This window comes from Lolium rigidum, chromosome 4, assembly GCF_022539505.1.
Source record: "Lolium rigidum isolate FL_2022 chromosome 4, APGP_CSIRO_Lrig_0.1, whole genome shotgun sequence".
NCBI lineage: Eukaryota > Viridiplantae > Streptophyta > Magnoliopsida > Poales > Poaceae > Lolium > Lolium rigidum.
Window position 1 is genome coordinate 277163764 of NC_061511.1, and position 71262 is coordinate 277235025.

A 71262-nucleotide genomic window follows, 5' to 3' on the forward strand; every position below is an offset into this window, starting at 1 on the left:
CATTTTTACCGTTTAGGGTTTGGGACACGTGTCACGCATCCAACGGTGCGACGCTTGCGTTCCGACCACAGGATGCAGAGCACGAATCTCGTCCCGCCAGCCTATAAATATTCGCCGTCGACGCCCTTACCCTCATTCACCCCCCTCCTCACCTCTCTGCCGAGCGCCGCCCGTGAGCTCTTCCTCCGCCGTGCCGGAACCTGCCAGAATAGTCGCCGGAGCATCACCGGAGCGAGCCCACCACCGCAGTGTTCTTCGTGTTCTTAACTCTGGCGAGCCACCGCGCGGAAAACTCGACGCCGGCAGCTCCAACCACCGCATACGCCATTACGGTAAGTCTTCGAGCTTGACTTTCGCGCCGTAGTTGGTAGGGGTGAACCTGGGGAAGACGATGTGGGATCCGACTAAAGAAAGTTTCCGCCAAACCCTTTTTCTTCAGATGTCTTCAACGACTCCGCCTCCGACCTCGGAACCAATCATGGCGACCCCAATCTCCTCCGCCCCTCCTCCCTTCGTTCCAGTCAGGCTGGATCCTTCAAAGGATTCCGGCAAGGAGGCTGAGGGGACCTCTGCTCACCCGGAGAAAGCCTCCGGGGCGGGTCAAATGGAGCACCAGGCGGAAGAGGTCTCAAAGAAGTCGAAAGCTCGGAAGCGAGATTCTGAAGCTAAAGGAAAATGGTGGCCCTGTACCACCACCGAGATGGAGCTGAAGAACCTCGAGGCGGAGGGCTTCCTGCAACCCGGAAGCTGGAGGTCAGTTCCAAATGAACTAGCTCCGGCTCCGAGGGACGACGAGATGGTGCTGACGAAGGCACTGGTGGAGCGCGGATTTTCATTTCCGCCTTCGGACTTCTTCCTGGAGATTCTGAAGACGTATGGACTCCAACCCCATAACATATCTCCAAACAGCGTGCTTGCCATCAGCAACCACGTCACCCTCTGCGAAGGCCATCTCCGGGTAACCCCCGAGATCTCTCTGTTCCAATACTTTTTACTCGTCAAGAAGGAGAGGATCCGGCAATCCGCCGAACTTGCTACATGCGGATCCATCACCTTTATAATCCGCCCGGGCCGCGTCTACCCCCCACCGACCGCCACGAATCCGCGAGGTACTGGTCCGGGGGTTTCTTCTACTTGAAGGACGTCTCCGACCCCGCGAGTGAAAAGAAACTTTCGCCTTTTAAGAACTGCCCCGCCAGCGAGCTTCCATCATGGACGCACTGCCCCCACTTCCCCGACTCGCCTCAACTGACCCGCGCTGTCAGGCGGATCTGCAAGCTCACGGAGGAGGGGCTGACGGGGAAGGATTTAACCCTTTCCTGGTTCACCAAGCGGATCCAGCCGCTGCAACACAGGGACCACCTGATGTTTGAATACACAGGGCGCGACGATCCAATGCGCGCCACCAAAGACAATCTCTCCGCCGACGCCATCGACAAGAGGATCCGGGTCCTCATCAAGATCCCACGTGAACTCCATGTTCACGTATGCAACAAAGACATCCACACGAATGGATCCGGAACCGCGGTACGTCGTCTTGACTTTGGTCTATTGTTTTTCTTCAAACCTTTTTTGTCCGTGTTTAACTTTGCATTAGCTCGAGGCGCTTGAGGAAAATGAACTCGGAACTCTCCTCCGAGTCCCATCCACCGGTAACGCGGATCCGGAAGCCGCATCGGAGGCGGAAGCTCCTGAAGCCCCACGCCCTGCTAAGAGGAAGAAGCCGGCTCCTTTCAGCCCCCATGCGAAACGCCCCCGCGAAGTGCTTAGCACTGCGGCTACCCGGAAAGCGGAGGCGGAAAAGAAGCGCCTCTCGCTGATTAATACCAGCAACAAGGGGCAGCCCGCCATTTAGCATTTCTTCAAGCCTTCCGGGTAAGCGTCTACTTCCGAGACCTAAGTTCTGGTTTAACGCTCGCTCTTATACTTTTATGTTTTTCCTGAAGCTCCGGAAGCCAGCCCCCCAAGGTCCCAAGGATCCTGAAGAAGAGAGCCAGGCCATCTCCGGCTTCTATTCCTGTTACTCCCGAGGTTGAAGTTCCGCCCAAGGCTTCATCCGCCTCCAAGCCGGATCCAAAGGATATCATCAACATTGATGACCTTCCTGAAGATCCCGCTCATCATGGCGACTCCGCCAAGGGGAGCTCCTCACCCGTTCCTCCGCCAGATCAACCAAGCTCCGCTTTCGCGGGGCCCACTGGAGAAGAACAGGAGCAAAAAGCTAAGCTCCTCCAAGTTACCAACGCGATCCGAGTCAACCTCCAACCAACTCCGTCCCTCCAAAAGCTTACCCTTGCACAACGTCACGCGGAAGTTTCCGCCATGCTGAACAAGGTATGGGGAAAACCGGACGAGGAGGTGCGTGAACTCGCCGACCTGGAGGACAGCCTGAAGGATTTTTTCGCCAAGCACAAGGAAGTGCGGCAGGTAATACTAGCCCCCAAGCATTGGGTGATATAGTTCCGCGTAACATGTATTTGCCGATGCTTTCCCAAAATGTACTGTTTAGGCGGAAATTTGAAATTTGTATCCCAAGACTTTGAAATCTTCGCCAGCCCCCGCATTTTAATATCCGACTAACTCTCGTCGCTTCGCGACCACGCGAAAACTGCACGAAGATCTTCGCGTGCATGTGCTGGAACAAATCGCGGAAATTGAGGGGCTGCGCCAGCACGCGGAAAATAACAAAAAAGATATCCAGCTGCTTGAGACCCGCCTTCAAGGTACGAGATCCGGGTCTTCACTTTTTGTGCTGACATAGTTGTTCAGGATGCATAATATGTGCAACTTTCTGCCTTCAGAAGAAACTGCCAAGCACTCCTCGTTCGATGAGCTTTCCGCTAAAGTCAAGGTGCTTGAGGCGGAGAACGAGTCCCTCAAAACCTTCATTCAAGAATCCTCTAGTAAGGAGACTGAGGCGAGGAAAGAGCTCTCCGAGATGCATGCCCGCGACCAGGCGGAGCTAATTGACAAACTGGAGAAAAGCCAGGGGCGCGTGCTCTCCGTGATATCCAAGAACAGAGTTCTGGAGGAGGAGGCGGAGGCCATTGACAAACTTATCTTCCGTAAGCATTTTTCCGTGTCGTTGCTCCGACCATCTTGTATGTTTTCTCTCTAACGGAACTGAACCTCTTTCTTCCATAGCAAGCCTTGGCTTTGAATGGTCAAAAGAGTCAAACCTTAAGAGGACGGAGGCATACGATGAAGCGCGGGTTTCAATTGACGCGTTATTTGAAGCCTGTCGCGGAATCGCCACGGCTCTGTCTCTGAAGAAGGCCAAAACCACAGTCATCGATACTATGACCAAACTTATGCGACAGGTGCCGGACTTCATCAAGGTCCTGGGCCGCGCCGCCTTGTTGTGTCGTCGCCTCGTGGCCCCACTTCGTTTACTCCTCGGACTTCTGGAAGCTTCGTGCAAAAATAGGACCCTGGGCGTTGATTTCGTCCAATTCCGAGAATAAAAACAGCCGAAAACAGCAACTGGCTCTTCGGCATCTCGTCAATAGGTTAGTGCCGGAAAATGCATAATAATGACATATAATGTGTATAAAACATGTGAGTATCATCATAAAAGTAGCATGGAACATAAAAAATTATAGATACGTTTGAGACGTATCATGAACCTCTAAGAATTTCCAGTAGGGTAGCTCCCAAAATATCGACTTCTTCTTCCACATGGGTACGTGTCCGTCAACATCATGCGGAACAGATTGTCCGCCGGGACCCTTTCCAAAGATCACTTTTAAATCCTTGACCATATCATATATAACTTCCCCGAGAGGGCGGGTAGGCTTCGTTCGGTTATCCGCCTCACCTCCAAAATGCTTTCCTCTCTTTCTTACGTGATGTTGTTTTGGAAGAAATCGACGATGCCCCGGTACACATTCTTGTTTCCCAAATAATTACTCGTCAGTCTCACCTAAACGAGTGTGTGCATGCATTGTATCCCTTGTTTGACTGCCCTGAAATGTTACCAAGAGCAGGCCAATCATTGATGGTTACAAATAACAACGCTCGTAGGTTAAATTCCTTTTGTTCGTGCTCATCCCACACAGGTACACCTTCGTCACGCCACAACTCTAAAAGTTCTTCAACCAATGGCCTCGGTACACATCAATGTCGTTGCCGGGTTGCTTCGGGCCCTGGATGAGCACTGGCATCATAATGAACTTCCGCTTCATGCACAACCAAGGAGGAAGGTTATAGATACATAGAGTCACTGGCCAGGTGCTATGACTGGAGCTCTGCTACCCAAAAGGATTAAAGCCATCTGTACTTAGACCAAATCTTAAGTTCCTTGCATCATCTGAAAATGACTTGAACTCTCTGTCAATTTTTCTCCACTGCGACCCGTCAGCGGGGTGTCTCAGCATCACAACTTTCTTACGGTCCTCTTTGTGCCATCGCAACAACTTGGCATGCTCTTTGTTCTGGAACAAACGTTTCAATCGTGGTATTATAGGAGCATACCATATCACCTTCGCAGGAACCCTCTTCCTGGGGGTGGACTCGCCCTCAAATCGCGAGGGTCATCTCGCCTGATCTTATACCTCAATGCACTACATACAGGGCATGCATTCAAATTCTCGTACTCCCCGCGGTAGAGGATGCAGTCATTGATGCATGCATGTATCTTCTGCACCTCTAATCCTAGAGGGCGGACAACCTTCTTTGCTTCGTACGTAGTAGAGGGCAATACGTTCTCCCCGGAAGCATCTTCTTTATTATTTTCAGCAACTTTTCAAATCCCTTGTCAGAAGTACCATTCTCTGCCTTCCACTGCAGCAATTCCAGCGTGGTACCCAGCTTTTTCTGACCATTCTCGCAATTTGGGTACAACAGTTTGTTGTGACCCTCTAACATTTTCTCCAACTTCAACCTCTCCTTTTCATTTTCGTAGTTCGTCTTCGCATCAAGAATGGCCCGACCCAAATCGCCATCCGGGTCATCAAAAATCGGCTCATCAAAAATAGGCTCTTCTTCAGCTTCGTCTTTCCCCATTCTACTATCACCGTCTTCAGTGAATAAGGGATAGTTGTCACTATCCTCTTCTTCTTCGTTGTCTTCCAATATAACCCCTTTTTCTCCGTGCTTGGTCCAACAATTATAGTTGGGCATGAAACCGTTCTCCAGCAGGTGGACGTGAAGGGTCTTTGAGGTAGAGTAATCCTTCATATTCTTACAGGAACTACATGGACAATACATGAAACCATTCGACCGCTCGTTTGCCTCAGCCACGTTGAAAAAATAATGCATGCCATTAATGAACTCGGGATGGCACCGGTCACCGTACATCCATTGTCGACTCATCTGCATTTTATATGTATATCAAAAATCATTAAGTACACAACATCGTGGATATATGAGTGACCAACTTAATTAATTAATATTCAAGTTCATCACATAAAACTAATTTTTTTTATAAAAAAGAAGAGGGGCTCACCGAGGTGGTACCGTGCCGGCTAGGGGACGACGCTGGCGATCGACGACGGTGAGGAGGGGATGATACTAATTAAAACCTACAAAACATACCATAATTTCAGCTCAAATTGCATATAAAAAAATAAAATCCCTAACTTAGGCATTTCATCGAACACCTTGCTAGCACTAGAAAAATAGTACGAGTTAAAACTACCAAAGAAATGAGCTAAATTAGGAACGCCGGAAGGAAGGATGATATTGCTAACCCTTGGGTAGATGTATGCCGTTAATCTTGTTAAAATGGTGGAGAAAAATGAAGATCATTGGAGTGTGAGAGGTGCAACATATTTGGAAATGTGAGAGAGGATGAGAAGGAAACGAGATGAGCTCAGGCAGGGCGACGCGCGCTGATATAGCACAGACCCTTTAGTACCGGTTCCTTATATGAACCGGTACTAAAGGTGCAGCCCTGGCCCCACCTCCGCCTGGGAAATGGGCAGAAACCCTTTCATACCGGTTCGTAACACGAACCGGTATAAAAGGGTCATAACGAACCGGTATTGATGTCCCACGCATGGAACCGGTATTAATAACGCCTTTCGTACCGGTTCGTAAGGGAATCGGTACTAAAGGCTTAGATGGATGAGAGGTTTTCTACTAGCGCTACCTTGTGTCACTGTTAGTGCAGACTACAGCAACGGCAACAAAACATCATCTTTGAACATGGTCGACTCTATATGATCTGAGTAAAAACCATCTGCAAAGTTTAATTAGCCGTTGAATCTCCCCGACTTAAAAAAGAACGTGTTGTTTCCCTTTCCGCTCTTCCATCCGTCACACTCCCCCAATATTATTACCCTATATAAACTGGAGCTAAACAAGTTACCACATCTCTTAGTGATTTGGGCACTCTAGATGCACCAATTTCTCCCCCATTCATTCAATCAATTTGTGACACGTATCCTTCTATTTTTTCATCTGGTTAATTTCTTTTCTTTACTTTTTTTCTTGGCTAAACTGAGTACCGGTTAGCTGTTGTTAATTAGGCATCCTTGTGCGCGCCGCTGCCGGTTAGTGCCTGATTGACCCTGTTGGTTAGTGCGCCATTTCTGTTCCCTCAAAATATTTACTTGCTAAACCCCATGTTCACCGCTTAACGTCATTCTCGCACCGGTTTGACCGAGACGCCTCACCCCGCAAAATTCTTGCAAGCGATGCCTCATGCCTCGCTGCACTCTTCCCATGCCAGCCATCGTCGCTCCTCCTTAGTTGTTGCCGGCCTTTCTCGCGGAATCTGATCTCCTGGAAAGGATAAGATGAGACGGTTTATGTCGGCTGTCGTGATGCAGCTTTCTTCTATTACAGGTGACCTTGATCTTCATGCATCGATGATGGAGACAAAAGATCAACTTAGTGTTCGAGCACCGCGACCGCCCGTGAGCCTTGTTGGTGGCACTGCACGTGGCGAGGAATGAAACATCTGTAAGCTGGCTTGGCATGTATGTTTGGGATGATTTTTTTCGATAGAGAACGCTTTAGTACTTAAAAAAATTAAGCATTACAACAAAATACGAATTAGTAGTAAGAAGTCTAAACAGCCATATGAGCCATGAAAGACCCAATTCTGCGATTATGCTATCACCCATGTTGGGTAATAAACTCCTTGGTCGTATCCTTCAACCGTGTACACACGCCTCCGTAAATAGCTCTCGGTCCTCCAAACAATGAAGAGACGACCATAAACGGAGCAAAGACGTACTCCGCTAGATGACATGCACAAGAGAGAAAAAATTATCATTAAAATCCTTGTCATTCCTACATAGCCCGCTTCCACTCTGATGAGACTCTTATACCTAGAATCCACCTCATTTAGCCAATTGTCAAAAATATTTGCAAAGCTTCATGGAGGGCATAAGGTAGAACCTATCTGAATGATTGACCATATAGATCTAGCAAACCGATACTGGAAGAAAAGGTATTTTATTGTCTCCTCTTCGTGACAGAAGACATATTTCGTATATCCATACCAGTTGCGTTTTGCAAGGTTATCTTTCGTAACCACGACAAAGGTACCACGCAAAAACCTTAGTTTTCAATGGTATCTTAATCTTCCAAATGGATTTATTACTAATCACCGGCAGAATGGGTATGTTTGGTATGATGAGCGTGTGCAACGTGGAATAATGAGGTGGAGTCCAACGATGCATGCATGATGTCGGACGGGTCCTACACCCTCTTCTTCAAGAGGTCTAGTCACTACTTCTCCAGGCATGCGAGGCTGTGAGGCTAGGTGGGGGCGCCGCCAATGGTTCTGACGTGAGGTCCAGCGCGGGGATGAGCTTGGATGTGTCCCCCTCTTCTTCTAGAGCTCTGGCAGCTTCTTATCCGGGCTTGCATTGTGGCGAGGCTAAGTGGGGGCTTGACACCAGTGTCGTGGATGAGGTCCAGCATAGGTATGAGCTCGCATGGGTCAGATGCCCTCTTCTTCAGGAGCTCGAGCTTCTGCTCCTCTAGGCACCCATGTCGGGGAGGCTAGGTGGGGGCGTAGTTCGAGCGGCCAGGAAGGATGGATTTGGCGGTGAAAAGAAGGAAAGAAATTAGGGGGGAGAAAATGAACATGACACCTAGGCCCCACTGCTAGTGAGAGCATTGTATAATCCCTATTCTTCCAGTTGAAACTAAAGGAGTTATATTGTACAAGATGACGCTTTATTCCCGCATTTATTAGTAATCCTTATTGAAAATGTCTTAGTAATCCTTATTCTCGCATTTATTCCCATATATTCATTCATTGTTGCACGCGCTCATCATACATATATATTGTTTATACATACATATGCACTTTTTAAGTGATCGGCTGAAGGATTGAAGACAAATATGCCAAAGCATGCGTCTTTCAATTATGCTAAAAAATTGCTTCTTGAAAATGTCAAGGCACTGGCATAAAGTAGTGTTAAAATCTGATAATATTCAACCCGATATCTTCAACATAACGGATATTTAGCGGGAATAACAATGGAAAAAATCCATAGATGTGATATCAGAATCTTACATGATTACTTAAACTAATCAAAAAGAAAATAAGCAAGAACTATAATACAATACATGATACAATATTTATGAGAATCTACAAGAGCAAAATGAATTACAATTACCTGCAAAGTGCATGAGTAGTTTGATCAGAGAGGAGTACCAAATCAATATCTTTTAGTAGTGCCAGTGTAACTTGAGGGCTAGTTCAAGATGAAGGTTATCTGCAGGCAGGCAGAGTGGAAACTATGGTCAGAGGGAAGGTGCGGATGCGACGAATCGAGAACCCTGTCCTTAGACGGGTAAGCTTCTGCAAGCGTCGAGAGGGGCTGCACAAGAAGCGGCGTCCGTCACTCACAGGAGCGCGATGAGGACGAAGAGCAGGAGCGCGGCGACGAAGGAATACTTGAGCGCGGCGGCGAAGATGGAGGCGGAGATGAGCACCAGCTGCAGCAGCAGCGACGCGCTGGCCCAGACCAGCGCGGCCGTCAGCGCAACGGCCGCGGCGTTGTCCGGGGACGGCGCTAGAAGCTCCGCCCAACGTATCTCCGACAGCGCCGGCAGGGAGAGTCCCTGGCGCGGCTTCCCCTCCCCTTTTTCGGCCGGCGGACCGCTGCCGGAAGCCGCACAGGTGACCTCGAGTCGCCCAAATCGGGTGCGACATGGACCCGTTGGAATACTTCGGATCGGCTGAGGACACCGGGCAGGAATCAGAGCCGGAATCAGAGTTGGCATATGTGCCGCCATGGGAAGATACAGGAGAGTTCACGAGGAAACAGACGAAGGAGATGGAGAAGGAAGCTAGGTGCACGAGCTCAGACCGTTTATGTCCATACGATCGGAACCACGGCTCTGATCAACCAAACTTCCAAAGAACTTTCTACCGCTGTGCGACTAGCCGATTACAACTCTCCATGAAAACAAGAACAAAAACGAATACAGCTCTTAATTCTGAACAAACCTACCGCCTATGCCGCCTTTATATACGGCAGCAACTACCTGCCCAGAAATCCACGAGCTTCAACATCGCAGCCAGAAACATCCCGAGTTTGCAAAACACGCAAGCCGAAACCATGAGGCGCCGCGGCGGCTTCTCGAGCACCTGGCTCCTCCTTCTCGTCGGCTTCCTCGCCGTCTCCCTCGTCCCGTCGTGTGCAGCAGCAGAGATCAAGACCCGCCCCACGGAGTGGAGCTTCCGCCTCCTCCTTCCGAGCGGCGTGACCGGCGCCGAGAGTCTGGCCTTCGACGCGCGTGGCAACGGCCCCTACGCCGGCGTCTCCGACGGCCGCGTCCTCAGGTGGGGCGGCAGCGCCGTCGGCTGGACCACCTTCGCGCACCACGCCAACTACCGGAAGCTGTCCATGTGCACCGTGCCCGTGGCGCCGTCGGAGCAGACGGAGAGCTTGTGCGGGCGCCCGCTCGGGCTCGCCTTCCACCGCAAGTCCGGTGACCTCTACATCGCCGATGCATACAAGGGGCTCATGAGGGTCAGCGCCGACGGCGGCGAGGCCGAGGTGCTCGCCACGGGAGCCGACGGCGTTCCGTTCAACTTCGTCAACGGTATCGACGTCGATCAGGCTACCGGTGACGTTTACTTCACCGACAGCAGCGTCAATTACCCGCGAAGGTATATATTTTCCGAATAGTTGAATACACAAACGTAGATCATCGATCCTGCATGCTATAAGATTAATTTGACTACTCGATTGGTAGAGCTGAAACTAAATTACCATTGATGCTATGCTACTGAATTGACAGGTTCAACACGGAGATCATGATGAACGCGGACTCCACCGGAAGGCTGCTGAAGTACGACGTGAAGACGAAGCAGGTCACCGTTCTCAAGGACGGTCTGCCATACCCTAATGGGGTGGTGGTGAGCTACGACGGGACATACGTTGTCGTGGCGCACACCGTGCCGTGCCAGGCGCATAAGTACTATCTGCAAGGAACAAAGGCCGGCCGCTACGAACTACTCGCCGATCTACCGGGCTACCCGGATAATGTGAGGCGTGACGGGAAGGGCGGCTACTGGGTGGCTCTGAACCAGGAGAAGGAGCGCCCGAACGCGACCACTGCTCCAGCGAAGCATCTGGTGGGAGTACGCCTTGACGGCAATGGCGTGGAGGTGGAGGAGCTCACGGCGGCCAAGGGCGTCACGCTGAGCGAGGTGACCGAGAGGAACGGGACGCTGTGGTTGGGCTCTGTCGAGCTTGACTATGTAGGAATAGCTTCATGATTTCCTTACAGTGTTTTTATTAGGAGAAGCACAAGTATAACTAGATCTTAATTGGTTGGTAGATGTAATTATCCGAGAACGTTTTTACTAATACTATTTTCTTATCTATACTCAATCTTGTGTGGAAGTTCTCTCTTTACATGGAACCATGGCATGTAAATACTTTATGGCTACGTCACTACGTGCGTGCACACCATAGATCGAAACCCTCAATCCAGTAAAATTCAAGTTGGATTGAAATCTTCCTCTGTTTGTTGTTGCGCTTCTCTGAATATTATATGTGCATGTTCGTAACCAAAGTGTTCGTGTTCAAAAATCATGAGATGCACTAATCTCATATTTGTTTATACCACGTACACAGTTTCCCATGATCTGCTTTTCGTTAGGAAACCAGCAAATGCACAAGTCCACCTCATGAAAACCATGATATTAGTCAGTAGTAGCAGTGCTTGTGTTCTTATAGTGGCGTGACGGTGTTAGTTTTGCTATATTTTGTTTTGATCACTGGGTATCACGGTTGTTTGTCTCCATCAACGAAGCCTCATTGTTCCTCTTGCTTCGCTGTTGCGGTAGCCCCGTCCAAGATCCTCTCTGCCCCTTCTGTACAGATCATGCAGAGGATGTGAAGGAAGTTCCTAGCCTGCTGCTTAGTACTCAACTTTAATTTCACTGTTTGTGTTTACTGATTTGGCAACTTTTCTCTACAGAGGCAAGGATGGGCTCCTAGATGAATCTTCTTCGACGATGATCATTGACTTAACTACATCTATTTGATCAAGCTGACGTTTACAACTATTGATGGTACATGACTGAAATATTAATAAAAAATAAGTTCTGGCAGACTGCGGATTATTTCAATCCAGTTTGTAGGAAATAGATTCTAAGCCCTGATCCTCCAATAGAGTCCTTAATCAGCACTCACACCTGTTAGTTATGAGCCCAAAATTTGCACCATGAAGCTGGTTGTCCGCATTTGCAGTTCATTAGGCTTCATTGCAATTGGTTTGCTACTGTATGAGGGGCCCCAACCCACACACCCAGTTAGATTCTTAGACTGCAGCACGTAAGATTAGAAAACATGGCTTCTTGATCGGTTATGAAATTTGGTTATGTGTGTCAGCCTGCTTGACCATTATCATGCCTACCTGACATGTATTTGTTGTTTTGAAACTTGCTGGAAAGTACAGAGTGTGCTATTTAGCTTCTCCATCAAAAGATTGATGGATTTTACGGGTCAACTTCTGAAGCCTGGACTTATTAATAGGTTGATTGAATTCACAAAAGATATTTCGCATAGTTTGTTCAGGTCATATGTATTATCTCATTATAGCAAGTCTACATAATACAGAGTTTTTATAGGCACCTTTAGATTTGTTGTTACAAGTTTCCAAATTATGTAATACTCTCTAACATTAATGCTGGCACAAAACTGAACGAAACATTGCATTGGCACCTGCAAAAAAAATTATGATACCATGGAGGCCAAGGAGGATTAGAAGAGCCTGTATGGAGAGGAAACGTCCAATGGATGGATGAGGTAGGTGAGCACAAGGGCTACTAGCATCAGCACGTAGGCGATCCCCTGGTCTCATATTGTACATAACTATGTAGTTCTACATAAACGGGATATTTTTCAGATTTGTACGAACAACTTTGTAAAATCAATCTTCCATAATTCTTGTCGTGGTTTACACATAGGCATTCCCTAAATCATGCAGTTGCCATTAAAATGACTGGTCCTACAGCCATTCATGCATTCAGTACCAGTTTCTCACTAAGCTGTTGGACAGAATAAAGAAGGGACAGTGATGCTTTAGCCTAAACCTAACCAGGTTTACTTATGGTCAACTTTGGGTAATGCAGGAGAAATATAGAACTGTTCTTCACTGCTTTTATTGAAAATGCAGGTTTTTTCTTTCTGAAGGTCCTAACAAAGTTTATATATAAGGAACTCGTGAATGCTTTTATAGTCCGATGAAGTTTTCTTTAACATTGGTGAACATTTTCAAATTCGGTGAACATTTTCTTGAATTCATGAATTTTCTTTTTAAACCGCGAACATTTTTCGGACCATGTGAACTTTTTTTCAAAACATGCACGAAATTTTAAAAACCATAAAATACGATGAACATTTCTTTTAATATCTGAACTTCTTTAAAAATGAACATTTGTAAAACTTAAACAATTTTTAAATACAAACATTTTTCAAACCCTCACCAGTGATTAACGTTAGCGCGTGCGTGCATTTGTTAATCCAGCCCAGTGAAATGGAACATGACGCAGCGTAGGAACAGTTTGCACGCGGAAAAGCACAATGAAACATATAACTTGGCCCGGCCCAAAACATAGGCCAGGATATGCGGAGACATGATACAGCAATAGGAGCTCAACCCCTTTTATCCGATGCGGCCACTGCTTCTTCCTTCAGATCATGCAAATATTGACTGATTTCTTAGTCGTCTCTCAGCTAACGGAGTAATAATCTTACAATGGCTTGATCATTTGCTTATCAATCTTTATTTAACCTCAATAATAATTACAAAATATAGTGATTGAGACTAGAAGAGAGGGGGAGTATATCCTCTTACAGTCTTGTACGCATTCTCTGTTCCAGCTAACTCCAAATCACACTACAAGCTCTTTTTAGACGGAAGACCCACAAGGGCACACTACAAGCCCTTCATCAGATGCATGCCATTCAGGCCTCATATGCGTATGCGAGCCATGCGTTTCTATCAATTTATGCCGTCGACTTGATTTCTTGTTCTCCTTATACTCTGACGAAATGCCGCGTGCTAAGGAAGTAAGGACAGCTGCTATATTGCTCCTTCTCGGCGTACGTGATTCTGAAGCTATAGATAGAAGGGGACTGATATATTGCCTATCCATGCCAATCCAACTTCTTTGTCCTGTCCCAATCCTGACGACCTGCAAACATGTAAATTGAGTCTTTAGTTGGATGGTACGTTGTGCATATGATCGCGTTCGTGCGTGTACTTAGGGGCGGATCGCAAGGCATCCCAAAACGGTCGTGCTTATGCGGTTGACTAATTATGCTGGAACTAGTTGAAAATACGGATTAGATATTGCCCCATGCACAGTCTCGGAGACACATTGTCCCACTGTGTGAAGGTGGCAGTGTGCATACCGTGTGTGTCTTTTATGCTTAGTTTTACAGAAATACTTATGAGTTGTGGTGTCTTGTTAGTACTATCTTTATATGCTCAAAGTGATAGCATGGAGCGTCCATATATTGAGAACGCGAACTTTAAGGAGTGCTTATGCAGCCTTACGCGATGAATTTGTGTTTGTTATCCAACCGGAGAGTGGTTCAAAATAGCATAGTGAAGAGGTAATATTTATGTATTCAATTATGATATCATTGTTGAGAGTGTCCACTAGTGAAAGTATGATCCCTAGGTCTTGTTTCTAAGCATTGAAACATCGTTTACATCCAGTTCTGCTACATGTTTGCTTGCTGCCATTTTTATTTTAGATTGCAATTACCACTCATAATCAGCCAATTACTTGTATTTCACTATCTCTTCGTCGAACTAGTGCACCTATACACCTGACAAGTGTATTGGATGTGTTGGGGACACAAGAGACTTCTTGTATCGTAATTGTAGGGTTGCTTGAGAGGGATATCTTTGACCTCTACCTCCTTAAGTTCGATAAACGTTGGGTGATCCACTTAAGGGAAACTTGTTGTTATTCTATAAACCTCTGCACTTGGAGGCTCAACAATTTCTACAAGAATAGAAGCGTGCGTAGACATCATCCTCTCGGTCGCCAGGAGGAGGCGACGCGGGGGGGTGAACCGGTGTCCCGGGTCCGCTTGTCAGATTGAACAGTATTATGGTGGTGTTAGTGCATTTAGTTGAGCCTAGCTCAAACGTTTCGTCCATGACCGTCCCCCGTGAGCGTAATCGGCGCGACAGCCAAGCCCTAGCCACTATGCCCATCCTCCTCCTCCCCCACGGCAGCCGTCGGCGCAGGCTGCCGAGCAAAGCCTGCGCGGTGCCGGCAAGCCGCTCGTTTGGTGGGGAGGCGCGGGGATCTCCTCGGCCAGTATTGGTGCTCTCAGGTGGACAAGATTCCGGGTGGCGTGCCTTCCCAGGTGGCGTGTGGTGGCATCAGGGCCGCTTGACGGAAGGGCAGCACGAAACCTAGCAACGGTGCTCTCCAGGCCCAAATCTAAGCCCTTTGGGCCCTAGCTGGGTCTAGGCAAGCCAGTTCTAGGCGTCTCGTGTTGAGGGTGGCGTGGACGGCGGCGCGCTGGCTGCAGCACGGTCATCGGAGCTTCATGATCGAGCCGCCGAGCTCGGCCGGGCCACAAGGGTAAGGGTTGTCTAGGTTCGGGTTAGTTCAAATATCCAACCCTCTTTACCACCGGCGCATCCCCCTGCCTTTTTGATTTTGCAAAACATGATAGAAATAAAAAAAATACTTCGAGATGGCCATGTGTTATTCTAGTTGTTTGGAAAATTAGTGGCAACCTCCTCTCCGGCGACGGTGGCCACCTCCTCTCCGGCAACAACGACGGTGACCACATGCAACGACGACCATCTCCTCTCGGGCGGCCCTTCATCCGTCGACCACCTCCCTCACATGCGACACCCACGGCCACGGTGCCCATGGATATCGAGCGATGACCAAATCTCGATATAGATCTAGATCTAGATCGAGTTTTTTTTTCTTTAAATTTTGACAAAAATACTGCCGGCGCACTAGCTTGGTGCGCCAGTGATAAATCGTATTACCGCCGACGGAACAGGCTGGTGCGCCAACGATAAGCCGTTACCACAGATGTGTTTTGACTGGCACACGCTAGTGCGCAGGTAGTAACCTTTTTTTTTTTTTTGAAAGCGGTAGTAACCTTTTTTGGTCCGCCGGAGGTACGTTTTTTCCGAGTAGTGTACTCAATTTAGATCTCGAAAACAAAAAAGATATATTCTCCCTTTATATGTACTAGCAAGGATAGGCGCAGCGGCACGCCGCGCCCAACCTGGAGTGAATGAATGAAGGATGCTTCAAATTTTGTTAGAATACGGTAGTTTGCTGCGACACCCAGCCTAACCTGGAGTGAAAGAATAAAGGATGCTTTAAATTATGTTACGTTACAGTTGTGATGTGGAGGACTGGTAGTAACAAATGGTAAGCAATGTGCTAAAATACTTAGAAGTGAGTGGACTATTGTTCTGTATGATGGGAATTATTTTCAGAAATAGCGGGTACAATAGGGACTTGAGTACTTGACTTCGGATTCTACTAAGTTCGATAAGTAAAAGCAGCAACCATAACTGCCTTGTTTCCTTTGAATAGTTCTTTAGCGCAAGTTGTCATCGTCCTTATTGCCGGATGATAGAACAATGACTTCTTGGATCTTGACATGAAGGCTGGGGCTGGTCTGGCTCGTGCTCTGCTGGAGGAGGGCCCTGGCTCGTCGTGGGTGCCAACAGCGGAGAAGATATCTCTATTGCACACTGAAGTGAGCTATCCGAGCAGTGCTCTCCATGAAATGTCATTCAAATATTCTTTTGAAACTAATAACCATGCTTCTAGTTTTCCATTGATTCGTTCTTGTGGGCCTATCATCATATTTCATAGAAAGAAATCATCAAATTACCACAAAGCAAAAGAAGTAGTGCGAAGATATGAGCAAGGAAGAGATTTGTAAAAGTATACATTCTTATTAAATCATGTCTATTTCAAAACACACCTAGGTCTATCCTGCAACCATGTCCTTTTATCATAGGCTTGCCGTTGCAAACATAGCTCTAGAATACATCAAAATAACCATACAATACAGCTTATGGGCTAAGAATATTGTAGCTCTGCATAATCAGCAAACCTTAGAAGGAATGACTGACAAAAATCCAAATTAAGCACTCAAATCAGAAAAGGGTTCTCTACAATTTATACAACACATTCATTCAGTTAGTTGTTTCTATATCTCTGCAAATCGTGTGTTCTAAACCTGCAGAAATACACAACATAAGTTTCCCACGGTAGCCTTTCACTGAATAGGTTCCTATGCATTTAGAGAATTTTTTTTATAGCAAAGGAGAGCATGTACTAACTGAAATAGCATATATAATATAACAGGAAATTTGTGACACTCAAAGAGCTCTCCTTGGATAAACACGTGACACTGGGACTGTTGCTAATTTATTACTATGTAGCACTCAAAGAGGACTACTACTAATTTGTCTCGCTAAACATTCAAACACATAGCAGCACGATAGAATAAGATGATATCATATGGAAGCTAGGACAATTCAATTGGCTAATTTTACTTTCAGTGAACTATAAAATAAGTTGGCATCTACGTTACTTGATGTCAAACGTGAAAGGTAACCTGAAAGAAAGCATCCATTTGATGTAGAATACAGTTGATGAGAAAAAGAACATACTGTGCGCACAGATTGCTTCCATTTGCAGAGTGTTTCTCCTCTTCATGCTTCCTGGAATGAAGGTAAATGCATGTATTCGGCGTTTGAAGCAAGTCACTGAAGTACGTACATCACTTGAATGTTTTCCCAACACATGAGTGGATGTCATAGATATATGAACTACTCTGAGAACACGTTGTCTAGAAAACACATGGAAATAACATTGTAACCTGTTTATCAAGGAAGAACAAAAAAATCAGTGATTTATACATCAAAGGAACCCACAAATCTATTTATGAACCCTGTAGTAAAATTTATCATAATCCATATTCTCTGTAAGTAATTCAGGTCACATACAATACAAACTGGAAGATAATGAGAAAGGAAGATACATGTTCAAGCTTCTCAAATTACTCAGATATTCAGATGTTATGAGAACGGATCCTAGAAAAAAGAAATATTTCCATGCGAATTGTTAAGTGAGTGGCTACACTGAAAAAGCAAGCTGAGAAATGACCAAACCTAACAGCACCTTAAAGCAATTCAGAAGTTTAAATGTTCCTTAGCAATTGTATTCAAGGGTACGAATCCATAGTGCAGCTAGAAGGGCAAACAATTAAAGGGATGCAATTAACATGTAGGGAGAAAATGTAGTCAACTACAATGTTTCTGAATTTCTCTCTATTTTGCTTTGGTTGACCGTTGGACCCTCAAAATGAAGCTTCATTAAATATTTTTTAAGAGAAGGCCGGGATGACACACCTCTAAGGAGAACTTGATTATTGTGCAATATTAAACCTTTATCTATATGATAATCCTGTTCATGCCAACTGAATCATCGAAACAAAGATTATATAATATGGAAAAACTTCTACAGGCTAATTCTGAAGGCAGAACCAATCCTTATAATAGATAATTATCCTGACATATAAAATATAGCTGCTAAATAATATGAGTACTCTGGTAAAGAAGTGATATTTAAAATTCGAGCAAACACTGGATGAGTCCGTCATTGCGCTCAATATACTACTGTTTCGATGCATCAATGCCCAACGAAGAGTAGCAGAGGAAGTACAAATTTAGACAACCAGCAATCAGACCTGAAAAAATGCCCTTACAGAACCAGAAAAGATAACATCCCAAACGGCAGAGAGAGAATAAAAGCAGCAGCCACCAGCAGCTCTGTTCGACAACCTGAAAACAGAACACATACAGTCAAGACTGAAGAGAATTGGCCGAGGCAGCAGACCAATTCACTATAAATGATATAAATAACAGGAAAATCCAGGTAATTTTAACCACGCACTTACAAATTTTATTTCAAGAATAAATCTATATATAATATTTGTTGGAGCCATCTGGTTCAGTTGGGAAGGAGAGCGAGAGAGAACAAAATAGAACACACAAAGATGCATTTTATTCTCTTCAGAACTTTGGAAAATATTTTGCAGGCTAACAGAAAAGACCAGGTGGCTTTTCAAGAAGCATGCCCGTAGCAGTTAAGAAAAATAGCAGGAAGGGCAGGCTAAGCATTATTGCTAGATACCAAACTGTCGATTCCGTTATGCAGTTCTTCTCTTCCAGTGACCTGTTCATTACAGAATCCGTTGGATGGCATTCTAATTTTTACCACTGGACAGCTAAATTGTCAAAATCTCTAGAGGTGCAGCTAGACTGAATCCACAAAAATCAATGCTCAAGAAGCATCCGGAAGGTACAAAAGTACAGGCTAACTTAATCCACAAAATCATTCTGATGGTTGGCATCTTTGGGCAGGAACATGAACATATAAAAAAAGAGTCCATATTTTCTAGCGTACTGAACTTGTGTAATATCATCTTGTCTTGTCATAAAGAGAAAGATCCACCTAGCGTATGTAAGTTTGGAAGATAGAATAAGAATAATTATTTCACCATATCAAAGTCTATCATCAGTAAAAGGATATTGTCATCATTTGAAACAATTTATTCAATATTTTCTTTTCAGCTTGGCTAGGAAAATATGTCTCTTTAGTTCAATTCCTTCAAGTTGAGAGTTGTGAGAGGATGATCAGGTTTCACAGTATGAACATATGAAAGTGCTACACAAGAGGGAAGAATTAAACTTGTTCAAAAAAAGGGAAGAATTAAACGTGGCATCTAGTTAACTGTACATCAATACATTACTATTAGGATCTATAATTGCTCACAGCCAACGGCAATAAAGAGGAGCACAGATACGGAATACAGGGACAGTTCTACAAATCAGAAAAAACCCAGAACCAGTCCAGTTGAGGGGATGGATACCTAGCCTGGCCCAGGCATCAGAGCGACCAAGGCCAACCTCGAAGTGATGGAGTTTGAGCAATTTACCACTTACCAGGGTACTTGAGAATAGCTAGGTGTGGACCAACCGGTGGCCAACATTCTTGAGCTGCACGTTCCACAGAGGTCTTGAGGCCAGACCACAAGAGTGATCACAGCGACGGCGCTGTAGAACGCATGCGAGAGCGAGAGGAGCGGAGGGAAGACCAGCTGGTGCTGGACTGCTGGTTCTGGCATGGATAAACAAGATGGTCAGCACTGCCCGAGGCCGAGAATGACCGCAGTTCATGGCCTGTCCAACTGGCCCCGGAAGGATCAATTTCGGACCTGAAATTAAACGGCACCTTGGACGGAATCGGGGACCTCAAGAATAGCAGAGCACATCAGGGCTCCGCCGCCAAGTCCGGGAACTTGGGGAGCTTCTGGAGGCTGGTCGCTGGGGGGATCAGCTTCACGCCTCCCGCGCCCGCGCGGCCGCGCCTGGAGACCACCCATCTACTCGCGCGGATCTTATTGCGGGTGAGGATCTCGTTCGTATTCGTCTCCTTGCCGTGTTGACTTTCCTGACAACGTCCGGTGGCGATGGAATCAGAATTTAGATTGATGAATTAATGTTGAGAGGAAGAAATAAGTACGATATAGATACCAACCCGTAGGTTCCCTCGCCGATTTGATCAAGATTGTGGAAGCAGTCGACGCCGCGATGCAGGCGTGGGAGCATCGCGGGCAGCGGCGGCGCCTGCAACCACCATTATGGGCACATCCACCAGCAGCACCTCCACCACCACGAAATCGACAACCACCACGGGATCCTCCACAAGCAGTGCCTCCACCGCCACGGGCTCCTCCAGTCGGCGGCTGTGTGGCGGAGTAGGCGGCGGCCTGGAACTCCCCACGATGCGCCTGCTGCTGCTCATCAGAGACGTCCTGGCAAAGTCTCCCGCAACGGGTCTCATCGCGCTCGTCGACAGCGGCCTGGCGGAGCCTCCCGCAACACGGCGCGCCTCCTCGCGCCCATCGGACGCGCGCGCCCCGGCGGGACCCTTGGGACGCGCTTGTTGGCGGCGGCCCGGCGGAGCCTCCCACGGCGCGCTCAACCAACCACGATGCCCCTCCTCCCTATTGCTGCTCCGAGGACCTAACTGCTGGGCAGAGCGAATTGGGTGGAGGTATAGCGCCTGGGACTCTACGGGAGTTTTCGCGGTGCTGCAGGAACAGTGACCAAATATGCTACGCTCACCCAAGCCTAAAATTAAAAGCATCACCATGTGAATCACCAGACTGTAACAAACCAGATAAAAATTGCAAGACACCTCAAAAGTTGCACCCCAAATAATAACAAACCAGATGAAAACACGTGTCAACAGAACAGGAGCACAAAAATCAAACCCAAAATTATGAGAAAAACGATGTTGGTTACACTTTAATATAGTAGTTATAACGAAGAGCGTAAAAATAATCAAGTACCCATCGTGCCTGAAGTGGGAGGAAATAGGAGATTGGCCTCACAATCATGTCTGAAGCAGACGCCGAGAACACCTGATCAATAAATCTGGACCTGCCCTGTCCACGGTTTCCAACCTCGAGAGAGCCAGCTAGCTTCACCACCCTGGAAAGGCCAAACGGTTAACTTGTGGCTGTTAGTCTGTTACTTGCAACGTGACTGCGGGCTGCTTGCCAAGCAACGTTGCACGGCGGCAGATTCTACACCCGGGTGCATATGCACCCTTTATTTGAAACACATATTAAATATATTTAAAAATGTTAGAAAAATACAAATAAAAATTCTTTGTGCATACCTTGACATGTTACATGCTTACAAAGTTGTTTAAGCAAAAACCGATATGTTTCATGCCTTGTGCAAAAAAGACAAATCTTAGGTGCTAAAATAGTCTATTTTTCGAGGCATTATTTATCTTTTTTACATAGGGTACAAAAAATGTTGGTTTTATGTGAAAATTTACGTGCACACATAGAACATGTCTCTCTACATGCTAAATTTTTTTTCTAATTTTTTTACTGTTTGCAAATATGTTTTATACATACCGGGTGCATATGCACCCGGGATCAGATTTGATTTTCCGCATGTTTACCATTATTTCAACTAGGATCTTGTTTCGTTTTTCGTCCACAGATGGAGTAAACCTTAATTTGTCGCTGGAATCTTGCAGGAGCTATCTCGGTCGGTTGGACGCCAGCAGCTTGGGCTCCCCAAATCCCATGAACACTATGATCGATCGCAGTCATCAGCCAATGATCGAGAGATTTTTTTTTCAATGGGAGGCAAAAGATTTGCTTCATTTCATTAATTAAGGAGAAGAGTTTTGATAAGACAAAAATTAAAAAAAAAAGAGCATGCATAGGACCTACTCTCCCGTTATTACATAACTCAAGCACTTAGCCCCGGCGCACACCCGAAGCTTCACCTCAATCTTTATGATGTTGAGGAGGACCAAGGGAGGGGCGGATTTTTTGCGGAAAATTCTAGCATATCGCTCATTCCAAATTGTCCAACTCACAAGAATGGCTAGAGATGCCAAGGCCTTCTAGTTTGGGACAATTGTAGCCCACATATTCTCCCACCAAGATTGAAGAGCAATTTGATGCATGTTTGAAACGCACGTGTGGGTATCTATCTCGCTCGGGCGACGTTGGGTGTTTTGAGGATGGCAATGGTAGGATATAGGCAGGGTAGAGTAATACCATACTCATACCTGTATAGTTAATAGGTACAAATTTCTACCCATACTCGTATCCATGGGTATAAAATTTTATCCATACTCATACATGACGGGTACCCATATCCATTGGGTACCCGGTGGATAGGTTAAATTGTACACAAATCAATCATAATTTTACATTTACCCATAAAAAAATTGATTAAAAAATTAATTATGTCAACTCAATAACAGGTAGTTGAGTACATGACAATTAACATAATATAAAAATGGTTTTGCTATGACTCAGTGAACTGAGAATTTTTTAAGTCTAAATCACTTATAAAAAACTGCTTTGAATTGTACTTTTCTGTCAGAAATGTGCCTGAGACTTAAGAAAATCTCAGTCAACTGAGACATAGACACACCCATATAGAAATCACATTCTCATATTCTACTCATAATTAAACAAAAATAGACCGTGTCACGTAAGAAATTAACAATAAACCAAGATGCCACTTTGTTGATTCTTACACCATATTTTAGTTAAACTGTTCTACAAAATGCTTACTGATGCAATAACCGGGAAACACGTCCCTGGGCGCGCCCCAAAATCTAGTTGTGATGATTCCCATCTCCTTCTGATGTCGGTGTTCTAATGACGATATTAAGGTCCTGCTTTAGGTTAATCCTAGAACTTTTTTGCATCTGAAACAAAAGTTAAAGTTCTAAATTTCCAATACATCGGAAAGATAAAACTTTTCGGCATCAACCACACTTCACTGAAAAAAACTTGTGCAGAAGAACCTGTCTTACTTCCAATAAAGACGATCAATTTTAACTAATTCTCCACCTTCAGTTTTCCAGAAGGATACACTAACATTAGGGCTACAAAAAAAACAGGAAATGACGATCACAATGTGCATAAATCAGGAACAAGCCTTTCAACCCTAAAGACAACTTCTGATTCCTCTTGCTGAAACCAATGAATCAATGATTAGGACAACATAAGAATCATGTTGAGAAGTTTAGCAGATGCATTGTTCCTCTTCTTCAACCACATCCCAGCTGTCATCCAGAGCAAACTTGTCATGGGGAGAAGCAACAGCGATCTCCTCGTCACCATTATAACTTGAAGTTGACTCTGTAGCAGAAGACCAGCTGCTCTCAGAAGTTGCCGATTTGACGGAGCTGGACAAGTTCGGTGAAGCTAGTTGCAGTGGTTCACCAACAGAAACTAGTTTGCAGGGCGCCGATGGAACTGAGCCTGCTAAGCTCGATGGAGCAAGTTCCGGCGGTTCATCAGCATAAATTAGTCTCGAAGGTGCTGAATTGACTGGGCTGGGCAAACTCGGTGCAGAGAAATGCAGCGGTTCTTCAGGCGAAAATTTGTTAGCTGCTGACTCGACTGAGCTGGACATGGTCGACGAAGCTAGTTGCCCCATATCAACTCTGTACTGGAGCTGTGCAATGTTGTCGAAGATCCCTAGCATTTCACCACTGAAACAAACGGATTATGTAGATTTGTAAGTTAAATATTCCAATATTAAAAAATCATTTTGACCCTTAGTATTGTACTTACTGCAATGCATCAACAACATGGCCTCTGTCCGTCAGTAGCTCCCTCAGCTGTATCAAATAAATGCATATTAGCCCTTGTTTCATATCAACATGAAGTACATATATCGGTGTGTGAATCACCGGCATAGCTCATTTTGTTACCTTTGCATTCTCCTGTGCTTGTTGCTCCAGCCTTTTAGACTCTTCCTTGGCAGCTTCAAGTAGGACTTCCTGCTCTTTCAGCATTTCTTTAGCTGTTGTCTCCCTTTCAACCATTTCCCTCTCAGCGGCTGCTCTGTCTGCTTGTGCTAATTCACGTCTTCTTTGAAGAGTTTCATGCATCTTCATAGTGTACATGAAAGATCATATGAAATTACATTAAATTTCATGTTCAAGAATATAATCAATGTAAAATATAAAATAATATTGAGCGAATGAACAACACATAAAGCGATTACAGAGCAAAAGTAATCATGAGTTATCTCTAGAATGACATTTTCATTTGGCATTTGGCTTGGACATTGACATGCTCCAAGCAACAATCAACATAATAACACATCAACAAAACTTTCTCGCGCGTCGATAGTGCAAGTCTAATATCCTTCACAGTAAATTGTGGGTATCATTATAGAATTTGCATAAGAGAAGCCACATATTGCAGAGAAACTAAGAAGTATGCACAACAAAGCAAAGTGCAACTGTAAGACCACATTATTTGGCTATTGAACCTGTACTTGGAGTCGTTGGCTAGTGGACACTAGCATAAGTTAGAGCATATATTGATATTTCATTAGGAGAACAAACAAGAGTAACAGAAAATTTTCAAATTTACCTCATCGATGATCGTCACGAAGTGGTTTCGTTCGTCAGAAATGACGGACAACCTAGACTGCAGCCCCTGCGCTTCTGCTGCTAGAACAGATTTCTCAGCAAAAACCTCTGCTGCAACCTATAGATATATATTCCATTGAAGGGTCTTAGCACTGGATACTTAAGTAAATTAGCAGAAAATAAGGTATAAGAATTAAAGTATTTGAGTAAAACCTTGTTGTTCTCTTCCACTACAGAGGTGGACATTTCTTTCAGCTTCGCCGCCTCTACGAGAATATCATTTCCAGCTTGGCTTGCTTCAGTTACAACATTTTTTGTTTCTGCTTCACTAAGCTCAACCTCCTCTAGCATTTCACTTATCGCTGCCACATTTGACAGCAATGCATTCTGTAACATACATTCATACGTTAAGAAAAATTCACAATATGTAATTTTAGGGAGTATTAAAAAAATTCTAATAAATCCAAACTAAGAATCACCCTAAATATGAATGTATACTATTTGGCAATCAATAGCAAACAATTTTGTCTCGTGACAGCAATAATCTTGTTGCTTGTTCTCTAGTATATATTAGGATGGCAGAGAATCCAGTGTGATTGGTAACATAAATATATTTTGGTACATCAAAGAAATTATAGATTGAACATAATGAGCATTATTTTTATGCAATTTTTTTGTTTTTACGAAAGACTGCATGGTGTTAAATATGGATACATACCGTAAATAATATATACCAGGGATGGATCATTATTACTAGCTACGAATGCTGGAGAATATTGAAACTTCCGGGGGAGGGGGAGGCTATTTTTCCTCAAGTTTGCACAGATCGAGAATCAGTGATGATACTTTTTGATCCATTAGCATAATTATTTTCAAGTGTATGTTCCTTGAGAAAATCAAAAGCTTTTTACCGATACATTGATAGAAAACATTTACGTACAAGTCCATGAAATATTACTGCTTTGACAAATACAAGTGATATTTCCAGAATTGAAATGAAGGAAACAGCTGTACCTTATTGTAATTTTCAGCAGAGATAATATGGTCAATGGATTCGGGGCAAATAGAATAGTTTGATCCCATGTTCCTATCATGTGAACCATCATCATGTAGTGCCAAGTTATCTTCAGAAACTGGCATGCCCTGGTTCGTCTCGGAAGATGAGCATTGTAGTTGTCCATCACCATGACCACCCGGATGGTGGTTAGAAGAATGCATTACTTCTTGCTGGTTTTCATGCTCAGTAACAGAGTTCTGCGCGCCAGCAATCACAGGATCGGAATAGCTTTCTTGCGGTAGAACGACCAGATCTGCAGAAGGCGATTGCGTCAAATGCTCCCCCATGGGACTATCCTGAGTTCCAGCTGAATCCTCTTTGGCTGCTACATCGAACTGACCGGGTTCTGAAAGGGTGCCGTTAACAACGGATGCAGTCAACAGATGGCTGTTTGTGTCAGCAGATACTTCTTCATGTTTTCCTGTGGCAGAATTTTGTGTCAGCATAAAGAAGTGTTTGAAATAAAAACAGCAGGGAATGGAAAAAAGAATGCTGTATAACATTCATTAACAGCTCGTTTATCATGTATATATATACAGGATCAAACTTTACCAAGAATTTCTTCATTCATATCTGTGTTAACGTCATCCGGGCCAATATTTGGTAGCACGTTGTGGACGACATATCCCGCAGCGGCTTCAAGGTCGCCTTTGAATGAAATTGAAACTTCTATGAGGGTTGACAAGTTAACCTGCATAAGTAAAAGTGGGGGATGTAGCAGCACACACGTTATTAGGCTGAATGAATAATAGGATGAAAAACGTGTAACAATGCATGATAAATCCCTTTACTGTTTCATACTCGATGCGAAACTAAGTCGACCAGTAAATAACGCGAAGCAGGCAGGTGTCATTTGCGCGAAAACAATATGTTTGCCTGGGTCTCACCAAAAAGGTCTGCGGCTCTAGAATTTTCACCTACTTACTTGAAGAATTTTGCACAAAAAAACTACTATATGGCTTGCATACCAGGTTTCGTACTTCAGCCGAATCCACTTGTAGTACAAATAAATATACAAGCCTGGCTCAAGTTTTATCTAATAGCGATTGTCTTGTGTGTGCAAGTGTCCTGAAAGGTTAATGCTCTTTGCGTATTCGCACACACGCACACACGATGAGCACCGCGCACCTGCACACACAGACCCCTCTTTCCGGAACACAAAATTACGTATAAGCGCAGATAACACTTAACAGATCATCAGTAGTACATGTTCAAACTTGTCAATCAAACGCATCGATCGGCTGTATTAATCTAGCCGCAAACGAGTAATTACGAGAAACTCATCTACTGTTGGACGAATCATCCAATGGGGCGTGGATGTCGCGCGCGCTCACCTGCGGGAACACCTGCACGAGGGCGTCCAGGACGAGGAGCGGATCCCCCGTCATCTTGGCTTCCTCCTGCAACGATCACGACGAAACCCGACGTACGAACTCGTTAGGATCACGACGGAACCGATCGATCGAACAGAGAGAAAACCGGGCTATATATTCCCAGGGGTGGCAGGGAGCGAACCTCGAACTTGCAGCTCGGTTGCTGCTGCTGCATGCCGTTGCCGGCGGACTTGGAAGGATGGGCCCCCGTGGTGCCTGGATTGGGAGCTCCCGCCGTCGATCGCTCTGGTTGGCGGCGGAGCTGACGGGGTTTGCTGCGTGGCGAGGGCTTTGGGACTTTAACAGGGCGGGCGGTGTATCGATCTCGGGGGAGGAGTCGGGCGGGTTTTAATCCGGGTAGGATAGGAAAGTGATATCTTCGTCGTGATCGGATTCCCGAGGAGGCACGCGACGCGGGCTCGGGGCGACCACGAGGTGGCGCGCGCGCGCGCCCGGGCCGTTGGATCTGGAGCGCTTTGGGGCTGCGTTGGACGCCACGATTGGCAGGGGACGGCGGGGATGCGTTCTGTTGCCGGTGCGCGTGTCACGGGCGGCAGCTCTGACTCGGCACCAACAGCAACAGGTTTCAGTTTTGTAGGCAGACAGGTAGTGAGCCTGACTCCCTATACGGTACGGTGAGGGCGACTCGTCCTCTCGCCGGCACGGCGCTTCCCTTCTCCGGCGTCGACAGTCTAATTAAACAGTAGAGTACTGTATTATGTAGTATGTGGATAAATCAGAGTAAGATAGTATACGGAGCAGTAATTAATATTAACAAGTGACTTCAGGTTGGATCACGATTTTTTTGGATAGCGTTAGCCGGTCTTCATGTTTATTTCGGTCGACTGGTTTCAGTGTACTCCGTACTTCGCCGGCCACCAGAACTCGAATGTCCACAAATTGATCACATGGCGCTAGCTAGCCAGGTAGCCGCCACTTAGCCGAGAGTTGCAGAGGCAGAGGATCCCAGCAAACCGAGCTCTTGGATGTTGGAACTAGTTTCCACTTTCCACCAACAACCACCATCGTGAAAATAGCTCTGAACCGAGAAGAACACGAAACCGGAGAGCAGCCGTGATGCAGTGTCAAATTTACCGTGAAGCTAAACGTTGGAGACGACCGTGCAGAACCAATCGGTCCCATCGTGAAAATAGCTCTCAACCGACAAGAACGGGAACCGGAGAGCAGCCGTGATGCAATGTCAAATTTACCGTCAAGCTAAATGTTGGAGACGACCGTGCAGAAGCAATCGGTCCCTCATCACCCGCGCGCGTCTCACCCGCGCCATGCGTTGGTTTTCAGGTTAGTTATTCGCGACATTGTGTGTGTTCACATGATTCGCGCCATACTTTTTAAAAATGTAGCATAACGTTTTTGCATTATTTGCAATGTCATCTACTTCAATGATCTGTTGCATTGGTATTTCTTTATTTTACTACAAGGTGAGAATTTTGTTAGAAAACATGAACGAACTAAAACCATCTAGATGGTCGATCAAGCACCGCAGGAAACAACAAAATTTCAACCCACTGGTCGGTTGGCTGACGGCTAGCGCGATCCTGGTTATAACATGTGGTACTGTGTTAGCTTAAAGTGGTGAAATTCATTAGTTCGTGTCTAATTATAATATCACATTAACCACCGGTTCACGGGCATGGAAGTGCTTTTGGGGGCCAGCGACCGACCTATCATTGAGGATTGCCACTAGGGTCTGCCGCTCGGCATCCATGAGCTGGCGAGCAGACTGGTCGCAGTGGGTTGTCTCGAAGGACAAGAGCGGCGCCGTGTGCTCATCTCTCATCACGAGGACGCCGAATTCTTCATTGAAGTCCTCGAGGTCGTCTTCGTCGTCCTTTTCCACCTCCCGCCACCGCCGCCACGGTGTTTGCATACCCAGCGAGCGCTGCACCAGCCTCAGCCGCGATGCCCGCCGCCACCGCCCCCATCGCCGCTTCGCACTCCACATCTTCTGCATACATCTTTGAAGGGATTTGACGCATGTAAGACACAACAAATCTTCTTACACGATCACCCAATATACATGTATGAAGGTACAAGTACAAATTGAATCTAGGGTTTGCTCACCGAGAGATTGGAGAAGGCTCCATGAAGACACTGATCCATGCGATCCACGTAAGTAGGCTAATTGCTCCCGGAAACAATGATATCTCCTCCTTACTCCTAAGATCAAACAAATGACCTCTTCATTGGTGTTCAAACTTACGTGCAGATCGATATGGCAGAACTTCCGTAGGGGTTTCCCCTACGGTACAAGTGTCAAAAAAATATGGCAGAACTTCGGTGTCCAGAATAAAGCTCTACCGAAGTACAACAAGTATTATGAAAACGTGAAGAGAGAAGAGAGGAGAGCACGTGATGGATGCCCTTTGGGAGAGAGGGTGCCTCTTTATACGAGGGGAGGAGGAGGGGTAGGGTAACCATAACAGTAGGTCTCTGCCATATGGGAGGTGAGGTGGAGGCGGTTGAGCCACCGTTGGGCCAAAACCTTAGCCGTCCCTTGGGGCTTAGGGTCTACGCCAACCAGCCCATATGGGCACTTAGTGCCCCATGCGGTCAACCCTATTGGGCTTAGCCAAGCCTCCCACCCATTGCCCCCCTCTGACACTTTCAAAAAGTCCAAAACTTCTCTTCTCTCTTAAGAAAATCCATTAGAACAATTTCAATAAAAAAATTCCCAAAGAAATTCCAAAACTCTTTCGGTCTCTGGGACAAATTTATGTACTCTCTCTCTCAAATATCTTCGTATAAATTCATATGATATTCCCGTGAGTAACTAGTAAAATAAAGATCAGGCAGACTTAAGAGTGTGGCCCAAAGATCAATAATGCATAAACATGATTATGAAACACTTCCATATCAATAACCAACAACGGGGCCTTGGACGTCCATGATGGCTCTTATACATACAAGAATAACTTTCAAGCGAGCCTTGTGTTATTCAATACTTTGTTCCTTATGTTGCACGATATAATGGAAACCTACGTTTAGACTTCGGTAACCCCGTGATTCAAATCTTGATCACTCTACCATTATCATCATACCAGTTTCATTCTCTATTCTTGTTCCGTGTTCCGATGTTCTTGTGGTTACTATAACACTGTGTTCGGCCAGTCACATAGTGACATTGTAATACCGACAGTGCCTAGAACATATCTCTCCATACTTCGAGGAGCAATATCCCTGTATTGTACAATATTCTTCACACACACACACACTGATATACATGAAGCTTACCTTTAAGATCACCCTCTTTTGGGTTCTAAGTACATCTTCCACTGTGCATGTATTTTATATTTACCGTTGCCTCCACGGGCCACGGCATAACTCCTTCATCGGCGATTTCCGTTGCCTCTGTCTTGGTGATTGCGGCTGTCTCGACGTCCTCCGAGAAGCGCTCGCGCGCCACCTGGCTGATCTTGGCCCATGTGGTGATCTTGCGGCGAGTCATGGATACTAGCTAGGCTGTTTCCCCTAAACCATGTGGCGGCATCCTACATATAGAACACAACCAGGGCGGGAAATGGGGGCCACGCACATCGGCATTAACTTCGCCGCATCGTCCATTGGGGCGAGGGTTTAGGAAAAATGTGTCGGACCACATTTGGGTCGGCATACCAAATGTACCCGGGGAGGATAAAACACCGACCCAAAAAAAACAAAAAAACAACAGACAGACCAGGAGAAAATAGTTTGTTCCGGAAACTTTGCAAAAAAAAAACCTAAAGGACGGAAGAATACCAAACTATCCCTAGGGTTTCCTGCACTCGCCGAAGTCAGTGGCCGCCGCCAAACTCCAACGCCGCCTAAACGTGCACTGGAAGAGACGCCGAGCCTCCACCATTGCCAGTCCAAAAGAGCATCATCGCCAACGAGGCTTTGTGAGTCTATGAACAGGTCCGTTGCAAGCAACAAGGCACGTGTCGATGTGGCATGTCGACCGGGGACATCCCGTGCTATCTTGGACGAAGATCCACCGCATCCCGACGATGAAGCCGGGGAACAGTGATTGAACCACCACCTCCGGACCAACATCCTTGCTCCAGAGCATCCATCTCGCCCCGGCCCCTAGCGCCACCGCGGATAACGACGACTGCCGATGACACGTTGAGAAACATATCTCGCCAGATCTGAAGAAGCGGCGAGAAGATCATGCATGTTGCCGATCTGAAGGATCGATAAGCACACGATACCACCAACTCTGAGACGATGCCATGAAGGTTGCCGCCGGTGTGGGAGTAGAGTTGAGGCAGATTTATTTTCTCGGGCGCCGCTCCCACCACATCAACGGCACACCATACTGGCAAGCCCTAACCCTACCTACAGAACAGAGGAACGAGATCCCCCTCCATCCTGCCGCTAGAGCGGCAAGTGGAGGGAGAGGAGATCGAGCGCTGCTCCCACCACCCCCAACGACGCATCATAGCAGACAAGCTCTAACCCTACCTACAGAACGGAGGAAAGAGACCCCCCTCCCTCCCGCCGCTGGAGCGGCAAGTGGAGGGAGAGGGGGCCAGCGCCCTGGCAGGAGGAGATTGGAGGGAGGGAGGTCGCCGCCACCTCTGTCGCAAGAGGAAGACGCAAAACAGTACAGGGTGTAAGACGATAACTCCGCCTTTATTGGCTGTCACAGCTTTATTTCAACACAATGCAGAAAAATACAGGCAGTACAAGGAAACCACAATTAGGAAAATTCCCGAAAACCGGTGGTATTATAGACGTTGACAAAACTAGGTACATACGTTTCACATGAGCTATACGGAGGAGAACATACAGGAACAAAAAAAAAGCACCTTCTGATAACCCATCTCTCAAAAACTCTTGGAACCCAAGAATTGACTTGGCCAAGGTTTCTCACCAGGCGGGGAATCCAAGGGAAGCCTGCTTACATGGCAGCAATGTCGGCCGCCGACGCCGTTCTGTCGCAGTTCCTTCCAGTTCCAGTTCCAGGGAGGCAAGCGGTCGCCGCGGCCTGGAGGTGGTCGTCGGGGGGACTGAACTTCTCGCTGACGTTGTCGCTGAGCACGGCGCCGTCCGCCGCGTCGATGGACCGCTCGTACTCCCACTGGTCGTCGCTGTAACGGTACCTCTGGCTCGTCGTGGCCGTCCCGTTGACGACGTCGTGGTCCTTGACGAGCATCCAGCCCGCCGCCGTCTGCTCGTCGACGAGCCGCGCCTCGCTCTGGAAGCCTCCGCACTCCGCCTTGGTCTGGATGTCGAGGGTGTGGGACAAGCTGCCCTTCATGACGGACATGCCGTCCTCGCCGGCGTCCTCTGTGTCCAAGTAGAAGGAGAGCGGGTACTCGGCCTCGGTGGTGAGCTTGCCGATCTCCTTCCCCTTCTCCGACCGGACCACCACCTCCGTGTCCTGCTCCACCTTGAGCTGCACGGTCTTGTTGGTGCCGTCGTTGGTGAACTCGACCAGGCTCTTGGCCTCCGTCTCCGTCTCCACCTCGGTGGTGAGGTTGCCGAGCGAGCAGCTGACCCAGCCGCTGAAGAAGGACTTGCGCTTGGCCTTGATGCTGAAGCTGCCATTGAGCGCCTGCGTCGTGTACCTGCGGGAGATGGACAGGCGCGGCGTCTGGTACGGCCCGAGCGACGCCTCCACCTCCAGCCAGCTGGGGTCGAGCCAGAGGTGCAGGTTGGCGTCGACGAGCCACTCGGCGATGCCGTCCACGACGCTGATGGCGATCTGGTGGGTCTTGTTGTCGACGAGCAGGCCGAGGAACGGGGTGAGCTCGATGTCGTAGGTGGGCAGGTCGAAGGCGCCGAGCGCGGACACGGGCTGCCAGTAGAGCGGGTTGATGCCGCCCGTGTAGATGACGGGGAACGGCACGAAGGAGCCGGCGAAGCGGCCGTCCACGCTCGCGACCACCTCGCGGTACGCCGCGTTGTCCCGCCCCGTGCTGAGGTTGTTCGCCTGGATGTAGAGGTCCGGCGGGTTGGAGTACCAGAACTCGTCGTTGGAGTGGGGGGACACGAACACCTCCAGCACCGCCCGGTAGGTGCTCGTCGGAATGGTGAGCAGGCTGGAGCGGGAGTCGGACGAGTTCTGGATGCGGAACCAGTAGCCGCTGTCGCCGGTGGCCTCCGAGATCGGCAGGATCAGGTCGGCCGGCGCCTGGAAGTAGGATTCCGGCAGCTTCGGCTTGTCGGAGGAGGAGGAGGGAGTTACCTCGGAGATAAGGGGGTAAGGAGGGGTCCCGTGGAATTCGAGGGAGACGGTGACGTTGTAGAGGCCGGTGAAGACGTCGTTGACCAGGTTCTCGAGCATGACCGAGAGGACGCCGGCGGGCGGGGAGCGGAGGAGGGCGGAGTAGCGGGTGATGTGGACTTTGATCGCTCCTTCTCTCGATCTCACGAGACTCCCTCTCGCTCACGATCAGGACGAACAGATGAACACACAAAGGTTTTTGGCCTGCGTACAACTTGCAGTTTTTCTCTCTATTCTCATTCCTTTTATTACAGAGGATCACGATCGTGACTAGGACCACGGCGCTCGTGGTGAACGTGCCATCCCACGTTCGAGCGGATCGGAGCAGTACAACGATCGTGCGAAACGACTAAGTAAAACGATCCTATCCAAACCCCTAAGTTTTAGCTGAACTTAACTGAACCTAAACGGCTCTTATTCTGAACCTGACGAGCTAGATTAACTGACAATCTCCCCTAATCTAGTTGTCCTTCACCTTGATGATGCCGATGCGGCGTCGCAGCTCCTGAAACTGGACGCGAGCGAGGGACTTCGTCAGGATGTCGGAGAGCTGATCCTCGGTACGCACGAACTGAACGTCAATGTTGCCGTTCTCCACGCACTGGCGGATGAAGTGGTACCGAATCTCGATGTGCTTGCTCCTGTCGTGGAAGACAGGGTTTTTCATCAGCGCAATGGCTGATTTGTTGTCGACGCGCAGCTCCGTGGCGTCGCCGTCGTGGCCCATGAGCTCGCCGTAGAGTCGTTTGAGCCAGACGCCTTGGCACGCCGCCGTCGTCGCAGCGACGTACTCCGCCTCGCAGGACGACAGCGCAACGATTTTCTGTTTCGTTGACTGCCAGGAGACCGGACAGCATCCGAAGAAGAACAAGGTGCCGCTCGTGCTCTTCCGATCGTCGACGTCCCCGGCGTGATCAGAGTCACTGTGTCCCACGAGCTTGGCTTCCTTTTCCTGGTGTGCGTAAGAGCACCCAAGTTCCTTCGTGCCGGCGATGTACCGCAGAAGGTGCTTCACCGCGCTCCAATGTTCACCGGTCGGCGCCTCCATGAACCTGCTAAGATAACCGACGGCGAAGCAGATGTCGGGCCTGGTGTGGACGAGGTAGCGCAGTCCTCCCACGACGCTCCTGTACTCCGCGGCGTCCACCGCTTCACCGGCACCTTGCTTGCTCAGTTTCAACCGAGGCTCCATGGGCACCTGTCGTGGGATTGCACCCGCTCATGCCCATCCGTTCCAGCAGCTTCTCGGCGTATGCTGCTTGTCCGAGCGTGATGTGCCCGGGCTTCTGAGTCACCTCGATACCGAGGTAATAACTCAATAGCCCAAGGTCGCTCATTTTGAACAGCGACATCATCTCCTTCTTGAAAGAGCTGATCGCTGCTGCCGAAGTGCCGGTGATGATCATGTCGTCGACGTACACCCCCAGCAGCAGACGCGCGCCATCCTTGACCCGCGTGTACACTGCATGCTCCGATGGACACTTGACGAAGCCGAGCGAGTCAAGGCTCCCGTCCAGCTTCGCGTTCCGAGCGCGTGGAGCTTGACGAAGGCCGTACAACGCCTTCCTTAGGCGCAACACCTTGCCCTCCTCGCCGTTCTTGACGAAGCCCGGAGGTTGCCTGACGTAGACCTCCTCCGTGAGTTCGCCGTTGAGGAAGGCGGATTTCACGTCGAGGTGGTGAACCTCCCACCTCTCCTGTGCGGCGACGGCGAGCAGAAGGCGCACGGAGTCCAGCCTCGCGACCGGAGCGAACACCTCCTCGAAGTCGACACCTGCACGTTGCACATACCCTTTCGCGACGAGCCTGGCCTTGTGCTTGACGATGACGCCTCGCTCGTCGCGTTTCGCCTTGTACACCCACTTGAGACCGATAGGCCTGTGTCCTCGCGGAAGCTCGACGAGGTCCCAAGTGGAGTTCTCCTCGATCGAGTTCATCTCCTCGATCATCGCCTTGTTCCGAGCACGCCTCCTTGCGTGCTTCTTCCACGCTCCCTGGTTCCTCCGCGGAGACCAGAAGCATCCGCTCCGCCGGGTTCGGCGCCTCGGCATCCGATCCATACAAGTCGCCGACGAGCCCGAACCGGTGCGGTTCGTCCGGATCGTCCGCCTCGTCGTACAGCTCCGGATCGGGTACCGGTGCGGGCGTTGGGTACTGCGCGTCGTCCATGGCGCCTTGATCGGGTGGTGGAGGCGAGGTAGGCGTGAGCGGTGTTGGTGATGGAGCAGCGCTCGACGCGGTGGCTCTCGCCTCCGTTCCCGACGGTGCAGGTGACGCCCTTCGCGGGACGCGCGTCGCTGCCACCGGTACCGACGACATGGTGTACTCCACCACGAGCTCCTCGCTGCGTTCGGCGGCGGTCACATCCTTGTCCCAGTCCCAGCACGCAGCCTCGTCGAAGACGACGTCGCGGGAGACGTGTACGCGTCGCGTCGTTGGGTCATACACCCTGTACGCCTTGGATCCTGGCTCATAGCCGATGAAGATCATAGGAGTGCTGCGGTCGTCCAGCTTGCGCAGGAGCGGGCGGGCGGACTTGACGTGGACGACGCAGCCGAAGACGCGCAGGTGATCAACCGCCGGCTTCTTCCCGTACCAGGCCTCGTAGGGGGTCATGCCGTCGACGCTGCGGGTGTGTGCGCGGTTGAGCACGTACACCTGCCGTGGTCACCGCCTCACCCCGAAGTAGCTCGGCATCCCCTTCGCCTTGAGCATGCAGCGGGCCATGCCCACCACCGTTTGATTGCGCCGCTCGACGACGCCGTTTTGCTGCGGAGAGTACGGCGCCGTCGAGTGCCGCTTGACGCCGGAGTCGGCGAAGTGAGCGGCGAGGTCGTTGGAGGTGAACTCCCTCCACGATCGGTGCGCAGCACGCGCAGCTTCCGCCGCGCCTCGGATTGCGCCTCAGCTTGGAAGCGCTTCGGGCGGCCGCCGCTTCATCCTTCGAGCCCAGCAGCCACGACCCACATGAAGCGACCGTGGTCGTCCACCAGCCAGGAGGAAGAAGCGACGTCCTCCGGGTGTCGCCGGCGTGATCGCACCGCGGAGATCCGCGTGGACAAGTTCGAGCGGCTCCTCCGCTCGATACTTGGCCTTCTGCGGAAATGGCGTGCGGCGCTGCTTCCCCGCTGTGCACACCTGCGCAGCTCCCCCGTGTGTTGGATCGTCGGGAGCCCACGCACCATGTCGCTCCGCGCCATCTCGCTGCAAGGCCTCGAAGTGGAGGTGCCCGTACCGCGCGTGCCGGCGCCACGACTCCGTGTCGTGATGCATTGCGAGGCATACGGGCTGCACGGAGCGCAGGTGTCGGCTTGTACAAGCGGTTTGGTGCGCGTGTTACCTTGAGCAGCAGTTTGTCGCGGCGGTCATGGATGGTGAGGATGCCGCGGCGGATCCCGATGTCGCAGTGGTGCTCGTCGAGCTGACCGAGGCCGACGACACCGCTCTTCGGGCGAGGGATGTAGTAGACGTCGGTGAAGGCGCGATGCGGCCCTCCGTCGATGGTGAAGGTGATCGTGCCGCGTCCTTTATCCGCACCACCGATCCGTCGCCGAGCGGACGCTCCCGGTGATCGTCTCATCAAGGTCCGCGAACACCGAGCGGTCACCGGTCATGTGATTTGACGCTCCGGTGTCCGGATACCGGGTGGCCTCGAGCTTCTCGTTGTCGCGCCCGGGCCGCACCACGGCTTTCTCTTCGTTGAGGAAGACGACCGCGTGCTCGTTTGACGACGCAGGTGGTGCTGCGGCGGGAGCCGTGGCGAGGGAAGAGGCACGGGGTCGAGCCGCACTTCGCGAGCAGCATCGCCGGGTCGGCGTCGTCGTCGGCCTCGGCCTCCACCGAGTGAGCCTCTTCCCTCTTCTTCTTCCCGCACTCACGGGCCCGGTGCCCTTTCTTGCCGCAGTAGCGGCACTGGTCGTCCCTCTTGGACCCACCGGAGGCGTTGGCGCCGTCCCCGGCCGGCCGCTTCTCCTCGCGACCTTTCCCGCGGTTCCTTCCTCCGCCTGAACTGCTTCCACCGCCGTCGCCGCGCTTGTAGCGTGACCTCCACTCCTCCTCCGTGAGAAGGAGTTTGCCGGAGTCGTCCTCTCCGTCGATGGCGTCGTTCTCCTCGACGACGAGCAGGCGCCCGCTAAGCTCCTCGATCGTCATGGCATCTACATCCAGTAGAGATTCAATCGAGGAAGCCATCCGGCGGTACTTACGGGGAGCACGCGGAGGAACTTGCGAACGGCCTTGCGCTCGTCCTCCGGGTCGCCGAGGATCTCCGCATCGCTCAGGATGGTGGTGAGACGCAGGGCGAACGTCTCGACCGTCTCGCCGCTCTTGAACGCGAGGCGATCGTAATCGCGCCGCCGTGTCCGAGCCTTGGCGATCCGCACGCGTTCGGCGCCGACGCGCGGCGTCTTGAGCGTGTCCCACGCAACCTTGGCGTTGTCCTTGGCGGCGAGGGTGCGGATCAGCTCCGGTGGCACGGCGCGGAGGAGTGCGGAGAGTGCCGCCCGATCGTCGTGATCGTCGCACTCACCGCCGTCGACGGCGTCCCGCAGGCCGTGGACTCGCGGCTCGGATCCGCATCGGGACCGCCCAATCTGCGTAATTCGTACGCGTCGGGGTGGGCCACCGCGATCCGCCGGTGACCTCCCGTGCCACCTTCTCCCTCACCACCACCTCGCGCCCCGGTGGCGGCTCCGGCCACGGCGAACGGGTGAGGAGGAGGGGCGACGAGGCGATGAGGATCCCGGGGGCTTGGAAGCGGATTTGGACGCCCCGTCCTTGTCCTTCTTCTCCCCCGCCGCAGGTTTCTGCGGAGGCTTGGAGCCTGCCATGATCGTTGGCGAGGCTCTGATACCACTTGTGGACTTTGATCGCTCCTTCTCTCGATCTCACGAGACTCCCTCTCGCTCACGATCAGGACGAACAGATGAACACACAAAGGTTTTTGGCCTGCGTACAACTTGCAGTTTTTCTCTCTATTCTCATTCCTTTTATTACAGAGGATCACGATCGTGACTAGGACCACGGCGCTCGTGGTGAACGTGCCATCCCACGTTCGAGCGGATCGGAGCAGTACAACGATCGTGCGAAACGACTAAGTAAAACGATCCTATCCAAACCCCTAAGTTTTAGCTGAACTTAACTGAACCTAAACGGCTCTTATTCTGAACCTGACGAGCTAGATTAACTGACAGGTGACGTCCTTGCGCACGGTCCAGCGGATGCCGTCCGGGGTGGGCTCGGCGGTGGTGGTGCGGAGGAGCTCGGCGCCGTCGAGCCAGACGGCGGCGACGCGGTCGTACTGGTCGCCGGAGATTTCGACGGAGAAGGAGAGCACGACCTGGGACCAGGGCGCGGGGCACCCGGGCGGGGGCGCGTAGGCGGCCGTGGCCGGGGCGGCGCCGTAGGTGTTGGCGAAGGAGTGGGACAGCACCGGCACGGTGCAGGTCGGCGCCATGGGCGGAGGGGGCGGGAGCGGGTAGGTGGGGTCGAGGTACTCCTGGGCCGCCGCCGCCGCATTGGCCAAGGCGCCCGGCCGAGCGTAGCGGACGGCGTAGTGGTCGGGGACCTCGGCGAGAACCGGGCCGAGGAGGTGGAGGAGCGGGAGGAGGAAGAGGAGGAGAAGCCGCGGCGCCATCTTGGTTGGAGCTTGGAAGCGCGCGCGCCTCGCCGCTGATTGCCTTTGTATAGTGCTGCTAGATTTGGATCTGCTTGGCTGCCTGCCCTGCTCCAGGCAGCATCCGTACTGAGAGTCTGAGATGTTCAGATCGCCGGTGAAACTTGAGCGCGCTCGATCACTATCCGATTCAACAAGTGACATGAGCCCAAAAATTACCACACGAGGAATCAGAGTGGATGACTCAATTATGTCAACCTCATTCTGTATATGCTATTATCATCGGACCCTGTTCACGTTATGTCATGTTCATGCAGTCAATGTAATGTCCACTCAATTCGTTTTATAATTTTTATCGTGGTTTTACTATGAATCTTAATATACACCATAAGCAATACAAAAATTGTGGAATGAAGGGAGTATGCACACTTTTTAAGGCTTGTTTGATTCCCGGGATTTTCATAACGCAGAAATAGGAAAAGCGCATGATTGGAATGGCACGTCGTCTTCAATCCTATAGGATTAGGAAAGTACACGATTTTGGATCGATTGCACAGGAAAGCCAAAGATATTGTAGAAAGATGTTGAAGTGAAGCAAAATTTTCCTACAAAACATAGTGTAAATAAATCCTTTGAAGAAATTTTAAAGGCTGAAACGACCTTTATAGAAAAATATTTGGTATGGTTCCAATTTCTACAAAAATCCTACATAATTCTTTTAAATCGAACAAGCCCTTAGTTTTATTCCTAGCTTTCTTTTGCAGGGTATTCCTAGCTAGATGGCACGAGCGGTATGAATAACAAACCATACTTTTAGAAAAACAGGGCTTCAAACCCCAGTTCCATTTACTGAAACCATAGTCACCGAACAACCATTCAGATTTTTTTACACACCACCTGATGTTCAACATCAAAAGCCTAACAGTTCACTCCACAAAACATAACAGACCATATTACAGACCACCACTAAGAGTTTTGACACCGCGAGGGGAAAAGGGGAGGGCACAAACAGCAACATCCCAGGACTGGTTTTCACGGACGCTCCAGCACTTTGAATCATGCACCGTCGCCAACCAACATCAGAGCATTGGCCTCCAGGGTTCTTGCCAAATCTTCTGCCGTGATCAGCATCGGCCCAAACCCTCGCACCCTGTTCATGTCGCACACCTCCAAAGTCGATCTCGCCTTCTTCTTAGGGGTCGGCCAGGCTCCGGCCATGACAACAGCCGCGGCAACCGAGCTAACACCTCCAGTTTGCTCAGCATCAGGTTCAGACTTCCTCTTTCTTCTTCCTTCAGCGGGATCTTCCACTGAGCACAACTGAAGGCCACTTGCCTCCACACCCGCTGCATTCCAAACCATTGAGATCGATTGAACACATGGTCATTCCTGGTAATTCAGATGGTTCTCAGGGTAGCAGCAAAAATCATATTGAGTAAAGCATTCTTTTTTATCATTCCAAAGAGAAGTGATATCAGACAGGTTTGCAAACTTAATCCTAAGACCCAAAACCAAACCTATCTCCTTCCATACTTTGGAAGCAACCACACAGTCAAAGAACAAGTGTTGGCAAGATTCAACTTCATTGCAAAACACACAAGTCAAATCATCAACATTTTGTCTTTTAACCAAGTTGTCTCTAGTGAGCAACTTATTATGAAATAACAACTAGAGAAAGAAATGAATTTTGGGGGAAAACCTTTAGTTTCCAAACACAGTGAATATCAACAGGTTTAATCCCACCAAAATAGATTTCACACTATAGACCCCATTGGCCTCCCACATCTAGATCAGAGCATACTTCTCATTATTCAAGGTAATGGACTGTGCAATTTGCTGGATTTCCAGCCACTGCACCATCAACCTATGATCAAAACATATTCTAAAGGTTACTTTCGAAGAAACTCCATCCCAAAACTCAACAATGGTTTTATCCTACTCCTTAACCAGGAAATAAACTTCCCAGTATTGAATAGCTAGGCTGCAGGACCCAAACCAATGATCTTCCCAAAATTTAACTTTCTTCCTATCCCCTACTTTCCATTAATGCCCCATTTTAGCAGCTTTAGCAGCCCACATCACCCCTTTCCAGAAAGGAGACGCACCAGTAGAAGAGCAAGATTTTTTTTTTTGGATTATCAACACTATATTTAATATCAATAATCTGTTTCCAAAGCTTGTTCTCATTCAAATTATATCTTTTAATCCAGGAGGCTAACAGGCACATATTCATCTCTGATAAGTCAGGAATGCCTAAGCCTCCATACTCTTTTTTCTAGTGACCAAACCCCAGTTAGTTAAATGGTATTTGTGATGTCCCTCATAATTATCCCAGAGACAGTGAGCCATCTGAGAATTACTAAGGGTAATGGCCAATTTTGGAAATTTGATCACACTAAGTAAATATACAGGGATGCTGGCTAGGACACTTCTAACCAGCTCTAAGTTAGCAGCATGGTTAAGAAGCTTTCCCCTCCGACCAGCAGCCTTCTTCAGGATTTTATCAACAACAGGTTGGATATCTTCTCTTCTAAGTTTATTGTGATGCAAGGGAACTCCTAAATATTGCATAGGGAATTCACCCAGCTTACAGCTCAAAGTCTGAGCAATAAAATGTGGATCACTGTCATCCACGTTAATAGGGACTAAATCACACTTGTGAAAATTGATCATCATGCCAGACATATGTTCAAAACAGGCCAGGATCCACTTCAAATTTATAGTAGAGGACAAGTTATTTTCTAGAAAACTTATGGTATCATCAGCATATTGCATACTGATGATACCTCCACCTCCCAATTCTTGCAGGAGCCCAGCTAACAGTCTATTAACAACAGCTTTGGACAAGATATTGGTGAACACATCAGCCATAAAATTAAAAAGGATAGGAGAGATAGGATCCCCTTGCCTCGCACCTCTACTAGTCAGAAAAAATGACTATTACAATCATTGATCCTAACACCCACAGATCCATTATGCAAAAGACCTTCAATAATAGAAATCCATCTGGGGCTAAACCCCCTCATCCTCATGACTCTCAAGAGAAAATCCCTACCAACCCTATCAAAGGCCTTCTCATAGTAAAGCTTAAAGATAAAACCAGATTGACCATTATGCACTGCATTATGAATAATTTCATGGGCAGAAACAACACTCTCAAGTATATACATCCCCTTAATAAAAGCTGTTTGGTTTGGTGAGATAAGATTTTCAGTAACCACTCCCAGCCTATTGGTGGCACACTTAGAGAAAATCTTGAAACTACAATTAGTTAAGGCAATTGGCCTGAATTTATGTATAGTTACAGCTTCAGCCTCCTTCGGAATTAAAGTTAACAAAGAGAAATTCAATCTGAACAGATGTAGTTTCCCTTCATTCCAATCTTTCACCATAGACATGAAATCAACTCTAATGAGCTCCCAAAAGTGTTGATAAAAAAGAAAAGAAAAGCCATCAGGGCCAGGAGCACCCTCAGCATAAGAGCCAAAGATTGCCTCCTTCACCTCTTTTTCAGAAAAAACAGCATCAAGCATATTATTATGATCCTGGGACACATATCCTCAGGGTCCCAGAAATCATCCACTAAATCAATATCAAGGCAAGGCTCTTGGCAGAAAAGGTTCTTATTGTAATTAACAGCAATCTCAAGCATACCTTTGTTATCTTCTACCATGCCTGAATCACCTTGCAGTTGACCAATCTGCTTCTTCCTTCTCCTCTGATTTGCTACAGAATGGAAGTAAGCAGTATTACGATCACCCTCCAAAGTATAACGTTCCCTAGACCTTTGTCTGGCCTTAATTTCCTCATTTCTCCAAATATTAGTAAGTTCAACAGAGGTATTCTTCATTCTAGACTAAGAAACAGGGGATAAGCATTGTGTTTCAGAAGCAATGTCGAGTAAATCATATTCAGCAACCAGCTATTGCTTAAGTTTTCTTTGAGCAGATTCAATATTAGCTGACCAGCCTTTCAAACCTTTTCTAGTTTTCCTCATCTTAAATTGCCATCTATCAACAGAACTTTGTAGATGACAGGGGGTTTGCCAAATGTTGGCCACCACTTGCTCAAACCCCTCAATTTTAAGCCACCACTTTTCAAATCTAAACTGTTTATCATGAGGAATTTTCAAAGCAACAGTATCAACAATAATGGGGGTATGATCACTACCAACTCTAGCCTTGGAAGATAAACTACTAGCAGGAAACAAAGAGTCCCAACAAGTAGAAACAAATACCCTATCTAGCAAGGCCATGACCAGATTATCCTGGTTCTTAGCTTAAGAAAACTGCCTACTGATGGCGTGTAACTCACACGTTCGTTAGGAACCCCAAGAGGAAGGTATGATGCGCACAGTAGCAAGTTTTCCCTCAGAAAGAAACCAAGGTTTATCGAACCAGGAGGAGCCAAGAAGCACGTTGAAGGTTGATGGCGGTGGGATGTAGTGCGGCGCAACACCGTAGATTCCGGCGCCAACGTGGAACCCGCACAACACAACCAAAGTACTTTGCCCCAACGAAACAGTGAGGTTGTCAATCTCACCGGCTTGCTGTAACAAAGGATTAACCGTATTGTGTGGAAGATGATTGTTTGCAGAAAACAGTAAAACAAGTATTGCAGTAGATTGTATGCGATGTAAAGAATAGGACCGAGGTCCACAGTTCACTAGAGGTGTCTCTCCCATAAGATAAAAACATGTTGGGTGAACAAATTACAGTCGGGAAATTGACAAATAGAGAGGGCATAACAATGCACATACATGTCATGATAAATATAGCGAGATTTAATTGGGCATTACGACAAAGTACATAGACCGCTATCCAGCATGCATCTATGCCTAAAAAGTCCACCTTCAGGTTATCGTCCGAACCCCTTCCAGTATTAAGTTGCAAAACAACAGACAATTGCATTAAGTATGGTGCGTAATGTAATCAATAACTACATCCTCGGACATAGCATCAATGTTTTATCCCTAGTGGCAACAACACATCCATAACCTTAGGGGTTTCTGTCACTCCCCGCATTCGCGGAGACATGAACCCACTATCGAGCATAAATACTCCCTCTTGGAGTTAATAGCGAAAACTTGGCCAGAGCCTCTACTAATAACGGAGAGCATGCAAGATCTTAAACAACACATAGGTAATAACTTGATAATTAACATAACATAGTATTCTCTATCCATCGGATCCCGACAAACACAACATATAGCATTACGGATAGATGATCTTGATCATGTTAGGCAGCTCACAAGATCCAACAATGAAGCACAATGAGGAGAAGACAACAATCTAGCTACCGCTATGGACCCATAGTCCAGGGGTGAACTACTCACTCATCACTCCGGAGGCGACCATGGCGGTGAAGAGTCCTCCGGGAGATGAATCCCCTCTCCGGCAGGGTGCCGGAGGAGATCTCCGTAATCCCCCGAGATGGGATTGGCGGCGGCGGCGTCTCGCAAGGTTTTCCGTATCGTGGCTCTCGGTACCGGGGGTTTCGCGACGGAGGCTTTAAGTAGGCGGAAGGGCAACGCGGGGGGCCACACGAGGGGCCCACACCATAGGTCGGCGCGACCAGGGCCTGGGCCGCGCCGCCCTGGTGTGTCGCCACCTCGTGGCCCCACTTCGACTCTCCTTCGGTCTTTTGGAAGCTTCGTGGCAAAATAGGACCCCGGGCGTTGATTTCGTCCAATTCCGAGAATATTTCGTTACTAGGATTTCTGAAACCAAAAACAGAGTAAAACAACAGAATCGGCTCTTCGGCATCTTGTTAATAGGTTAGTTCCAGAAAATGCACGAATATGACATAAAGTGTGCATAAAACATGTAGATATCATCAATAATGTGGCATGAAACATAAGAAATTATCGATACGTTGGAGACGTATCACCTACTAGGGTTTTTGAGCTCCATAAGACTGAACTTATTAATCCAATCATTGAACAAATTAGCCCAATGTTGATTTATATTACCAGTGTTCTTTTCACATCTTTCTCTAATGAGGTTGAAGTCACCACCTATTAAAGTAGGAGCATTCCAACAAGCATATACATTATGCAATTCATTTATGAAATCCAACTTATGCTCCTCCTAAGAAGAGCCATACACAGCAATAACTCTCCAAACAACATTATCTTTTTTGGCTTTTATTTGAACAGAGACACAATAAGTGAAGATGTCCCACTTAACTATATCAAAGATGTCAAGACTAATGCCAACAAGAATACCACTAGCATTTTTAACTGCTGGCAACCTGTTCCAGGAGAATTTCCCCCAAGGGTCTAGCTGTTGCAACTGTAAGTTAGTGAACTCTTCTTTTTTTGACTCAGAAAAACAAATAGTATCAGGGCATATCTCTCTAATGAAATCATGCACTCTAGTAAGCTTATCAGGTCTATTAAGACCTCTAGGGTTCCAAATTAGGGCTACTTCCATTTTAAAAAATTAACTTTCTTCTTCCTCTTTTTCTACTATAGACTAATGTCCATGGTTCATCCTCATCAGGTACATCACTAATGTGATCCTCCTGATCAGATAAAACCACATTTTCATCCTCCATACCCACTCTCAGCTCTTCCACAGATAGACTAATGTCCACAGGAAGAAATAGGGCAGGGTTAGAAGCATGAAAGTCTTTAAGCCTATTGGTTTCAACATCTTTAATTTTGTTGATAATAGAGTAAGCATTCAAATTCTTGTGACCCAGACTAATGCCAACATGCTTTGCTTTATCAAATAAAACTTGATTGTCAAGGGTAGCAAAGGAATTGGAAAAGCCATAAATTTTGTTACCTTTAGGGATTTCTAAGTTCTTTGCCTTCTTAAGGTCTTGTGCCTTTTCAATAGCAGTCTTGCCATCTCTTGGAGTTCTAGAGCTCATCCTTGTAGCTTGGACAGGACCCCATTGCTTCTTCTCCTTCCACACCAAAGAAGGCATGGGAAGGTCAGGTTTGTCAGATATATTGTCATCACTCCTCTTCTTTGCAACCTCATCTTCTTCATTACTTTCAGCATCAAATTGTTGGAGGAGGCTCTTCCAAATATTCTCCTCAGCATCTCTCAGCACCAAAGCACTAGCAGCAGGTATATGTGTATCAATCTCCAACACCTTATCCTTCACACTTGCTTCCAAGCTTTGGTGAGCAACAGACCTAGATACATTCTTTCCACCTTGAGGATAAGGGATGGAAGGATCAGTCTCCATCCTACTATTGTTTCCACCACTTTTACTTTTATAAAAAGCCTTGAAGTCATCACCGAGCTCAGCTTCTTCATCAATCTTGTCTTCATCATTACTCTGACCAGGGTCCTCATCATCATCATCATCTACATCAATAGCATCCCCTTCAGCCTCAACAATAAACTCAATGAAGAAGAAGCATTGCTCCATCTCAAACAGTTTGTTAGTAGGAGTTTTTGACTTGTCCCTCACAGCCACCTTAACCCTCACTTCCTTGTAGAAGCTTCTGAATATACCATGGCAGAGCACACCTAAGGTAGTAGAAACTTGACAAATTGTCTTCCAGGTTAACCACTTAGCAGGGATGCCAAAAATCTTGTTCTAGATTTCTTGGAACTCCTCAAAAGGTTCAGCTTCACCTTCCCAATTGACAAAGTAGATAACCACACCCTCCTTATTAAGGTTGATGGAAGGGTATTCCACTAACTCTTTGATCCTCTTGCTAGGGGGAAACCTCACCAAGAACCTCTTAGGACCAAGTTGTCTGATTTGCCAAAACCAATTCACTTTCCACATTTCATTGAAACTCTTCTCAAGCTCATTGACAGAAATCTCACCTTCCTTGACCACCACCACTCCAACATTGTCCATGTTAAGCCACTGAACTGCCTCTGGTCCTTCCACCTCCACGTGAAAGAAACCCAGCCCTGGGTTAGCACTCCCCCAATACTGAGCAGTAGGCAGGAGAGAATACCACATATGACAACTGTCCATGTGATGGCCAGTTTTGCTGCATATGAAACACCTTTTGATTCTGGTACATAGACCCACATAGTAACCAAGATCACCACAATTATAGCAAGTGACTTTCTTGAACTTAGGATCCATCACAGGCTCAGGACCACTAGCAACCACCATCTTCAAATTATTCCCATTTCTGTCACCACTAGGTTTAGATCCATCAGTTGTAGAACCTTTTTGAGTCTTCTTCTTGTTCTTGCTACCAACAGGACTGCTGTTGCTGTATAGGATTCAAGCTGGCACTACTCCCCTGACCGCTAGGTTGAGGAACACTAGGAGCAACCCCCTGAGGCAACATCATCATAGGATTGAACCCAGCAGGTGGGATTTGTTGATTGCCAAAGAACTGTGATCACTGGTTCATCGGAAGATTCCACATGATTGGCTGCATCATGGGAAACATACCTTGGCCAGTTGCACCCAATTGCTGCATCATAGCTTGTGGGAACTCGGATTTAGCCACAGCTTGATCAGATGTCGAGGAAGAAGTCGATCTAGCAGTCATGGCAGCCACTGGAGGAGCTCGACCACCTCCAGCACCACGCCCACCACCAGCACCACTGAATCTTCCCGCACCACGGCCACCACCCACCATCTTGACCACCTCAACAAACGATCTTCTCCCTTGTTTAGCTCCCACAACTCTGCAAAGCTGATTCTCGTGGGTTTGGGGAGGAAGCCACCACGAGCGGGGTGGCAATCTTCTGGAGAAAACCATCGTGCCCAGACCAAATCCCTCCTGACCCAGACGAGTGCATGAGGCCCAGGAGATGACCTAGATCCGGCCAGGCGAGATCTGTCTGAAACGCGCAGAGCTGCCTCCCCTATATCCAGGTGAGAAAACGCATTTCTCAAATCCGTCTCTCCAGGTGTGCCACCAACGGCCCGATCGCGACCAGGTGGATCCAATCGATGGCCACCCATGGCCATCAGCACAGAGCGGCTGCACAGTGGGGCCCTCCGCTGGGGCTTCCGCATCATCTCCATCTCCCTGTCCGGCGAAAAACACCTCATCGGAGACTGATTTCCCCGACGAATCCTCTCCACACGCCGCCACACTTCCACACCACGCCGAGGACCGCACACACCCTCAGCCCGACATGCTGGTCCTCGGACGGCCGCACCGGTGAGTACCACCAGCGTCGGGAGGTCGGAGCAGGGGAGGACGCAGTGGCGGCGTGGAATCGCCTGGAAATTGCCAGCGTTGCTAAAGGATGTTCCCTCGGTCACTCGCAATTTAATCTCTGTTCACAAGCTTACACTTGACAATGGTGTTTTTGTTGAGTTTCACCCATTTCATTTGTTTGTTAAGGATCGAGCCACGCGGGACATTCTTCTTAGAGGTCGGAGTCGCCATGGTCTTTACTCCCTTGATGTGCCAGCCGCTCCCCATGCCTTCACTGGTGTCCGTGTCTCCCCATCAAGTGGCATTCTCACCTTGGTCATCCCGCCACTCCTATCATCCACCATGTTTTTCACCGTCACGAATTACCTTTTGTGTCTAGTAATAAGGAGCTTGCAGTTTGTGATGCCTGTCAGCAAGGCAAGAGTCATCAGTTACCTTTTTCAGTGTCTAGTCATGTCATCAAAGCTCCTCTAGAACTTATTTTCTCGGATGTATGGGGCCATGCCCAAACCTCTGTCAGTGGTCATAACTATTTTGTTAGTTTTATTGATGCTTATAGTCGGTTCACGTGGCTTTATCTTCTTAAACGAAAATCTGATGTGTTCGATGTCTTTCTTCAGTTTCAGTCCCATGTTGAGTGCCTTCTTAAACAAATAGTTCATGTTCAGTCGGATTGGGGGGCGAGTATCATAACCTTAGTTCTTTCTTTCAAAAACATGGGATTGCGCATCGTGTCACGTGTCCACACACACATCAACAAAATGGTGCTGCTGAATGCAAACACCGCCACACAGTTGGAACTGGCTTAACTCTTCTTGCTCATGCATCTGTCCCATTACCATTGCTTGTTTTCTGATTAATAGGCTCCCTACCCATATTCTTAACATGAAAACTCCAGTTGAGCTTATGTTTAATGAGGCCCCTGATTACACCTTTCTTAAAGTGTTTGGTGTGCGTGTGGCCTCATCTACGCCCATATAATAGCCGCAAACTTGAGTTCCGCTCCAAACAATGTGTGTTTCTTGGTTACAGCTCCATGCATAAAGGTTACAAGTGTCTCCATGTACCCTCTAACCGAGTTTATATTTCTCGTGGTGTTGTCTTTGATGAAACATGTTTCCTTTTGCTTCCCTTCCCACACCAGTCATACACACCTCACTTGTGTCGTCTAACCCCGTCTTTCCTGCTCAATTTGAGGATATTGCATACTCGCCTATTTTGTTGCCTAACCATGGAGCAGGTATCGGACGGGGTGCTCGTCTTGAGTTGCTGGACTCCCTGGATGTTCCAGCCCCTACGTCGACTTCTGGTAGTGATCACGTCGATCATTGCATGGGAAATGCAATGCCGTCCTCGGCCGCTGCGCCATCCAGTGCGTCTGTGCCCGCTCCTGGAATCTTGGCCGCGCCCGCGCCTGGGCACTCGGCCGCGCCCACTTCTGGGGCCCTAGCCGTGTCGAAGCCTCCTGCCTCGCCCGTCCGCGGTGATGGGCCATCACCGGCGCCTGATGATGGGCCGCCATCTCCAGTGCCCAACGCTGAGTCTCCGCCTACCTGGTCGCCCGCGGCGTCCCCCACCGTCGCCCGTTCTGCTGGCTGGGTCGACGTCTGCGTCGTCCTCGGCCCCTATGGTGTCTATCTCATCGACACCTGTTGTGACTTCTTCGACACCTGCTGCGCCTCTGTCTTCTTCGACACCTGCTGCGCATGTGGCCTCTCGCCCACACACGCGCAACAAGAGTGGTGTTTTCCGCCCTAAGGAACGGACTGACGTCACTATTGCTTGGCTTGCGACTTGTCTTGCCCAAGCTGTTGCTGACCCTACTGCGGAGCCTCGTCATTATTCAGCTGCTATGCAGATCCCACACTGGCGCAGTGCTATGGAGCTTGAGTATCAGGCTCTCCTCAAGAATGATACATGGACACTCGTTCCTCCAAAGTCTGGTGTCAATGTCATTGACTGTAAGTGGGTGTTCAAGGTGAAGAAGCATGCTGATGGGTCGATTGAGCGTTATAAGGCGCTTTTGGTTGACGAAGGGTTCAAACAACGTTATGGTCTTGACTATGAGGATACGTTCAGTCTTGTCATCAAGCCTACTACCATTCAGATTCTACTATCCTTGGTTGTCACTCGTTGCTGGTCTCTTCGTCAGTTGGATGTGCAGAATACTTTTCTTCATGGTGTTCTTGAAGAAGAGGTCTATATGCGTCAGCCTCCTGGTTTTGCTGACCCTGCTCATCCTGATCATCTGTGTCGTCTGGTGAAGGCCTTGTATGGTCTCAAACAGGCTCCTCGCGCGTGGCATGCACGGCTTGGCTCTGCCCTTCGTGCTCATGGGTGTGTTCCCTCTACAGCAAATACCTCCTTGTTTCTGCTTCAGCGACTAGAGGTTACTATGTACATTCTGATTTATGTTGATGACATTATTCGTGTCAGCTCTTCAGATACTGCTGAGGATCGGTTGGTGTCCTTTCTTAGTACTGCCTTTGCTGTGAAGGATCTTGGTAAGCTACACTATTTTCTGGGGCTAGAGGTGACTCATGATGATACTGGTTTGTCGCTTACTCAGAAGAAGTACTCTCAGGACCTGCTTCGGCGTGCTGGTATGCTTCAGTGCAAGACTGCTTCTACACCTATGTCGTCCAGTGATAAGCTTACTTCTGTTGATGGTCCACTTATGTCTTCCGAGGATGCTATAGAGTACCGCAGTATTGTTGGGGGACTGCAATATCTTACTCTCACCAGGCCTGATATTTCTTATGCTGTGAATAGGGTCTGTCAGTATCTTCACTCATCAAGGGATCCTCATTGGACTGCTGTGAAGCGCATTTTGCGCTATGTTCGGCGTACAGCGTCATATGGTATTCGCTTATGCTCTGCTACTTCAGGCTTGCTTTCTGCCTTTTCTGATGCAGACTGGGCTGGTAATCCCGATGATCGGCGATCAACGGGGGCTATGCAGTGTTCTTTGGTCCTAATTTGATCGCCTGGAGTGCTCGCAAGCAAGCTACAGTTTCTCGGAGCAGTACTGAAGCCGAGTACAAAATTGTGGCAAATGCTACTGCTGAGATTATATGGGTACAGTCTCTGTTACGAGAGTTGCGTATCCCGCAACCTCGGCCTCCAGTTCTTTGGTGTGATAATATTGGTGCAACCTATCTGTCGTTGAATCCAGTGTTCCATGCTCGGACAAAACACATCGAGGTCGAGTATCATTTTGTGAGGGAACGAGTTGCACAGAAGCTTCTTCGTATCAAGTTCATTTCTTCCAAGGACCAGCTTGCGGACATCTTCACGAAGCCACTATCATTACCTTCGTATCAAGACTGTAGGTGCAATCTTAACCTGTTAGATGTTCGATGACATGGTTAAGATTGATTGAGGGTGTTAAACTGTGTATACATCTATAGTCCTTGTATCATACTTCACTACAACAGGAACCCCCCTTCAGCAACGCATCAATACGTTGCCAAATGTCCATATAAGCGTTGGTAAGGTCTACACCAACGGATTTACCATGCGTTGCCGTTGGTGGCGTTGCAAAGGCCTACAACCACACATATAGATGCGTTGGTAACTGACCTTAAGAAGCGTTGTAAGATAGCAACGTATATCGTTAGAGCCTAACAACAGTTTATATGCGTTGGTGGTTATAAACGGATATTGAAATTTATAGAACAAATCACTGTATAAGATTAGAAGGATTGCTAGATAGCTCAAACAATCAATAGTAGTTTATATATCGCCAATAACAAGCATTTTGTCAACCGCAGCGAGTGCACGAGATACAATATAGTAAACAGAAAGACCCCGTGTATTAAATCTTTATGTAGCTTTACAAAGAACATTATCCGATGAATACAAGATATGTATATTAAGAATGACATTCTAAAATATAATGTATAACTATCTGGTAGTAGCATTATTCTCAAAATTGCTCTCAGCATCCCAGCCATGGACCATCAATTTATTTTTGGAATCTACAACAACAACACAAACTCAGATAGTTAGCGTACCATTAGTGAGGCAAAAAAATATCTTAAGAAAATCGTTGAAACATAAAATGGTTGAAGGCCATAATCTAATTTATCCTCCTAAATGAACACCTCTGAATATCTTATCTTCTTGGAAACAGCGAGGTCAAAGCAACCACAAGAAATCGAGAACTCCTTCAGTCATATACATTACCTCTTTATTGCTGCAGATTCTTCCAATTCAACTTTTTCCAGATCGTGTTAATCTTCCCAGGTTTCCGTAGAGAGTTTGCTCTAGAGTGCAATCTGACTTACACGGAGTAGATTAGTGAACTCGTTCTTTTGAATAAACCTGTTGTGGTTTATGGTGTAAAAAATTAAATGCATACGACGGATAGAATAAAAGATATAGCCTAGTAAATGCATAAGAATTTTCTTTGGACTGAACCTGTGTTATACTTCAGGGACCAAAAGATTTAAATTATAAAGTAAATAGAATAAAAGATATTTCTTAGTAAGTGGTGAAGCATTTCCGTGTATTTATTAAATTATAAATTATAAAGTGCCGACTCGATGTGCATCCTCCTGTAAGTAAAATTGTTAGTAAACTTCAGAAAATACGAATTTTCATTATACAGAAGTAGGTGAAGTTAAACACAAAATGCACATGAAGCTAAATTCAGAAATCTGCACAATTCAGCATGTATGTAGTACATTTGAGATGCTTAGGTTGATATATTTGAGGCCATAGCAACATCAGGACCAAAGTTGTCACCACACGCTCTGAATAATTTACGAACATGGCTTTTTTTTACAATCATGACTTTGTATTTATCATATTTGCAGTGCCCAAATACTGAAGATTTACATCTCTTCTGAAACTGTATATAAGCACAAGCATGTTGTCATAAAAACCAAAAGAAACTTTTGAACCAGTGTGCATAGATTCATGTAAAGATTACCTAACAAAAACAACTATATAATACAGAATCTAGGAAGTTACAAAATCTAGATCCTAGTCATCTCCCTCCTTGATTAGAAAGGGGTTTATTAAAAAGATATGATCAAGAGTCGGCACAGTTTCCCTATTTCTGCAGCCAACCAGTTATAGTTGCATATAATTGACATCCATACATAATCATTGAAGGTAATCCGAGTATTTTGAGCTAAGAAATTATTTTGCTTGCACGTGTATATCAACAGACTTAAGCTGGCATGTAAAGTAATTCTTATATTACATATATGTGAAAGAACACAACCGTGGCCTGCTGATGTAAAATTAAATGATTACCATGCAGCTCATCGGCACATTATGACTAAAATTTATGGATCATTTGAACAAAACGTGCTAGAAATAGTAATCAACCACACATATGTCAAAGAAATGAAACCATACACGCAAGTTGAAATTCAATCATAGCTTGCTTTTCGCAGGAGCACACACAAAGTTACAGAACCTATCGTGTTGTAAATCTTGGTGGGATAGATCTTGTAATAAAATTTATAAAGAGGAGAGATAACATGTAGGAACTGTCACCAGATTAGGGAGACCAATCTGGGTGAGGGCGTTGGTTAGTGTGCACTCGTGTCGGGGTACCTGGGAGCGAGAGCCAGTGGTTGAAGGGCAGGAACATCAGGCAGCGCTGCACGGATCCACCAAGCAAATAACCTAGAATAAGAAATAGCGGATCAAGCAAAATATGGACTTTAGATCTTGAATCGGATGAGAGAGAAACAGAAATAGATCTAAAACCGAATAGGATTACTGCTCCAGATTTGTCTCTGTAGTCTGCAGCATTGGTGCCCATCGATGGTCAGTTAGGGAGGGCCATAAGGATCGCCGGCTCGCTCTGCACATAACTGACGAACCCCTCGAGATCAGAATCCCATAACGCGAGTGAGGAGAACAAAGCACGACAGCCTGAACTTGGAGACGGAGACAACAATAGAGATCCTCACACGGGCTTGTCAAAGCGGGATCCAGCGGCGGCCGCGCGTTGCGGGAGGAGGGAATTGGCCGGATGTATAACTACTGGGAGGAGACGATTACTATTAATTGGTGATTTTCACGGAAGTTCGATCGTGTCTTTTATCTCTCCGCTTGCACGGGAAGTGGGGGAGTTGTTGACTACAAGCGCATAGCTGTACCGTTGGAAGGTATGCGTAGCTATAGGGTGGGTCGTGGTGTAGTGCTTGTATTGTACCTGTACCCATATACACTATATATATAAACCACGCCAAACCCTAGAAGAGTATTGTGCGTTCCCAACTCGTTTTACAACCTAGGACAAGCTCGATGGAAACAGCCAATTACAACATTTGCATATTCACGTTAGCCACAACGTGAGGGAACACAGCCTGCCCCGACATTCTGCAGGCTACAGAACGCGCGGTTAGAGCATGTCTAACAGACCCCTTATTTGCTCGCCCCGTATCGAGCGAGTACAGGGCCATGTATCAAAAAATTGATCATAGTTCATCACGCACGAACCATTTCGTCTAACAAACCCCTTACTTCACCCCGTATTTTTAAAATTTGCAAAACACGGGAGAATTCATACATAGTTCATCATATTGATCATAGATAAGGATTTACAAAATTGTGCGATCCTACTGGATCGCGACTTCTACAATGTCACCTAGTCGTCGAGGATGACGATTTTGGCAGTGGCGGCGGCCTCCCGCGCCTTCATCTCCTCGACGGCGGCGATGGCCTGCGCCGCCTCCTCCGCCTCCGCTGGAGCCTTTTCGGCGGCCTCCTTCTTGGACGCGGCCACCGCCTCCAAGAAGAGGGAGTCCGCTCCCGGCGCATCCTCTTCCTCATCGGCGGCCCGCGGCGCTCCGCCACTGGAGCTCCCCTCCCATGCGGCCTTCCAGGACAGTTGCTGCTCCCACGCGCTCCGCCATTTGTCGAAATCACCGCCGCTCATCGGCTTGAGCGGCGGGTCGACCTTGTGGTAGCGGGCGCCCTCCGCGAAGTCGATGAGCCTCGGCGGCACCCAGTCGGAGCCGGCGTATTTGCACGCCGCACGCCGACTCCCGGCGGCGGAGAACTTGCAGTGGAGGCGTCACGCATCCTCCATCGTCGCTGGCTCGCGGGATCGCTTCGATCCGGCGGTGGGCGAGAAGCTAATCCTCCGCGAAGCGCTCATGGCCGGCGGCGGTGCAAATGCGGCGGGTCGCGCGTGCGAATTGCTCGCCGGAGTGGGTGCGGGAAGGCGGCGGCGCACGGCGGGGCTAGGGTTGCGAGTGAGGGGTTGGACCCCCACTCGCACCTTCACCCTGTATTTGTAGGGGGCGGCAGGGTGGGTTTGACGGGCCCCATATTCTGCCGATACGGGCCGGCCCGAATACGGAGCCTGCTAGACGGCCCGAAACGCCCTCACCCCTATCCCGCCGGAATTATACGGGTGCGCGTGTTTTGAGGGACATGCTCTTAGGTCACATAACTTATTGGTTCGCCTCCACCGTTTTGTCCGTCCTCCGTGGCTGGCGGCACCCCATCCCTGCAGTGCACGTACAATCTGGGTTGGGGTGGGGGGGGGGGTGAAAACCTTGGATTCATATGTATGGCGGGACCTGCTGCCTGCACTGTATATGCTTATAGCGGATTCAACTTTTGGTCTTGACCATGTCACCACGCAGTGCATGTTAGTACAGGGAAGAGAGATATGTACCCACACGTACGTACAGCTAGTGGCACCGATCGACGATGGAAATATCCTGGCACGTCGATGACACCGATGGGTTATCCAAATAGTTTCGTGGCGCGGGTGCTGCGCATTCTCAAGCGACCTCTTTTGGCCCAGACACACACTGCTCCACGATAACATTTTACACTGCAAATATGGACTCGATAATACATTCACGGGCCCCATCCATCCACCGAAGAAGAAGGGCATCGTGAGCATGTATGCGCGTCGAGGGAAGCGTCACTCACATTTCTGTACATCCAACTGCAGCGCAACTAAGCATCCCATTGCATTGCTAAACATGGTATACGGCTCTACGCGCCACCACCCAGTCCCCAAATGAAACTTCGTCGTGGTTTCGATCGATCTTCAGCGGCACGGTTCTTCATCGCCATCTATATATCCCCCATCCTCTTCGTTTCTGCTACGTTTTTATTCCATCTCCAGAACTCCACCGCCCCTCGAGAAGTGGCAGAGGAAGAGCAGGGCGAGGAGAGGACAATGCATCCGGGTGCAGTTGCTGTTGGTGTTGGAGCAGCAGGTCGTGCGGTGATGGACGTGCGCGCGGCGGCGAGGGCTAGCATCATACTCGGCTTGGCGATGGCCGCCATAGCCCTCGTCGCCGCTACCATGATCAACCCCAGCGACTTCCACGCCCAGGTTCGTCTACAAACTCCACTCCTCAATCTCCCGCCGCCGGCACCGACCGATCTACATTCCACGGTACTAATTATTTTCCCCGGCCGCCGGCACGCACCGCACCCATGCAGATCATCGAGCACGCGGCGCCGGCGCCGGCTCCGGCGGCCGGGAAGCGGCAATGCGCGGCGACGGAGGCGGAGGCGCTCGGCATGCGTGGGGTAGCGCTGCAGTTGGTGCTCATGGGGGTGCTGGAGGCGGTGTTCGCCGCGGCGGCCGACGTGGCCTTAGCGGGTTCGCGCCCCGTGCTGGGCCGGTGGCTCGCGGTCTTAGCGCACGTCTACGGCGCCGCCAATGCCTGGTCCCTCTGGTACGTCCTCAACGGAGCGGCGGTCGTCGCCGTTGGCCACTGCGCCCGCGGGCACCTCGCCTACCTCCTCATCGGCTACGTCCTCCTCGCCATGTCCTACGCCGTGCTGCTCGGCGTCAGCCTTGCCGTCACATTCTGCTGGTAGAACTAGGACCCAAAAGCTACGCACTGCACTGGCGCTGGCTGGCACTAATCCCCTCTAGCTTAATTAGCCGCCTAGGCTGCCTAGCTAGCTTGCAGCATCTATATTCTTCTACCTGGATAGAACTACTACGTGAATCGGTCGATCCGAGGGAATAATGAGTATAATTACTGCATACGACTATCAAGGTGCGCGCCTGTGCGCCTGTAACGTTAAGATCTGGCTAAGTACTCTCTGAAATGTGTGTACACTGTTCTTGTGTGTTTGTGGCTCTTTCCTTACTTTAGTAACCCAAGTTCTCTCATCACTCATGTCGATTGCTTCAGTATAGAACCGTGGTGGTTTACATTGTTTCCTTAGTAAGATTCGTGCCACACTGGTTTGTTAAGTTTCATCATTTTTCGTTATGTTTCAGTTTAGTCAAACAGAATGAAATGCACTGATATCATAAGGAACCGGTGCACGGGACAACCGCCTCACTCGCACCATGGACGATGAGGGTCGCTATCAATGATAGTATCCAAAGTTCCAAACCCATCATATCTTTTCTACACCGGGGCTACGGTGCTTGGGCTGAGCTAGCTTTGCCAACCGTTCTTTTCAGGTCAAAAGAAGCTTTGCTGATTGTGAACCCACACCAACGCTGAGGTCAATTTGTTGCCTTTGTGTCAAGTTGCTTCGTTCCAAACAACAAGTATTCACCACCTCAATTTAACCTTCCTCCATGTCAGGATTTCTTCTGGAAACAGGGGCTGTTGTTGAAGATTTCCATTGCGTTTTTATGATTCGCCGCATGACTAATCATGTTTTTTCACTGTCTTCCTTTTCTTCTTTTGTTTTGCATGTGTGCATCCCAACCGTCTTAGGGACATCGTGTTGTAGTAGAGGTTGGGTGTACGTATCATCTTGATGCTTCAATAAGATCTCCTTTATCTGAAAACTTTCATGTGTTAACTTTTTGTATAACTTCCAACAAATTGCCACATCAACTTCAGACAATGCAACCTAGCATCCTGAATTTAAATTCTCATAAATTTAAATTTCTGAAACTTTCAATAGTAATATCTGCTTGGAATGGACGATTAAAGGAAAATTTCTCGAGAAGTACTGGAGTAGCTGACTAAAGGAATGGACGAATAAAGGAAACACCATAATTCAGTAGCAAAATTTCTGAAACTTTCAATAGCAAAATTTCACGAGAAGTACTGGAGTAGATGACTAAAGGAAACACCACAATCTTGCTTGGAATGGAGCGGAAGAAGATGGGTACTTTCTACCCATGTATTGCGCACCGTTGAATATAATTATATTGCATAGCCCATTTTCATCGGTTCGTTCTTTTGGTTGAGTTAGTGAATGCATTAAGATTAATTCTATATGGTATCACATTACAATAAAGCTTAAGTTTAAGAACCTGCTCACTCAGTATTGAAAAATCAAAAATAAAATATTTTGTGACCTTCATCGAACTCACACTAAGGACTAAAATAGCCGATCTGCTGGCGGCCATGGCGCCGATCTGCTGGCGGCGGCTGTTGCTACGTCGATGGCGAGGCACTACTGGGCCTCTCTTGCATCATGAGGAATCGTAGGGCAACAGCTCTAGGCATGGCGGCGGTGCCCATCTTCTCCGTCGGAGGTGGTCGGCCAGATTGGGGCTGGTTGTGGTGATCTCCTAATCTCACATCTAGTCCTAGCAGCGAGTTGGGGATGCGCGGCTGTCGGTGTAAACCATGCTTCGACCCTGATCGTGGCGGGCGATGGTGACGTCACGCGTCATAACCTTCTTGAAGGCATCACCGTTGCAGTCTGTGTCTCCTCACTCGTGCTGCTCCGGGGGAAACCCTAGATATGGGTCTCTTGGATCGGACGATGGCGGCGCTCTATGCATCGTTCTACCTCTTGGGGCATCATTTTTTGAGAAGTTGCTGGATGGTGTTGGGTTGTGGTGGTGTGGTGTTCATCTACCGCGTCAAAGTTGGTGTCTCGACGGTGTGGCGCAGCGGGGTATCGGTGTTGGATGCGAGATGATGAACGCGTGCAGGAGGGTGGTGCTATCAGGCGTCATGGTGGCGTCGATGGCAGATCTGGCAAGGTCAATGCGGTGATCCCGCTTGGAGATGGGTTCGAGGAAGATGACGGTAGCGATTTCTGCGGCGTGTGCAATGGCGTGCGCTGAGAGCTTGCTTGACTGGTTGTGCTTCTCACCTGCCAATGGGCGGCTTGGGAAGATATTCGATTTTAGATGATGTGTGTTGGTGTATTGTCAGGGTAATGGTCCTGTTCATGGTCACCCCCTTCATCGCTCTTTTAGGTATAGCGAGTTGTCGCTAGAAAGATGGCTTCGAGTTGAATTTTGTATCCCCCTTATAAGACTTTGTAAATAATTTAATAAAGAAATGATGTGTGCATCCTGAATGCAGATGCTAGGGCTTTGCTCCCATTTTGAGAAAAAAGAACTAAAACAGCCTAGACGATTGGTGGGAGTGTTGAATATAATAATAGTGGATAGCCCATTTCCATTAGTTCAAACTTCTGTTTAAGTTGGCTAAATGCATCAATTCTATACATACTAGTAGCTTGAGCTCGTTCGGATCATCAAAGGGTGAAGTTTGATCTTTCCCCTGGACAAGATCTAAGATAGATGGGTTGAGAGGGTGAGAAATGCATATCTACCGTGCACCGTAGATAGTTTGCACGCCCCATGCCGACCGTGTTTGAAACTAGGACCCCGCGAGCTGGTTTCCTGAGGTATCTTATTTTACGCTCTATTTGTTTTTTTTCGAGAGTACGCGCAAAGCGTACCTTATCTTTATAGAAGATGAAAACAAATTACGCTCTATTTGTTAAACCGTATTCCCCAATTATTATGCCAGCCTGACACCATTTCACAACGTTTCATGTCATCGGTTTGACACATGAAAGCATGTCTCCTCATTTGTTCTCACGGCACTACTATTCCTACAAGACCACTAGTCTTGCATCCCACCCATACACGGATTTAATTTCGAAGTTAAATTTGAAAGAGCCATATGTGTGTCAGAATAATTGTCAGATTACCAATCTATTTGAATATGTGTATTTGTTTCAGACGGCATCTTTTAAACATGCCCAATATATGTTTTTTTCTTGACAAATTTTATTGCACTCGTCTGATACTACTGTGATGTGTGGTGTTGATAAGGGGTGGCCCGATCTTCTCAGTAAGCAACGGTGGTGATGATGATCACGGGGTGATGGCAGCGGAGAAACACGACGATGTAGTGGATGATAACTTGTATGACGCAACGAGATCTCTCGATTGGTCCCTGTCGCCGATGCAACAGCTCTCAACCCCGCAAGATATTCGCAACTCCACACACTTGCGCACGTAGCCGCCGACCACGAAGCGGTAAGTTGCAACCGTCTAATTCCCAATGGAACAAGCAGATCACACAAGACTTAAACAGGATCTACACAATATCCAAGCAATATGGTGTAGGGAATTCAATAGTTTTGCAGAGCAAACAACTAAGAACTAGGGTTTATCTTAAACGTGGTCTAAAGCAACTAGGGGGCGTCCCGGGCACTTATATAGGTGTCCGGGACGAGTTCTGGTCGAAAAGATACAAAAATAACCGACCCGCAATAGATCTGGTCGAGACAGACTCGGACCGGTCCGGTCTGGGATCCGGCCGACCGGGCCGTGGACCGGACGGTCCGGTCTCGTGGTCCGGTCAACCGGGCTGTGGACCGGGCGGTCCGGTCGGTGGTCCGGTCAACCGGTCGGAAACCGGGAAACCGCGGGTTTCCGGTCTCGCCCCGGTACGATAAATTTCCTCCGGCTGGTGGCCGGTTTACGACCGGTCGACCGGACCGTGGACCGGGCTGGCCGGTCCGGGGGCCGGTCCGACCGGGTTCTGGACCGGCCCGGACTTCTTCTTCTCCTCTCGCGCATTCCTCCCGCTCCTCCCTCGCGCGTCCATGAGATATCTTCATGTCCAGCTCCATGTCCAGCCTTCACGGCCTTCTTGACGTCCGTCTTCACGTCCAGCCGCTCCTCTCCTCGTGCGATGCATGTCTCCTCTTGATACCCGATGATACATAAGTAATAGGACTTAGGCAAGTATAAAGTTCTCATCAATCAAAGTACCGTTTAGAAACAAGTTCACCTGTTGTTTAAGTAGCTTCGCACGAGCTCTTGTAATTGGTCCAATCCGAACTTCATTGGACTTGAGCTTCACAAGCAGGTTCATCTTCATTTGTTAATGACGGAGGTAGTAGTGAGGTAGGGATGTCCTCATCATCTCCCCCCTTCAAAAGGCGTCGACCCCGACGCTCCAAGGTCTTCTCCGTCATATGGTGTCAAATCAGCAACATTGAAAGAATTACCGACACCAAACTCATCAACTCGGAAGATCTATCGAGTATGCATTATCATTGATCTTGGCAAGCACTTTGTAAGGACCAGCACCACGAGGCTTCAACTTAGACTTCCGCAGCCTTCGGGAACCTATCCTTGCGAAAATGTACCTGCACCATATCACCAGGCTGGAACAACATCTCTTTGCGCTTCTTGTTCATCCTTGCAGCATTGCTCTTGCCTTTCTTCTCGATCAACTCTTTAGTCTTCACATGGATCTTACGCACAAAATCTGCCCTCTTGGATGCCTCCATATTAACTCTCTCATGTATGGGTAAAGGCAACAAGTCAAGTGGAGTAATGGGTTTGAAACCATACACCACCTCAAAAGGACACAGCTCCGTGGTAGAATGTACCGCCCGTTGTAAGCAAACTCCACATGCGGCAAACACTCTTCCCACTCCTTCAGTGTTCTTCTTGATCATGGATCTCAACAGCTTGTGACAAGGTTCGATTTACCACCTCGCTTGACCATCAGTTTGAGGATGACAAGTAGTACCGAACAGTAGCTTTGTCCCCAGCCTTTCCCCAAAGTGTCTTCCGTAAGTAGCTCATGAACTTCACATCACGATCGAAACAATAGTCTTCGGGACTCCATGTAGTCGAACAATCTCCCCGAAAAACAAGTTAGCAATATGCGACGCATCGTCGCTTTTGTGGCAGGCAATAAAGTGTGACATCTTAGAAAATCTGTCCACTACCACAAATATAGAATCATGGCCCCTTTTAGTACGCGGCAAACCCAACACAAAATCCATACTAATATCTTCCCAAGGTGTAGTAGGTGCCGGTAACGGAGTATACAAACCGTGAGGCTTCAGCTTGGACTTGGACTTGTTGCAAGTAATGCACCTCTTCACATACCTGTCCACGTCCCGCCTCATCTTTGGCCAATAAAAATGATCAGCGAGCATGAGTAGCGTCTTCTCACGCCCAAAGTGACCCATCAAACCTCCAAGATGTGATTCCCGCAATAAGAGCAAACGCACGTACGATTCTCGGGAACACATAGTTTGTTAGCTCTAAACAAGAACCCATCATGTATGTGATATTTTTCCCATGCTTTACCAAGAGCACATAAGCGATATGGTTCAAGCAAAATCATGATCAGTAGCATACAAATCACATAGTATCTCTAAACCAGGAATTTTAACATCAAGTTGAGTTAATAGCATATTCTTCCTAGATAGAGCATCAGCAACAATATTATCTTTTCCCTTCTTATGTTTAATGATGTATGGAAAAGACTCAATGAACTCAACCCACTTAGCTAAACGCTTATGCAAAGTAGATTGGGCTTTCGTGTATTTTAAAGCTTCATGATCGAATGTATGATAAATTCTTTTGGCCACAAATAATGTTGCCAAACCTCAAGAACTCTAATTAAAGCATACAATTCTTTATCATATATAGGATAGTTCAACTTAGCACCAGTATAATTTCTCGAAAAATATGCAATTGGGCGACCCTCTTGCATCAACACACCACCAATTCCAATACCACTAGCATCACATTCAATCTCAAATTGTTTATTGAAATCATGAAGTGCAAGCAACGGTGCGAAGTTAACAATCGTTTCAGTTCATCAAAAGCATGATCTTGGGCAACGCCCCACTCAAAGACAACACCCTTTTTAGTCAATTCATTCAAAGGTGCAAAGCAATAGTAGAAAAATTGGGCACAAAACGGCGATAAAACCCAGCCTAGACCATGAAAACTTCTAACTTGACTCACATTCATGGGAGTAGGCCAATTTTGAATAGCTTCAATTTTAGACACATCTACTTCTACTCCATGCTTAGAGACAACATAACCCGTAAATATGACCTTATCTTTGCAAAATGTGCACTTCTCAAGATTACCATAGAGTTTATTATCACGCAACACTTGCAAAACATGTCGAATATGTATAGTATGATCAGATTCATTGCGGCTGTAGATTAATATGTCATCAAAGTATACAACCACAAATTTGCCAATAAATTCACGCAAAACATGGTTCATTAGTCTCATGAAAGTGCTAGGTGCATTAGTTAACCCAAAAGGCATTACTAACCACTCATATAAACCAAATTTTGTTTTAAAGGCTGTTTTCCACTCATCCCCTTCTTTCATCCTAATTTGATGATAACCACTACGCAAATCAATCTTAGAGAACACAAGCAGCACCACTCAATTCATCTAGCATATCCTCTAAACGGGGAATAGGATGACGATATCGAATAGTAATGTTGTTTATAGCTCTACAATCTACGCACATACGCCAAGTACCATCTTTCTTAGGAACTAGAATAACAGGAACAAGCACAAGGACTAAGGCTTATGCGGATATAACCTTTGTCGAGTAGCGCTTGTACTTGCTTCTCGTATCTCCTTCGTCTCTTCGGGATTAGTGCGATATGGCGCCCTATTGGGCAGCGATGCTCCGGGAATCAAGTCAATTTGATGCTCAATACCTCGCAATGGTGGTAGTCCTGCGGGTACCTCCTCCGGAAACACGTCGCCGAATTCCCGCAAAACACTAGAAACACCAAGAGGAAGAGGGGTCATGTCGTTAGAAACCAAAACCGTACCCCCGTACAAAAGCACAAGAGGCATGGCCGTAGGATCCTCACTAAATTCTCTCATGTCTTCTTTGGTGGCTAATGAGACTAAGGAATTCACTCTCTCACTTTTCGTTATATCACTCACGGCATTACAATTCTCTCGCCTATCTATGGATGCATCCTCCAAATTCACTTCAATCTTCTGACGAGACTCATTGACAATCTGTTGTGGTGACATAGGCCGTAAGTTAATTTTCTTGCCCTTGTACTCCAAGTGATATGTATTGGCTCGGCCATTGTGTTGCACAGTAACGGTCATAGAGCCAAGGCCGACCCAATAAGAGGTGACAAACCGTCATAGGAACCACATCAAAATCAATGCAATCCTTATACGGTCCAATCTCAAACTCAACACGCACCATATGGTTTACCTTCATCTCACCATTGTCGCTCAACCACCGAATATAATATGGATGCGGGTGCGGTAGGTACTTCAACTTCAGCTTGGTGCATAACTCCTTGCTTGATAAATTGCGGCAACTCCCGCCATCAATAATGACCTTGCAAGCCTTGTCGTGACCAACCAAAGCTTTGGTTTGGAACAAATTGCAACGCTCGAGTAGATGCACTAGGCAACACATTAAGAGCACGCTGCGACACAACAATGGTACGAGCATCGAAGGATATGCATCTTCACCATCGTTGTCATAGGCATCATCGTCCGGAGCATTTGGATCAACATCATCTCCAGCCTCATACTCATTGTCCTCATTGATAAACATGACTTTGCGGTTAGGACAATCTCTCTTGAAGTGACCCTTGCCACCACATGTATGGCAAAGCATATCGCGGTTGCGCGTTGTAGACACACCGTAACCACTCGTACTTGCCGCAGATTCGGACTTCTTTGCATTAGATACATTGGAGACCGGTTTACTAGGCGGAGTAGAGGAAGGAACGGAGCGCGTCGACGGTGCCGGCGCCGTAGAGGGCGCGCGGGGTGTAAAACGCCCAGCTCCCGTAGCACGTCCTTTAACCTTTGCTTCTTCAGCCAACTGTGATTCAGCTTCTCTTGCATGATGTAACAATTGATTCATATCGGTGTAGGTGTAATGACGAACAATGCCTTTAACATCATACTTCAAGCCATGTAGAAAACGCTGCATCGTCATCTCTAGAGACTCACTGGACACGACCACGCTGCATAAGCATCTCCATCTCCATGTAGTACTCATCAACAGTCTTCACACCTTGCCTCAATAGTGTTAGCTTATCAAATATATTCCGCATGTAATTTGTAGGCACAAAACGAGAAGTCATCACCTCCTTCATCGCACGCCATGTACGGATAGGTTGTGCACCATCTTCGTCGCGGTTACGAATCAAAGAATCCCACCAACGTAATGCATAACCATCAAATTCAGAAGAAGCAAGCTTGATCTTCTTATCTTCAGAGTAGTTGGGATGTAAATGTAGGATAACGTTGCATAGAAAACAAAAAATTTTCTACCGCGAACACGCAATCCAAGCCAAGATGCAATCTAGAAGACGGTAGCAACGAGGGGGTATCGAGTCTCACCCTTGAAGAGATTCCAAAGCCTACAAGATGAGGCTCTTGTTGCTGCGGTAGACGTTCACTTGCCGCTTGCAAAGCGCGTAGAAGATCTTGATCACGATCGGTTCCGGCGCCACGAACGGGCAGCACCTCCGTACTCGGTCACACGTTCGGTTGTTGATGAAGACGACGTCCACCTCCCCGTTCCAGCGGGCAGCGGAAGTAGTAGCTCCCCTTGAATCCGACAGCACGACGGCGTGGTGTCGGTGGCGGTGTAGAAGTCCGGCGGAGCTTCGCTAAGCTATGCGGGATGTGGAGGAGCGGGCGGCTAGGGTTTGGGGAGAGGGGGCGCCGGCCACTATGGGGTGCGGCCACCTTGGTGGTTCTTGGGTGGCCGGCCCCCTCCCCTTGGCCCCTCATTATATAGGTGGAACCCCAAGAGGTGGTGTCCAAGTCTTCGAATAAGACCCGAACCAAAAACCTTCCATAGGAGGGGAAACCTAGCCCAACTAGGACTCCCACCCAAAGGTGGGATTTCCACCTCCCATGTGAGGGTGGCCGGCCCCCTATGGTGGAGTCCACTTGGGACTCCACCCCATCTAGGGCTGGCCGGCCATGGAGGTGGAGTCCCTTGTGGACTCCACCTTCCTTGGTGGTTTCTTCCGGACTTTTCTAGAACCTTCTAGAACCTTCCATAGAACCTTCCGCGACATTTTATTCACATAAAATGACATCCTATATATGAATCTTATTCTCCGGACCATTCCGGAACTCCTCGTGATGTCCGGGATCACATCCGGGACTCCGAACAAATATTCCAACTCCATTCCATATTCAAGTTCTACCATTTCAACATCCAACTTTAAGTGTGTCACCCTACGGTTCGCGAACTATGCGGACATGGTTGAGTACTCACTCCGACCAATAACCAATAGCGGGATCCGGAGATCCATAATGGCTCCCACATATTCAACGATGACTTTAGTGATCGAATGAACCATTCACATATATTACCAATTCCCTTTGTCTCGCGATATTTTACTTGTCCGAGGTTTGATCTTCGGTATCACTCTATACCTTGTTCAACCTCGTCTCCTGACAAGTACTCTTTACTCGTACCGTGGTATGTAGTCTCTTATGAACTCATTCATATGCTTGCAAGACATTAGACGACATTCCACCGAGAGGGCCCAGAGTATATCTATCCGTCATCGGGATGGACAAATCCCACAGCTTGATCCATATGCCTCAACTCATACTTTCCGGATACTTAATCCCACCTTTATAGCCACCCATTTACGCAGTAGTGTTTGGTGTAATCAAAGTACCTTTCCGGTATAAGTGATTTACATGATCTCATGGTCATAAGGACTAGGTAACTATGTATCGAAAGCTTATAGCAAATAACTTAATGACGAGATCTTATGCTACGCTTAATTGGGTGTGTCCATTATATCATTCACACAATGATATAACCTTGTTATTAATAACATCCAATGTTCATGATTATGAAACTAATCATCCATTAATCAACAAGCTAGTTTAAGAGGCATACTAGGGACTTCTTGTTTGTCTACATATCACACATGTACTAATGTTTCGGTTAATACAATTCTAGCATGATATATAAACATTTATCATAAACATAAAGATATAAATAATAACCACTTTATTATTGCCTCTAGGACATATCTCCTTCAGTCTCCCACTTGCACTAGAGTCAATAATCTAGATTACATTGTAATATACCTAACACCCATGGCATTCTGGTGTTGGTCATGCTTTGCCCTAGGGAGAGCTTTAGTCAACGGATCTGCTACATTCAGATCAGTGTGTACTTTGCAAATCTTTACTTCTCCATCTTCGATGTACTCGCGAATCGAGTGGTAACGCAGCTTGATATGCTTCAGCCTCTTGTGTGACCTTGGCTCTTGTGCATTGGCGATGGCACCCATGTTATCACGAGTAAATGATTAATGGGTCCAATGCACTAGGAACCACACCGAGCTCTACAATGAACCTCTTCATCCATACCGCTTCGATGAAGCCTCCGAAGCCGCTATGTACTCGATTCCGTTGAAGACTTCGCCACCGTGCACCTTGCTTCGAGCTTGCCCGACTTGCTGCAGCACCATTCAATATAAACACGTACCCGCATTGTGACTTAGAGTCATCGGGATCAGTGTTCCAACTTGCATCGGTGTAACTTGTTACAACGAGCTCTTGGTCACCTCCATAACAAAGAAACATATCCTTAGTTCTTTTCAAGTACTTCAGGATATTCTTGACCGCTGTCCAGTGTTCCATTCCTGGATCACTTTGATATCTCCTAGTCAAACTAACAGCATGCGCTATATCCGGTCTTGTACATAGCATGGCATACATAATAGAGCCTACTCGCCGAAGCATAGGGGATTTGATTCATCCTTTCTCTTTCTTCTGCCGTAGCCGGTCCTTGAGTCTTACTCAAGACCTTGCACTGGTAACATAGGTAAAAACCCTTTCTTACTTTCGTCCATTCTAAACTTCTTTAGAATCTTGTCCAGGTATGTACTCAGTGATAGCCCTATTAGGCGTCTTGATCTATCTCTATAAATCTTGATGCCTAATATATACGATGCTTCACCAAGGTCTTTCATTGAAAAACTGTTATTCAAATAACCTTTTACACTTGCTTAATAGTTCTATATCATTCCCGATCAATAATATGTCATCTACATATAATATCGGGAATGCTACGGAGCTCCCACTCACTTTCTTGTAAATACGAGGCCTCTCCATGACACTCGTATAAACCCGAAGTCTTTGATCACCTTATCAAAGCGTCGGTTCCAACTTCTCGATGCTTGCTTCGGTCCATAGATTGAACGCTGAAGTTTGCATACTTTGTCGAGCATTTTTAGGATCAACAAAACCTTTGGGTTGTACCATATACAACTCTTCCTCAATGTCTCCATTAAGGAACGCCGTTTTGACATCCATCCGCCAAATCTCATAATCGAAAAATGCAGCTATTGCTAACAAAATCCTCACAGATTTTAGCTTCGCTACGGGTGAGAAAGTCTCATCGTAGTCAATTCCTTGAATTTGTCGGAAACCCTTTGCGACAAGTCGAGCTTTATAGACAGTAATATTACCATCGGCATCTGTTTTTCTCTTGAAGATCCATTTATTCTCGACAGCCTTTCGGCTATCGGGTAAGTCTACCAAAGTCCATACTTTGTTATCATACATGGATCCCATTTCGGATTTCATGGCTTCTTGCCATTTGTTGGAATCTGGGCTCATCATCGCTTCTTCATACGTCGCGGGGTCCTCATCATTGTTATCCACAATCATGACATTTAGACAAGGATCATACCAATCAGGAGTGGCACGTTCCCTTGTCGATCCGCGAGGTTCGATAGTTTCCTCGTTCGAAGTTTCATGATCATTATCATTAGCTTCCTTTGTTGCCGGTGTAGGCGGTACGGGTACATCTTCCGTACTTGCGCTACTCGATCAACAAGTATAGATTCATTAATCTCATCGAGTTCTACTTTTCTTCCAAGTCACTTCTTTAGTGAGAAATTCTTTCTCAAGAAAGGTTCCGTTCTTAGCAACAAAGATTTTGCCTTCGGATCCGTGATAGAAAGTGTACCCTATAGTTTCCTTAGGGTATCCTATGAAGACGCATTTCTCCGCTTTGGGTTCTAGCTTGTCCGGTTGTAACTTTTTTTACATAGGCTTCGCAACCCCAAACTTTAAGGAACGACAGACTTAGGTTTCTTATTAAACCATAATTCATACGGTGTCGTTTCTACGGATTTTGATGGTGCTCTATTTAAAGTGAATGCAGATTGTCTCTAATGCATAACTCCAAAATGATAACGGCAAATCAGTAAGAGACATCATAGAACGAACCATATCTAAGAGAGTTCGATTACGACGTTCGGACACACCGTTTCGTTGTGGTGTTCCCGGCGGTGTCAATTGTGAAAGTATTCCGCATTTCTTTAAATGCATGCCAAACTCATAACTTAGATATTCACCTCCGCGATCAGATCGTAGAAATTTAATCTTCTTGTTACGTTGATTTTCTACTTCACTTTGGAATTCCTTAAACTTCTCAAAAGTTTCGGATTTATGTTTCATGAAATAGATATACCCATATCTACTCGGATCATCTGTGAAGGTTAGAACATAACGATAACCACCGCGCGATGCTACACTCATTGGTCCGCACACATCGGTATGTATGATTTCCAATAAGTCGGTAGCTCGCTCCATCATACCGGAAAATGGAGTCTTAGTCATTTTTCCCATTAGACATGCTTCGCATCTATCAAGTGACTCAAAGTCAAGTGATTCAAGTAATCCATCGAGTATGGAGTTTCTTCATGCGTTTCACTCCAATATGACCAAGACGACGAGTGCCACATATAAGTAGAATTATCATTCAATTTAATTCGCTTAGCATCAATGTTATGTATATGCGTATCACTACTATCGAGATCTAATAGAAATAAGCCATTCTTTTGTGGTGCTCGACCATAAAAGATATTATTCATAAAAATAGAACAACCATTATTCTCAGACTTGAATGAATAACCGTCTTGCATTAAACAAGATCCAGATATAATGTTCATGCTCAACGCAGGTACATAATAACAATTATTTAGGCTTAAAACTAATCCCGAAGGTAGATGTAGAGGAAGTGTGCCGACTGCGATCACATTGACCTTGGATCCGTTTCCAACGCGCATCGTCACTTCATCTTTCAGCGGTTGTCGTTTATTCTTTAGTTCTCGTTTCGAGTTACAAATATGAGCAACCGAACCGATTATCAAATACCCGGGTACTAGAACGAGAACTAGTGAGATAAACATCTATAACATGTATATCGGATATACCTTCTTTCTTCTTCTTGACAAGGCCGCTCTTCGGATCTGCCAAATACTTGGAGCAATTACGCTTCCGGTGTCCCTTCTCCTTGCGGTAATAGCACTCGAGCATCGGGCTTAGGGCCGTTCTTAGGTTTCATAGGAGGCGTGGCAGCTTTCTTGCCACCCTTCTTGAATTTTCCCTTAGACTTGCCCTGTTTCTTGAAGCTGGTGGTCTTGTTGACCATCAACACTTGGTGCTCTTTCTTGATCTCAATCTCGAGCAGCTTTTAGCATGCCAAAAAGTTCGGGTAACTCCTTGTTCATGTTCCGCATATTGTAGTTCATCACAAAGTTCTTATAACTTGGTGGCAGTGATTGAAGGACACGATTAATCCCCGATCCGTTAGGAATCACTATTCCCAAGTCACCGAGTTTCTTCGCATGCCCGGTCATGGCGAGCATGTGCTCACTAATGGAGCTGCCTTCTTCCATCATACAGCTGAAGAAATGTTTCGATGCTTCATAGCATTCCACGGCCGCATGAGTCTCAAAAATAGCTTTCAGCTCATTCATCAACTCATGAGGATCGTGGTGCTCAAAACGTTTTTGAAGATCGGATTCCAGATCGCACGGGATGGCACATCGAACTTGAGAGTACCGAGTTTTCCGAGTCTCGTAAACAGACTTTTACTTCATCGGTTTCGGTTCACGGGAGGGTCACCTAGCGGTGCATCAAGCACATATTGCAGATTTCCGCCGGAGAGGAAGATCCTCACATGACGGAACCGATCGGTGAAGTTGCTACCGTTGCTCTTAAGCTTTTCTTTCTCTAGGAAGCTGGTTAAAATTGATTGAGGACGCCATCTCTACAACATATATTTGCAATAGTTTAGACTAAGTTTATGACAAATTGAGTTCAAATTTTAATTCAACATAATTAAAAAATCTAGGTGAACTCCCACTCAAAACAATATCCCTCGCATTGTCTTAGTGATCACACGAACCAAATCCATCGCACCTCAAATCGATCATCACGAGAAAAGGTGTAATTTCAATGGCGAACACTCAAAGTGTTCATCATATCAATCATATGATTCATGCTCTACCTTTCGGTATCACGTGTTCCGAGACCATGTCCGTACATGCTAGGCTCGTCAAGGCCACCTTAGTATCCGCATGTGCAAAAGCTGTCTTGCACCCGTTGTAAGTACTTATCGAATCTATCACACCCGATCATCACGAGATGCTTCGAAACG

At 47.5% G+C, this 71262-nt stretch overlaps 5 protein-coding genes across 6 annotated transcripts; 1 reads left to right on the plus strand and 4 right to left on the minus strand.

The window, feature by feature from the left end:
* Positions 1-8808: 8808 nt before the first annotated feature.
* LOC124706709 lies at positions 8809-9201 on the minus strand. Its single transcript, XM_047238380.1, has one exon. It carries the CDS (start codon positions 9199-9201, stop codon positions 8809-8811), a length of 393 nt encoding a protein of 130 aa, XP_047094336.1.
* Positions 9202-9527: 326 nt separating this feature from the next.
* Positions 9528-10693, plus strand: LOC124648834 (protein STRICTOSIDINE SYNTHASE-LIKE 10-like). Its single transcript, XM_047188530.1, has 2 exons — positions 9528-10081; positions 10213-10693. Exons 1-2 carry the CDS (start codon positions 9528-9530, stop codon positions 10691-10693), a joined length of 1035 nt encoding a protein of 344 aa, XP_047044486.1.
* Positions 10694-15841: 5148 nt separating this feature from the next.
* LOC124707815 lies at positions 15842-19856 on the minus strand. 2 transcript variants are annotated; one of them, XR_007005002.1, is made up of 4 exons: positions 19719-19856; positions 19440-19621; positions 17110-18282; positions 15842-16284 (listed from the first exon to the last, which is right to left on the minus strand). XR_007005002.1 is itself a non-coding variant. In XM_047239507.1 (4 exons), the coding sequence occupies exons 1-4, from the start codon at positions 19773-19775 to the stop codon at positions 17289-17291; spliced, it is 339 nt and encodes a 112-aa protein (XP_047095463.1). In that variant the 5' UTR covers positions 19776-19856; the 3' UTR covers positions 17222-17288. The 2 variants fall into 2 exon arrangements, 1 of the variants encoding a protein (XP_047095463.1); XM_047239507.1 differs by lacking the exon at positions 15842-16284 and having other exon boundaries at positions 17222-17318; positions 18189-18282; positions 19447-19621; positions 19736-19856.
* A 3148-nt stretch (positions 19857-23004) lies between these two features.
* On the minus strand, positions 23005-30338 carry LOC124648835. Its single transcript, XM_047188531.1, has 11 exons — positions 30189-30338; positions 28555-28838; positions 27474-27561; positions 26831-26896; positions 26049-26187; positions 25454-25905; positions 24653-24826; positions 24441-24557; positions 23771-23950; positions 23631-23677; positions 23005-23548 (listed from the first exon to the last, which is right to left on the minus strand). Exons 1-11 carry the CDS (start codon positions 30336-30338, stop codon positions 23077-23079), a joined length of 2169 nt encoding a protein of 722 aa, XP_047044487.1. The 3' UTR covers positions 23005-23076.
* A 1363-nt stretch (positions 30339-31701) lies between these two features.
* On the minus strand, positions 31702-38736 carry LOC124705335 (peptide-N4-(N-acetyl-beta-glucosaminyl)asparagine amidase A-like). Its single transcript, XM_047237070.1, has 2 exons — positions 38292-38736; positions 31702-33220 (listed from the first exon to the last, which is right to left on the minus strand). The coding sequence occupies exons 1-2, from the start codon at positions 38734-38736 to the stop codon at positions 31773-31775; spliced, it is 1893 nt and encodes a 630-aa protein (XP_047093026.1). The 3' UTR covers positions 31702-31772.
* Between the last annotated feature and the right edge of the window lie 32526 nt (positions 38737-71262).

Bases quoted from the DNA above. Each gene is read 5' to 3' on its own strand.
- LOC124706709 (XM_047238380.1), bottom strand. From the start codon at position 9,201: ATGGCGGCACATATGCCAACTCTGATTCCGGCTCTGATTCCTGCCCGG.
- LOC124648834 (XM_047188530.1), top strand. From the start codon at position 9,528: ATGAGGCGCCGCGGCGGCTTCTCGAGCACCTGGCTCCTCCTTCTCGTC. The intron at 10,082-10,212 runs GTATATATTTTC...CTGAATTGACAG, and splicing joins AGCGTCAATTACCCGCGAAG to GTTCAACACGGAGATCATGA.
- LOC124707815 (XM_047239507.1), bottom strand. From the start codon at position 19,775: ATGTGCTCTGCTATTCTTGAGGTCCCCGATTCCGTCCAAG. The intron at 19,622-19,735 runs GTGCCGTTTAAT...TATCCATGCCAG, and splicing joins GGTCCCCGATTCCGTCCAAG to AACCAGCAGTCCAGCACCAG. The intron at 17,319-18,188 runs GTCTGATTGCTG...CTTGATAAACAG, and splicing joins CTGTAAGGGCATTTTTTCAG to GTTACAATGTTATTTCCATG.
- LOC124648835 (XM_047188531.1), bottom strand. From the start codon at position 30,338: ATGACTCGCCGCAAGATCACCACATGGGCCAAGATCAGCCAGGTGGCG. The intron at 28,839-30,188 runs GTAAATATAAAA...AGATGTATGCAG, and splicing joins CGTGGCCCGTGGAGGCAACG to AAGATGTGGAGTGCGAAGCG. The intron at 26,897-27,473 runs GTCTGCCTACAA...TGATCGTTGCAG, and splicing joins GGGAGTCAGGCTCACTACCT to GAGGAAGCCAAGATGACGGG.
- LOC124705335 (XM_047237070.1), bottom strand. From the start codon at position 38,736: ATGGCGCCGCGGCTTCTCCTCCTCTTCCTCCTCCCGCTCCTCCACCTC. The intron at 33,221-38,291 runs GTCAGTTAATCT...GAGCGATCAAAG, and splicing joins CGTGCGCAAGGACGTCACCT to TCCACATCACCCGCTACTCC.